The following is a 58386-nucleotide window of genomic DNA, read 5'->3' on the forward strand; positions in this document are numbered from 1 at the left end:
AAGGTGAAAAACCTTCCCCCCCCCCGCCCCACATGCCATTCACGATCCTAAGTTGGGCTCTGTATTTTCAATTTTACCAAAAACAAACAAACACTATCATCGTCACAGGTTGCCTCAACTTTTCATCCTTTTTGCTCCGTGAAGACTTGACTGTATGCAAACAGATCTGCCTTCCCCTTGTGAAAACCAGAGTCCTCGGCTCACAAAACCATGTTCAAATATATAAAAGGATGTCACATAGAGGAGGGAGAAAGGTTGTTTTCTGCTGCTCCAGAGAAGCGGACACGGAGCAATGGATCCAAACTACAAGAAAGAAGATTCCACCTAAACATTAGGAAGAACTTCCTGACAGTAAGAGCTGTTTGACAGTGGAATTTGCTGCCAAGGAGTGTGGTGGAGTCTCCTACTTTGGAGGTCTTTAAGCAGAGGCTTGACAACCGTATGTCAGGAGTGCTCTGATGGTGTTTCCTGCTTGGCAGGGGGTTGGACTCGATGGCCCTTGTGGTCTCTTCCAACTCTAGGATTCTATGAAAACGTCCAGGCTTTTTATCTTATTTGGCAGCGGTTTTTCTCGAAGCTTCTTGCGTCCCCTCCTTGACTCCAACCGCTTCCATTTCCCTGCGAGATATCTGCTGGGGGGGAAAGAAAGAGTTGGTGAAGCAACCTTTGTTTTTAGCAAATGATGCCATTTGGTTAAAAACAACACACACACACACACACACACGAAACGAGGGGGGGAAACCAACGCGTCCTCCTTCCTCCAGGCTTTTCCTGGACCGGATGCTGAGTATCTCTCTAATTAAAACGGATGGGGCCGAACACCTCCTCCCCACCCACGTATCTCGTTGCTCCCCCATCCCCGGCGGCGCACAAAAGCAAAGCAATTAAAGCCGGCTTTCAGTGGGTTTAAGCTTGCTGCAGATCGCCACCGGGGCGCGGCGTTGGAAATTGAAGCGCAAAATACCTTGGAGAGCGACGCCGCGCGGAAGCGAAGTCATCGCGCGCGGCTAGTTGGGGGCGCATAGCCAGAGACGTCGATTTATCCGGGGAGAGGGAGGGTGGCGGGGATGGGGGGAGAGAAGGCTGATGAAGGCCGGGTTGGATTCCTCGGGTACCGCAGATGCAACCAGCTCGTCCTCCGAAGCGCTGCTTCTCGGAGCTAAGGCGTTTGGCACCCGAAAGAGAGGCTTTGTGCGTAAAGCGAGGATGCGCCGCTGGGATTTGGAGAGAACGTTTTGAGCGTCAAAGGCAGTAAGTAGAGAAATTTGCTTCTCTGGGAATAACGGCATGGCGGTGGCTGTGCAAATGCCCCCCCCCCTTTTACCCAGCACAATGATGATGGCAGGGAAGCTGTGAGATGATTTTGTGGGGTACGGGGAGCTCTGCGGCTTTACAGCCGAGCATCTTCGTGGAACTGTCAGAACGGAGACCCTGGGAGGGAGGAAAAGGATTGGCGGTAGATGCCTTCTAAGAGCTAACATGGCACTTGCTTTTAAGGCGTTAAGGGAGCTCTCCGCTCCGGGAAAGGATAGTTATAAATCAGCTCGGCTTTCTGTCCAGGGAGACAGACAGCCCGGAAGAAAAGGGAACGATGGAGGAATCAAGGCCGTATTACGCGACGCGCAGCGCAGCCACGCTGAGCATTTAAGAGGGCCCATTTTGGTGCGTTTGAGTACAGCCTTGTTGCTTCAGTCTCTGCAATCTCTAAGTAATGCCAGTGATCTGCTGCCCAAGCACAGCAGCTTTCTCTAGGGGCAGAGCCCTTCCAGGCCGGTGTGGTCTGCAACATGTCTTTGGCAGGAGAATCATAACGTATTAGCGGCGGGCTCGTTCTGTTCTGGGATGCTTCCCCAAAGCTACCCAAAACCACTGTTTTCTGGAGGGGCTGTAGCGCACCCAAGGGGCCCAGAAATAAACCCAAGCATATGTGCTGTGAAAAAGGTGTGCGGTATTCAGCAGAAAGTTGCAGGGCAGGAAACAAAGGCGTGTGGCTGCCCCAAAACCTTTGCAAGAGCAAACGGTATTGAAAATGGAATTAGGCACAGATGCCCCAATAGCTTCAGGAGTGCTAATCATCACCAGTGCGCAAAATAATGTCTGGAGGACCCCCAAAGATTCTAGTCCTCATCATCTTTAACAAAGACCCTTTGTTAAATAGGAACGCAGGAAGCTGCCAGACCATCTAGCTAAGCATTGCTACACTTAAAAAAAGGTAAAGGTAAAGGACCCCTGGATAGTTCAGTCCAGTCAAAGGTGACTATGGGGTTGCAGCGCTCATCCTGCTTTTGGGCCGAGGGAGCCGGCATTTGTCCACAGACAGCTTTCTGGGTCATGTGGCCACATGACGAAACTGCTTCTGGCACAACGGGACACCGTGACGGAAGCCAGAGTGCATGGAAATGCCGTTTACCTTCCTGCCACAGCGGTACCTATTTATCTACTTGTGCTGGTGTGCTTCTGAACTGCTAGGTTGGCAGGAACTGGGACAGAGCAACAGGAGCTCACCCCGTCGCGGGGATTCGAACCGCCAACCTTCCGATTAGCAAACCCAAGAGGCTAAGGGGTTTAGACCACAGCACGACCTGTGTCTACACTAGCTGGTAGCAAACAGATGAGTCTTTCCCAGCTGTGAACAGTGGTTCGTGCAACATTGCTTTCAATTCCCAACAAAGCCCAACAATGTAACTGCATTGCTCACATTCAGGTCATGTTCATCTTGCCTTTTTCACTCCTTCCAGCCCTTCTCCAAATCAGTTTTATGTTGTAAGCTCCTTGGGGACAGGGAACTGCCCTGAACTACATTGGTAAAGGAACTCCTGACCATTAGGTCCAGTCATGGCTGACTCTGGGGTTGCGACGCTCATCTCGCTTTACTGGCCGAGGGAGCCGGCGTACTGCTTCTGGGTCATGTGGCCAGCAGGACCAAGCCGCTTCTGGCGAAGCAGAGCAGCGCACAGAAATGCTGTTTACCTTCCCTCCAGAGTGGTACCTATTTATCTACTTGCACTTTGAGGTGCTTTCGAACTGCTAGGTTGGCAGGAGCAGGGACTGAGCAATGGGAGCTCACCCCGTCGCGAGGATTTGAACCACCGACCTCTGATCAGCAAGTCCTAGGCTCTGTGGTTTACCCACAGTGCCACCCACATCCCTCGAGCTACTTTGGTACATCGTTGCTAACTGCTTGCAGTGGTTCTCAGCCTTGGGTCCCCAGATGTTTTGGGACTACAACTCCCATCACCCCTAGCTAACAGGACCAGTGGTCAGGGATGATGGGAATTGTAGGCCAAAACATCTGGGGACCCAAGGCTGAGAAAGGCTAGCTTAGAGGGTTTCCTTACAATCAAATGGTATGTAATTTCTGTGAAATAAACTGAACCTAAGAAAAGCCTGGTGGATCAGACCAATGGATTGTCTAGTCCAGCACCATGTTATCACAGCGGCCAGGGGAACACGGGTGGCACTGTGGTCTAAACCAAGCCTCTTGGGCTTGCCGATCGGAAGGTTGGCGGTTCGAATCCCTGTGACGGGGTGAGATCCCGTTGCTCTGTCCCAGTTCCAAAGGTATGGTGGGCTTTATTGATGTTCAATTATCTCAAGTGGGTCCCAGGGTAAAAAACAGCAACAACTCTGCCCTAAAGGTTGTGGGACCAGCACAGGAGGTCGGCAAAATGTGGAATGAAAACTGTAGCTGATTCGACATCAAACAAAAATATGTATTGACTTGCATTCTTTATTGTGTGTCGCTTTGTGCATATATGAAAGGGAAAGCGGTATACAAATCTAATAAATAATAAACTTATTACTGTATTCCAAACGTTGCCTGTGAATGATTTACTTTACCCCAGGGTAAAGTAAATGGTTCCCCTCTCTATTATTCCTCCCCCCCCCAAAAAAATTTGCATCTTCTTTTGCAGACTGAGCTCAACAGCAGGTTAACTTTGCTGTGCTGCCGAATCCTTTATCCGAAGCAACATGGGGACTACCGAGGCCACTTTGCGTATGGAAAACGTGGATGTGAAAGAGGAATGGCAGGATGAAGACTTCCCCAGGTTGGCTCCTGCAGCTGTTTGTTACAGTGGTGCCTCGCAAGATGAAAAGAATCCGTTCTGTGATTCTCTTCGTCTAGCGGTTTTTTCGTCTTGCGAAGCAAGCCCATTGACGGATTAGCGGATTAGCGCTATTAGCGGCTTTTAGCATCTTATCTGCTGATCGGATCAGCTGATAAGCGGCTTAGCAGCTTAGAAAAAGGGGGGGAAGGAAAAAAAACCAGCAGGAACTCGCAAGACATTGTCGTCTTGCGAAGCAAGCCCATAGGAGATTCGTTTTGTGAAGCACCTCCAAAACGGAAAACTCTTTCGTCTAGCGAGTTTTCCGTCTTGCGAGGCATTCGTCTTGCGGGGCACCACTGTATTTTTAATTTATTTAAGATGCTTTAAGCAGCTCAAGCCCTCCCCATGCAAAAAATATGCAAGCAGCCGTTGCTATACTCAAAATTTGGGGTTGGCTTTTGCAGCCCAAGGGACGGGGGTGGCGCTGTGGGTTAAACCACAGAGCCTAGGTCGGCGTTTCAAATCCCCACAATGGGGTGAGCTTAGCCTGATCTTTTATTCCCCTTCCTCCCCCCTCCCCTTTTTATGAAGATTACCCGCTCTGGGATCCCACAGCTAATTCTCCCCTGATCTCCTCGCTGGCCCAAATAGGACTAACTTAGCCAGCTAGCCCTGGGGATCATCAAATGTTTATTGGGTGGATTTCCCCCCTAAATTGATTTTCGAATTCTGAATTTATTGTTATTCACATTTTATGCTGTATTTTATGCTGTTTTTTTTTGTTTTTTTTTTAATAATTTTTATTAAGTACAAATTAGAAAACATACATATTTACAACAAAAGAAAATACAAAGGAAAAAGAAAATACATATAACCAAGGAAAAAAATTAGAGAATACTTTGCCTCTTTTCATATTTACAGTTATTTATACCTCTATAAAATGCTATTCACAATAAAGGAGTGAAATGAAAGATAAGATATCAGAAAAAAGAAAAAAAGAACAAAGAAAAAATAAAGAAGTAAAAGAAAAGGATCATAGGTGAAAAATTTTAAAAGTAGATAAGTATTCACTATTCATAGCCATTTAATAATAATAATAATAATAATAATAATAATAATAATAATAATAATAATAATAAATTATGCTGTTTTTTGTTGCATCAATTAAGTGTTTTAAATTTGTTGTTAGCCGCCCTGAGCCCGGTTTTCTGAACCAGGAAGGGCAGGGTATAAATAATAATAATAATAATAATAATAATAATAATAATAATAATAATAATAATAATAATAATAATGAAATGGGTTCGATGAGGATGCATGGGCATCGACAGCTGTAATCTAACATGGCCCAGGGGGGTAAAGACATCACTTATGCATGGAGCACGCTTCTCACTGAGATCCTATTGATGGCCACAGTGATTCTGTCTTCCTAAGACAGTAGTCTCCCTGTTTAGTGCCAGCTGCCAAGGCAAAATTCGCTGGAGCAGATGGAACCAACAAGTCATGCCATCTCCTGTCTTCCTTTCCACTACATCATTAGCTGAGTGCTCTGTCTATGAAAGGCACAGCTGCAGAAGGAACTAAGAAATGCCTTTTCTAGTCACTGGTAAGGCAGGGAAGTGAGAGCTGGACCATAAAGAAGGCTGGTCGCCGAAGAATGGATGCTTTTGAATTCTGGTGCTGGAGGAGACTCTTGAGAGTCCCATGGACTGCAAGAAGATCAGACCTCTCCATTCTGAAGGAAATAAGCCCTGGGTGCTCACTGGAAGGACAGATCCTGAAGCTGAGGCTCCAAGACTTTGGCCACCTCATGAGAAGAGAAGACTCCCTGGAAAAGACCCTGATGCTGGGAAAGATGGAGGGCACAAGGAGAAGGGGACGACAGAGGACGAGATGGTTGGACAGTGTTCTCGAAGCGAGCAGCATGAGTTTGACCAAACTGCGGGAGGCAGTGGAAGACAGGAGGGCCTGGCGTGCTCTGGTCCAGGGGGTCACGAAGAGTCGGACATGACTAAGCGACTAAACAACAACTACAAGGCATGGAAGGGCCTATTATTCAGTGGGAAGGCACGGGCTTTGCAATGCAGAATATTTTGTGTTCAATCCTGGGCACTTCCAGCTATTTATTAATTCATATTCTGCCTTTCTTCCCCTTAGGGCAAAACATGCCCATGATTGAGCACAGGTTTTGTTTTGTTTTTTTAAAGGTAAAGGACCCTTGGACAGTTAAATCCAGTCAAAGGCAACTATGGGGTTGCAGCGCTCATCTCGCTTTCAGGCCGAGGGAGCCGGCCTTTGTCCAGGTCACGTGGCCCGTGCTTTTTTTCTGGGGGTACGCAGGGGTACCCCTGCCCCTAAGTATTTTGTGAATCTAAGTTTGGCCTCATTGAGGGGCTGTATTTCAATGTGAGTAGGAAAATGAAACTACAGTGGTACCTCGGGTTACAGACGCTTCAGGTTACAGGCTCCGCTAACCCAGAAATAGTACCTCGGGTTAAGAACTTCGCTTCAGGATGAGAACAGAAATTGTGCTCCGGCGGTGCGGCGGCAGCGGGAGGCCCCATTAGCTAAAGTGGTGCTTCAGGTTAAGAACAGTTTCACGTTAACAAGGGAAAGAATTAAGTTCTTAACCGGAGGTACCACTGTAATGATATTAAAAATAATAATATATAATAATTTAATATTTAATATTTATTATATATTATATATATTATATACAGTCATACCTCGTTTTACGTTTGCTTCATGATACATTTTTTCAGGTTGCGTCCCGCGGCGACCTGGAACTACTGGAAAGGGTTACTTCCGGGTTTCGCCACTCGCGCATGCGCACAAGTGCTAAATTGCGCTGCGCACCTGTGCAGATATGGCACTTCAGGTTGCGGGCTTTTCATGTTGCGAACAGTGGTACCTCGGGTTACATACGCTTTAGGTTACAGACGCTTTGGGTTACAGACTCCACTAACCCAGAAATAGTACCTCGGTTTAAGAACTTTGCTTCAGGATGAGCACAGAAATCGTGCTCTGGTGGTGCAGCAGCAGGAGGCCCCATTAGCTAAAGTGGTGCTTCAGGTTAAGAACAGTTTCAGACCTCCGGGATGAATTAAGTACTTAACCTGAGGTACCACTGTGTGTATATATATATATATATATATATATATATATATATATATATAAAATAATTTATAAGCCATGTGGTCAGATATTTTTAACGGCCGGATCAGCAGGAAGCCTTTGAGATGGGGGAAACAATGCCTGGGAAAGGGAGGCTTTCCCTTTCTGAAAACCAAAATAAAGCAAATGAGCTTGTGTAATTACGTCAGCACCTCCCGAACGTATGCACTCATGCGCTTAGCAGATATTAATCCATCTGGCCGCGCAGGTCCCGAGTGGCCAGTACGGCGAGAGGGAATCCGGGCGAGGCAAACCGAGCCGTTTGCCAAAAGCAGGGCTGAATGAATACGTCTTCTAACAAATGGGGTAGGTTGGGGGAGAGGACGTTTCCGGCCCCCGGCCCCCACCAGATGCAATGGAGATGTGCAGAATGACATGTTCCGGGGAGGCATACAGATGTGGAAAGATCCCACCCCAAAAGGGGGTTTTAAGTGTCTGTCTTGGCTGCCTGAGAAATGCCGGTCCTATTACCAAGCCCGAGTGATGCTCACGGATCCTGGGATGCAGGGAGCATGCTCAGTAGGCCGCTGTGCCGGCAAGATTAGAGGAGGCAGGCACCATAACAGCAGCCGAGAGGGAAGCATCATATGATCAGCGCAGCCCGAAACGGTGACACATGATCAGCTGGGTCGATTCAAGAAAGTCCAGAGAAGAAGAGAGGGGCGGAGAGGGGGAACTGGCAGAAGCGCAGGCCGAGAGAAGCTTTTGAGCCTGGAAACTGGGAGTTATCGCACTTAAGGTAAAGGAAAGAAGCCTTTCTTTCCATCCTCTGCATCCATTTATAGCCTTAATCTCCCCCTTCCCTATACTGTGCAGAGCCAAGACAGATGCGTCTATTGACTCGGCTGCTGCTTGGAGGCTAAAAGCGTAGAGGTCACATTTGCCCCTCTAAATAACCTGCTGGCGTGCTTCCGATTTCTCATCTTGTGCTTCCCCTTCTATGTTACTGCAGAGATCGGGGTAAAAGGGAAATTGCTGTTTTGTTTTAAAATGAGTGTACCTTTGAAACAAGCATATTTCGTAACACACAACCACTGGTTTAGGAAGGGGAGGGTGGGATTATGCAGTAATCCACATAATTGCATCAGTTATTTTGCTTCTGCCAGCCTTATGCTGAGGCCTGGGGAGAGAAGGGGGGCCCTTTGTGGCTTTGACTCTATCAGGGCTGGGGGGGGTGATTTCTCCACCCTCCTGACCGGTAGAGATTTGGAATCGTTTGGGCGTCATCTTTTAAATATCTCCAGTGCTCAGAACTAGTTTGGTTAACAAAGTTCGCTGAATTAGTTTTCCCCCCAGAATTGCCCAAAAATGTAAATTAAGTTTGCTTTGGGCATAAAACCTTGAACAATTTCAAGTTTGTGTTCATTTTCTTCCATGTCTGTATATGGATTTTTTTTTAACCCTTTAGGCTCCAAATGTTGCTGAATTCTCAACTCTCATCAGCCCCTGAAGCCAGCATGACCAATGGTTAGGAATGATAGGAGCTCATCAGTTTTGTGTTTACTGTATCTGTAAGATACGTCTGGGATTTCCGATACATAGCCAGCATTCTGCCCTTGTTGTAAACGGCGTCTGAGCGAAAATCGCTGAAATGTCCGGGAAAATCTGGACGTAGGGCAGCCCATGTCAGAAGTGTCAGTTTTGGCAAAATTCATTAAAAATAGCTCACAAACTTCTTCCTCTTTTTTAAGATTTTGCAAAAAAACAATTCAACAACTTTGTGTCCAGATTTTTACTTTTTGAAATATGGCTGTAAATTGCACCGATGATGGGGGGGAGGGTTGTTACTATTAATAATTATATACTGTTTATTGTCTTTGACTCTCTCCACCCCCCTTCTTTTTCTTTGTAAAATTTGCAGATAAAAATAATAATTTCAGAAAAGGGCGTTGGACACCACCTGAAAGGAAATATCTGTGTGTTATCTGGTGTTCACAACCAATTGTTAATTGAAAAAAAAAAGAAAGCATAAGACTGACCTGGAAATACTTTTTAAACGTCTCTCTCTCTCTCTCTCTCTCTCTCTCTCTCTCTCTCTCTCTCTCTCTCTCTCTCTCTCTTCTTCCCCCATCATCCAACCTATAGACCTCTCCCAGAAGAGGCAGGAATGGAGTCACTGGGAAGCCCAGCTGAAGATGCCCTCTGTAAGTTTGGGTTCAGGTGGGGCCCAACTGCTCTCTCTCCCACCACAACACATTGGAACAAATGAGATATACCACATTTTTTGCTCTATAAGACCACAAGACCACCCTAAAATACTGATGAATATAAGACCACAGGACCACCCACTCTATAAGACCACAAGACCACCCTAAAATACTGATGAATTTTCAGGAGAATTCATTTTTTAAACACACATACACACAAAGTAATGTGGAAATGAAGTGAAATGAACTTTAGATTGGAAACATGAAAAACGGAGAGAAACCAAAATTGATAGATTCACCCACTGTATTTTTCGCTCTATAAGATTCACCAGACCATAAGACGCACCTAGTTTTTGGAGGAGGAAAACAAGAAAAAAAAATTTCTGAATTTCAGAAGCCAGAACAGCAAGAGGGATCGCTGCGCAGTGAAAGCAGCAATCCCTCTTGCTGTTCTGGCTTCTGGGATAGCTGCGCAGCCTGCATTCGCTCCATAAGACGCGCACACATTTCCCCTTGCTTTTTAGGAGGGAAAAAGTGAGTCTTATAGAGCAAAAAATACAGTAGATGATAAAATGGACGGAAACTTAAATGGGGGTGGCAGAGAACTGCAGAGTTGAAGGGATCTTAAGGGTCATCCAGGCCAACTCTGTGCAGTGCTGGAATTTTGAGCACAAGAGCACAGGATATTGATTCAGAGGCTGAAGGAGCACAAGTCAACACACAAACACCAAAGGCGCTTGGGGAGACAGATGGTGTGCTAGACTGTGTCTGGAGGTGGTTGGAGGATGGATGGTGGCTAACAGATTGAGGTTGAATCCTGACAAGTACTGTTTTGGGGGACAGGAGGCAAGCAGGTGTGGGGGACGCCCTGGTCCTGAACGGGGCAACTGTGTCCCTGAAGGACCAGGTGCGCAGCCTGGGAGTCATTTTGGACTCACAACTGTCCATGGTGGCGCAGGTCAATTCTGTGTCCAGGGCAGCTGTCTACCAGCTCCATCTGGTACGTAGGCTGAGACCCTATCTGCCCACAGACTGTCTCGCTAGAGTGGTGCATGCTCTGGTGATCTATTGCTTGGACTACTGCCATGCGCTCTACGTGGGGCTACCTTGGAAGGTGTCTCAGAAACTGCAACTAATCCAGAATGTGGCAGCTAGACTGGTGATTGGGAGCAGCCACCAAGACCACATAACACCGGTCTTGAAAGACCTGCATTGGCTCCCAGGATGTTTCCAAACACAATTCAAAGTGTTGGTGCTGACCTTTAAAGCCCTAAATGTCCTCAGTCCAGTAGACCTGAAGGAGCGTCTCCACCCCCATTGTTCTGCCTGGACACTGAGGTCCAGCTCCGAGGGCTTTCTGGCGGTTCCCTCCCTATGTGAAGTGAGGTTACAGGGAACAAGGCAGAGGGCCTTCTCGGTAGTGGCGCCCGCCCTGCCATCCAGATGTCAAGGGAATAAACAACTAAATGACTTTTAGAAGACATCTGAAGGCAGCCCTGTTTAGGGAAGTTTTTAATGTTTAGTGCTGTATTATGTTTTTAATATTCCGTTGGGAACTGCCCAGAGTGTCTGGGGAAACCCAGCCAGGTGGGCGGGGTATAAATAATAAATTATTATTATTATTATTACAGTGGTACCTCTGGTTACGAACTTAATTCTTAACCTGAATTCGTTCTTAACCTGAGGTACCACTTTAGCTAATGGGGCCTCCCATGAACTGACGCATGTTGGGGAAAGAAATATGAATTTCTTTTCTTTCTTTCTTGTTATTTATACTTATACATCATGCAAAGAAGCACTGAATAAAATGAACAAATAATACAAAATCAGAAGAAAATACAAAAGCAAAATTACAAGGATATAAACATAATAACCTATCTGAAGAAGTGTGTATCTGAAGAAGTGTGCATGCACACGAAAGCTCATACCAAGAACTAACTTAGTTGGTCTTTAAGGTGCTACTGGAAGGAATTTTTTTATTTTGACTATGGCAGACCAACACGGCTACCTATCTGTAACTACATAATAACCTAGTTAGTTAGAAGTCACTTTATTCCTTTTTCTTCTTTTTTGGTATTACTTTTCCTTCTTCTTTTTCCTTTTTTAAGGAGAGTATAATGTTTTATATTTTTGATTGTAGTTTAGGGGCAAGAAATATGAATTTCATGCTCACGGGGTCTGAATTGGCGGTGGTGGACCAAGAACGAGACGTTGGGGTTGTAATGGATAGCTCAGTTAAGACGTTAATTCGTTGTACAAGTCACTTCTGAACTGGCTCTTTCCCCCCCTTTCCAAATGTAAATCCGCAGCTCCTCCGAACACGTTAAATTTTAGTAACGGGGCACATCACAAGCGGAAGACGCTCGTCGCCCCAGAAATCAACATTTCCTTGGACCAGAGCGAAGGCTCTCTCCTGTCAGACGATTTCCTGGACACCCCGGACGACCTGGACATCAATGTCGATGACATCGAGACCCCTGACGAGACCGATTCTCTTGAGTTTCTTGGGAACGGGAACGAACTGGAATGGGAGGGTAAGTAAAGGGGAATTTTTAAAAAACCCTCCACAATATTTTATGCATTTTCATACGGCTTCGAGATGATAGCTGAGGGCAAGAAGGAGCTGAAAAAGTTGGGGGGGCCCATGCAAATAGGTGGAATATCTCCTACAGACACCCTCACCTATTAGTACCCCCTATAGTCCTAAATACCTGTAGTGATGGGGAAGAAATTTGGTTATTTCTGTTTGATGTTTTATTGTGTTTTTAATATTCTGTTGGGAGCCGCCCAGAGTGCATAGCTGTCAAGCGTCCCTTATTTGGCGGGACAGTCCCTTATCCCAGCGCCGTGTCCCACTGCTGTCCCTTATTGATGATGTCCCTTAAATTTCCCAGGTTTCAAAGAAAGCAGCTCCTCTCCCTCCCTCCCTGCCGGCCAGGGAGGAGGGAGGCTTCAACTGTGTTGCTTGGCTGCGTTGCTCACCCAATAAGGAGTCTAAGAATAACTGGGGGGTGGAGCTTGCATGCCTTGTGCCAATCAAATTGGCCGCCTTGCCTGGGGACTCGCCTTTGCTCAGCGCTTCCCAGCGGAGAGGTGACAGTGGTTTTCCTTGCTGCATCCCCTTTGCCGGGTTGCTGCGCTGTGGGAACCACCGCTTGAGGCTTCGTTTGGCTGTTGGTTGACTAAAATCCCTTATTTTGGCTGCTGATCCCTTATTTTCGAGGCTGCTGGTCCCTTATTTTCAAATCTGTAAGTGGTACCTCGGGTTAAGTACTTAATTCGTTCCGGAGGTCCGTTCTTAACCTGAAACTGTTCTTAACCTGAAGCACCACTTTAGCTAATGGGGGCCTCCTGCTGCTGCTGCGCTGCTGTCACCCAATTTCTGTTCTTATCCTGAAGCAAACTTCTTAACCTGAGGTAATATTTCTGGGTTAGCGAAGTCTGCAACCTGAAGCGTATGTAACCTGAACATATGTAACCTGAAGCATATGTAACCCGAGGTACCACTGTGCCACTTTAGCTAATGGGGCCTCCTGCTGCCGCTGCACGATTTCTGTTCTCGTCCTGAAGCAAAGTTCTTAACCCGAGGTACTATTTCTGGGTTAGCAGAGTCTGTAACCTGAAGCGTCTGTAACCTGAAGCGTCTCTAACCCGAGGTACCACTGTATATATTTCTGCTCACACCAAGAACAAACTTAGTTGGTCTCTAAGCTGCTACTGGACAATTTATTTACCGTCATACCTCGGGTTACAGATGCTTCAGGTTGCGTTTTTTTCCGGGTTATGGACCGCCAAAACCTGGAAGTACCAGAACGGGTTACTTCCGGGTTTCGGTGGTCGCGCATGCGCAGAAGCGCTGAATAGCAACCTGCGCATGCGCAGACGCACAGCTGCGGGTTGCGAACGCTGTGGGTTGCGAACGTGCATCCCGCACGAATCACATTCGCAACCAGAGCGTCCACTGTATTTTTTTTTAATAAGGTAAAGGTAAAGGGACCCCTGACCATTAGGTCCAGTCGTGATCGACTCTGGGGTTGCGGCGCTCATCTCGCTTTACTGGCCGGGTACAGCTTCCGGGTCATGTGGCCAGCATGACTTAGCCGCTTCTGGCGAACCAGAGCAGCACACTGAAACGGCGTTTACCTTCCCGCCAGAGCGGTACCTATTTATCTACTTGCACTTTGACGTGCTTTCGAACTGCTAGATTGGCAGGAGCAGGGACTGAGAAATGGGAGCTCACCCCGTCATTGCGGGGATTCAAACTGCCAACCTTCTGATTGGCAAGTCCTAGGCTCAGTGGTTTAACCCACAGCGCCACCCGCGTCCCTTCATTTTTATTATATATATATATATATATATATATATGCTTTCGTAGATTTTCACGGGTACAGGAATGCAGGTTTTGGTGTCTTCGGGTGTCTTCCCGTGTAAGAGTTGGGGTGTCTAGGCGATGTTTCGACGAGGTCTCACTCGTCATCTTCAGGCTGGTGCTTTCGGCTTCTTGTTACTGGAACAGAGCAGGATCTCAGTGTTTTAGTTCCTATAAATACTGTTGAGGGGGTGTGGTGTATAGCCTCCAACGTTCTGGGCAGAGAGGGAGTTTCCAGGTTAGTGTGCCTTTTCTTCTTTTGTTCATTAATTACTTACCCTCACAACATGAACAAGCGTGACGACACGTCCCGCCTGCCAGACATCTGGAAATTAGCCCTCCCCACAAAAACCGACACCAGAACCAGAGGCACACAGAACGCCATCTCCAATCAACCACACCAGACCCAAACCCAGACCCTCTCCACAGATAAATTACAGACACCATCCAGTAGCCAAACCATAGTGGCACCTCCGGATGCTGCACCCCCCTGCAATCCCTACACAGATCTGGCTGGCACAGGGCACAAAACCACAGCTCGCCCCTATACACGAAGCCAAGCCAGAGCACAACTAAGTGCAGTACAGCCATCTTCTCAGAAAAAACTCTTCACAAGCTCAAGAGGTCAAGACACGAAAGCTTTAGCAACTAATCCACACCTAACGACCCTCCTAAGTGGTACTCAGAATATCACTCAAGAAATCACTCAAGATATCCCTCAAGTAATTAATGAACAAAAGAAGAAAAGGCACACTAACCTGGAAACTCCCTCTCTGCCCAGAACGTTGGAGGCTATACACCACACCCCCTCAACAGTATTTATAGGAACTAAAACACTGAGATCCTGCTCTGTTCCAGTAACAAGAAGCCGAAAGCACCAGCCTGAAGATGACGAGTGAGACCTCGTCGAAACGTCGCCTAGACACCCCAACTCTTACACGGGAAGACACCCGAAGACACCAAAACCTGCATATATATATATATATATATATATATATATATATATATATATACACACACACACACCATACATATACCGTATTTTTTGCTCTATAACACGCACCCGACTATAACACGCACATAGTTTTTAGAGGAGGGAAATCCGTAGGCATGCCACCCATAGGCATTCCCTCCATAACACGCACAGACATTTCCCCTTACTTTTTAGGAGGAAAAAAGTGAGTGTTATGGTGCAAAAAATACGGTATATATAATATGTCCCTTAATACTCATCTCCCAAACTCCTTCTGTACAATCGAGCCTTGCTAGGGATGGTCTTTGTGAATTCCCCCCTCAGACGACACTCCTGTGGCCACAGCCAAAAACATGCCGGGAGACAGCGCGGACTTATTTGGAGATGGCGCCGTGGAAGGGGGCAGCGCCACAAACGGCCGCCTGTGGAGAACGGTCATCATTGGAGAGCAGGAACACCGAATTGACCTGCAGATGATCAAGCCATACATGAAAGTGGTGACGCACGGAGGTGAGGAGCCTAAGGGGGGCTTGCATCATCATCATCATCATCATTGTTGTTATTATTGTTGTTGTTGTTGTTGTTGTTGTTGTTGTTGTTGTTGTTGTTGTTGCATTCGGGGCGGGAGGATTTGTGTCGCTGGGTGTGCAGATGGTTCAGTTAAGATGTGCATTAGGCAATGCAGTGGTACCTCGGGTTAAGTACTTAATCCATTCCGGAGGTCCGTTCTTAACCTGAAACTGTTCTTAACCTGAAGCACCACTTTAGCTAGTGGGGCCTCCCGCTGTCGCCGCTGGAGCACAATTTCTGTTCTCATCCTGAAGCAAAGTTCTCAACCCAAGGTAATATTTCTGGGTTAGCGGAGTCTGTAACCTGAAGCGGATGTAACCTGAAGCGTGTGTAACCCGAGGTACCACTGTATCCAAGCAAGCAGAATCAGCAGCCAACTCTGCCCAGATATTGATTTGATGGATGGATGGCAGTTAACAGATTGAGGTTGAACCCTGAGAAGACAGAAGTACAGTGGTACCTCAGGTTAAGAACTTAATTCGTTCCGGAGGCCTGTTCTTAACCCGAAACTGTTCTAACCTGAGGTACCACTTTAGCTAATGGGGCCTCCCGCTGCCGGAGCACGATTTCTGCTCTCATCCTGAAGCAAAGTTCTTAACCTGAGGTACTATTTCTGGGTTAGCGGAGTCTGTAACCTGAAGCGTCTGTAACCTGAAGCGTCTGTAACCCAAAGTACCACTGTACTGTTTTCGGAGAACAAGGGGTGAGCAGGTGTGGGGGACTCCCTGGTCCTGAATGGGGCAACTGTGCCCCTGAAGGACCAGGTGCGCAGCCTGGGGGTCATTTTGGACTCACAACTGTCCATGGAGGCGCAGGTCCTTTCTGTGTTGAGGGCAGCTGTCTACCAGCTCCATCTGGTACGCAGGATGAGACCCTCCCTGCCTGCAGACTGTTACCGTGTTTTGTAAACTGCTTTGGGAAGTTTCATACCCCCCCCAAAAAAGCGGGATATAAATGCTCAGGACAAACAAAAACAAAACAAACTACTTTTACCAGCCCATTCCATGTCCAGCTCAGCTCCCCCAACCAACTTTAATTAATTGACGTCTGTTTTTATGCTTTTTGTGTTGTATTTATGATGTTAGCTGCTCTGAGCCCAGCCTTGGCCGGGGAGGGCGGGATAGAAATAAATTATTATTATTATTATTATTATTATTATTATTATTATTATTATTATTATTATTATTATTATTACTACTACTACTACTACTACTACTACTACTACTACAGTGGTAACTCAGGTTACATACGCTTCAGGTTACATTTGCTTCAGGTTACAAACTCCACTAACCGAGAAATCGTGCTCCATCGGCACGGTGGCAGCAGGAGGCCCCATTAGCTAAAGTGGTGCTTCAGGTTAAGAACAGTTTCAGGTTAAGAACGGACCTCCAGAATGAATTAAGTACTCAACCTGAGGTACCACTGTATTAGGGGACGCGGGTGGCGCTTTGGGTTAGACCACCCCGCGATGGGGTGAGCTCCCGTTGCTCGGTCCCTGCTCCTGCCAACCTAGCAGTTCGAAAGCACGTCAAAGTGCAAGTAGATAAATAGGTACCGCTCCGGCGGGAAGGTAAAAGGCGTTTCCGTGCACTGCTCTGGTTCACCAGTCATGCTCCCCACATGACCCGGAAGCTGTACGCTGGCTCCTTCGGCCAATAAAGCGAGATGAGCGCCGCAACCCCAGAGTCGGCCACGACTGGACCTAATGGTCAGGGGTCCCTTTACGCATATTGTGTTGTTTTTATGATGTTAGCCGCTCTGAGCCTGGCCTTGGCCGGGGAGAGCGGGATAGAAATAATTCATTATTATTATTATTATTATTATTATTATTATTATTATTATTATTATTCATTTCCTGTCTGTTTCTCTCCCAGGTTATTACGGGGAAGGACTGAATGCCATCATCGTCTTTGCTGCCTGCTACCTGCCGGACAGCAGCCTGCCAGATTATCATTACATCATGGAGAACCTTTTCCTGTGAGTGACCTTTTTCTTGCCTTCTGCTTGGAACGGAGGAGGGGAAACTCACTTTTAAGCTCCATTTGGATTAATTTCCCTCGCACCTCCTTTGCTTGGCCATGTCAGAGTGATGATGGATTTGTTAAAATCGGGAAGGGTGGCAGTGCTGGGGGGGCATTTTGGAAATTGCCCTCATAGAATCATAGAATCCTAGAGTTGGAAGAGACCACAAGGGCCATCGAGTCCAACCCCCTGCCAAGCAGGAAACACCATCAGAGCACTCCTGACATATGGTTGTCAAGCCTCTGCTTAAAGACCTCCAAAGTAGGAGACTCCACCACACTCCTTGGCAGCAAATTCCACTGTCGAACAGCTCTTACTGTCAGGAAGTTCTTCCTAATGTTTAGGTGGAATCTTCTTTCTTGTAGTTTGGATCCATTGCTCCGTGTCCGCTTCTCTGGAGCAGCAGAAAACAACCTTTCTCCCTCCTCTATGTGACATCCTTTTATATATTTGAACATGGCTATCATATCACCCCTTAACCTCCTCTTCTCCAGGCTAAACATGCCCAGCTCCCTTAGCCGTTCCTCATAAGGCATCGTTTCCAGGCCTTTGACCATTTTGGTTGCCCTCCTCTGGACACGTTCCAGTTTGTCAGTGTCCTTCTTGAACTGTGGTGCCCAGAACTGGACACAGTACTCCAGGTGAGGTCTGACCAGAGCAGAATACAGTGGCACTATTACTTCCCTTGATCTATGACTGGGTTGCCCCCAGCCACTCAGAGAGAAACAGCAAGTCGCAGCGGTTCTCAACCAGTGGGTCCCCAGATGTTGTTGGACTACAACTCCCATCATCCCTGAGCTCTGGCCTTGGTAGCTAGGGGTGATGGGAGTTGTAGTTCAACAACATCTGGGGACCCACAGGTTGAGAAAGGCTGATTTAGAGCAACTGTTTTTTCATTTTTTTCTGCTGAGCATTGTGGTCCATAGATCAGCCTATGTACCCTTTACCAAATGCATTATCTGTGTCTTCGTGTATGTACACACAGAAATGGATGACGCCCTGGTCCTGAATGGGGTAACTGTGCCCCTGAAGGACCAGGTGCGCAGCCTGGGGGTCATTTTGGACTCACAGCTGTCCATGGAGGCGCAGGTCAATTTTGTGTCCAGGCCAGCTGTCTGCCAGCTCCATCTGGTACGCAGGATGAGACCCTCCCTGCCCGCGGACAGTCTCGCCAGAGTGGTGCATTCTCTGGTTATCTCCCGCTTGGACTACAGCAATGCGCTCTACGTGGGGCTACCTTTGAAGGTGACCCAGAAATGACAACTAATCCAGAATGTGGCAGCTAGTCTATGGACTGGGAGTGGCCGCTGAGACCATATAACACCGGTCCTGAAAGACCCACATTGGCTCCCAGGACGTTTCCGAGCACAATTCAAAGTGTTGCTGTTGACCTTGAAAGCCCTAAATTGCCCAGTACAGTGGTACCTCAGGTTACATATGCTTCAGGTGGTGCTTCAGGTTAAGAGCAGTTTCAGGTTAAGTACGGACCTCCAGAACAAATTAAGTACTTAACCTGAGGTACCACTGTATACCTGAAGGAGTGTCTCCACCCCCATCGTTCTGCCCGGACACTGAGGTCCAGCTCTGAGGGCCTTCTGGCGGTTCCCTCCCTGCGAGAAGCGAAGTTACAGGGAACCAGGCAGAGGGCCTTCTCGGTAGTGGCGCCCACCCTGTGGAACGCCCTCCCACCAGATGTCAAAGAAATAAATAACTATCTGACTTTTAGAAGACAGCTGAAGGCAGCCCTGTTTAGGGAAGCTTTTAATATTTGATGAATCATTGTATTTTAATATTTTGCTGGAAGCTGCCCAGAGTGGCTGGGGAAGCCCAGCCAGATGGGCAGGGTATAAATTCTTCTTATTATTATTATTAATTATCTGTCTCTGGTTTTCTAACAGGTATGTGATAAGCAGCTTGGAGTTGCTAGTGGCAGAGGATTATATGATTGTGTACATGAACGGTGCCACGCCACGCCGGAGAATGCCAGGGATCGGCTGGTTGAAAAAATGCTACCAAATGATAGACAGAAGGTGAGGTTTGTGGATTGAGTCCATGCCAATGGGCCACATTTTACAGAGGATGAGGATGACTGTTTACATACGTGTGTTTGTGTGTGCATCAATTTATTTATTTCATAAATTTTATACACCACTAGTCTGTAAAAAAACACACCAAACAAACCTTCAAAGCGGTTTACAAAAAAACACATATATTGTAAGAACTGAAGTCTAATAATATTTGGAGATTCAGGATTCCCAACCCCTTATGCAGCTGTAAACTCTTTACCAGAGTCTTCCACTGTCCTGAGTGGAAACCCAGCCAGATGGGTGGGGTATAAATAAATACAGTGGTACCTCAGGTTACATACACTTCAGGTTACACACGCTTCAGGTTACACACGTGGCAGGTCTGGGCCACGCCATGGGCATCGTGACGGGCACGTCACGGGGTACCTCGGGTTACATATGCTTCAGGTCACAGACTCCGCTAACCCAGAAATAGCACCTTGGGTTAAGAACTTTGCTTCAGGATGAGAACAGAAATTGTGCGGCAGCAGCGGGAGGCCCCATTAGCTAAAGTGGTGCTTCAGGTTAAGAACAGTTTCAGGTTAAGTAAGGACCTCCAGAACAAATTAAGTACTTAACCTGAGGTACCACTGTATTATTATTATTATTATTATTATTATTATTATTATTATTATTATTAGTGACCTAGTTTTACTTCTTGCCTTAGAAATTTGTAACCATTCCTACTGAAGACAGTAGGATTTCTTGCATGTAATCATTTATGCACTTTGATTTAAACAAACTGTCGCTCCAACTTTTGCTCTGTCAGCTGATTTATGTTTTGGCTTAAGTTTCATTAATATTGGTTTATTTTTATTTTTATTTTATCTTCAAGTTTTTTATGTGTTTTTCCTAGGTTTTGCAATGTATGGCCTCCTTGCTGAAGTCTAATAAATAAGTCTGAGGGTTAAAAAAAAAACCAGTAAAATTGAGGGGAGGGAAAATCACAACTATTCTTTAAAAAAGGTTTTCCAAACTTAGGTTTCCTGCTGTTTTGGGACTACATTATCTCTAGCTAGCTGGACTAGTAGTCAGGGGTGATGGCAGTAGAGATGATCAGAACCCTCCGAACTTGAAGCATAGAAAGTCCTATTAAAAATATATAATTTGGCAGAATATTTGGATTATTTGATATGCTTATGTCTAATTTGGAATATTTAATGTGATTTGATTGGCTTGTTAAAGTGGAAAATTTAATAAAAATGGTTTTTTTAAAAAAAAAAGTAGTCAGGGGTGATGGGATTTGTAGCCCAAAAACAGCTGGAGACCAAGTTTGGGAAACCCTGATTTAAAACTTATTGAAAGGGTTCAAATATTACTTGCAAAGATATACAAGAGAAATTGTGTGTGTGTGTGTGTGTGTGTGTGTGTGTGTGTGTGTGACGCAGGTGGCACTGTGGGTTAAACCACAGAGCCTAGGACTTGCCGATCAGAAGGTTGGCGGTTCGAATTCCCACAACGGGGTGAGCTCCCATTGCTCGGTCCCTGCTCCTGCCAACCTAGCATTTCGAAAGCACATCAAAGTGCAAGTAGATAAGTAGATAAGTAGGTACCGCTCCGGCGAGAAGGTAAATGACGTTTCCGTCTGCTGCTCTGGTTTGCCAGAAGCGGTTTAGTCATGATGGCCACAGGACCCGTAAGCTGTACGCCGGCTCCCTCAGCCAATAAAGTGAGATGAGCGCTGCAACCCCAGAGTCGGCCACGACTGGACCTAATGGTCAGGGGTCCCTTTACCTATATATATAGACATATAGGTATGGCAAGGGTCACCAATGTTGTTGGACTCCAAGTCCCATCATTCCTGACCATTGATCATACTGGCAGGGGCTGATGAGAGATGGAATCCAACCACATCTGGCATACAGATTCACTAGCTTTTTTTAAAAAAAAAAAAAACCCTCTTGTTTTTACACAGTAAAATAGAAAGCTTCCAGAATCTGAGGGAGAGGAGATGAGAAATTAAATTGCTATTGTGTTTATGTCTAAAGGTTTGTATCTGGCGCAGAACTAATGCACGACCAAAGGCAACTGCTCATATCTGTTCTTACACCTCCCTGCCTTCTGATTTTTAACACAGGTTGCGGAAAAACCTGAAAGCGCTGATAATCGTTCACCCGTCGTGGTTCATTCGAACGGTCCTGGCTATATCGAGGCCATTCATCAGGTATGAGCAGCCGAGAGGATAGCTGCCTTGAAGCTGGTAAAACATGTCTGACGCCTCTCTGGGTGGTTTAGACTACAACTCCCATCAAGCTCCAGCCAGCATGATGGGAGTTGTAGTCCAAAAACATCTTTCTCTAAATTTAGCCCACCCCTCATGCTCCAAAGACTGCTAAGAGAAGTCCCAGCATGATGGACGTAGGTCCTGCTATCCAAACATAAGGCAAATGGTTCGTCAGGCGAGTGTTCACATAACAAGTCAATGATTTCCATTGATTCTTATTGGGAAATTTCTAATGCGTTCCCGACCGTGGAATTTCGACCCCAAAATGATGGGAAACATGGGGAACCCTCCGGAACCTTGTAAGGGGCAAATAAGGAAGGGAGAAATGCTCTCTTATTCTCCCGCTCTCTCCCTGCTCCTCCCAGGAGTTTCTGGCAAAACGGTTTCAGCAGACCAGCAAAACACAAAAGACTTGTTTTAAGTCTGCTTATTTATTTACAGCATCACATGCAGGTCTGGCCGTTTGGATATCTGAATCTATGGCGTGTATAGGGAGGTTTGGGTACTAATTCCTCATGTTTGGATAAGTGAATTATTGTACAATGACCTCTTTCGCAGAATTGCAGAGTAGGAAGGTGTAGCCTTTTTGGAGTTCACTGATTGGGTCTGCGTTGCTCCGGGACAGGAGGAAGGAAGTCAAAATGACACCGAGTTGGTTCAAAGAAAGAGTTTATTCTGCTCTCCGGATAGCAGAAGGCACTTGCGTGGTCAGTCCACAGCAAGTCAAAAGAAATGACAAGTTTCATGCAGTATTTATATCCTCCAGGCACCCTCTCCCTCCTTCCAACCACGTCAGCCTATGTATGCAGGTTGACATCACATATGTTCCTGCTCTGGTACTCTCAACCATAAAAGGGATTTCCTTCCTGCACTCCTGACCATAAAAGGATATTCCTGTTCCTACTCCTATCTTGGAGCAAAAGGTCACTACTTCCGAGAACATGCTCTGGCGTTAGTCCCAGACTTGGGTCTCCCCGTCATTTGTGGTCAGAACATAAGATATGTCTGTATCTGTTCTACTGGTAAAGTCAAGGCCAGTCTTGCCGTCAAACTGATAAGGGAGAGAGCTGTGTTCTTGTTTTGCATTTGCTCAACGGCTAAAGTTTATGCATTTTAGCTAAGGAGAAATGGGGATTTGGGTGCAGTTTAAAAATGCCTGCACAGTCAGTTTTGGATTTGGGGAACCCATTCCTTCATAGCGACTACAAGGGTAATCTAGTCCAATGCAGGAATCTTTTGCCCAACATGGGGCTCAAACCCACGACCCACATGTACAACCTTTCAAACCAAGGTAGCATGGTAGCTTAGTGAATCAGAAGCGGACCCGGACAACCCGAGGCTCAAACTCTGTGTTGTCACAATTTCTCAGACTAACCTGTTTTGTGAAGATAAATGGGGGAAGCCATCAGGATAGAATACTAAGAGGAATAACATAATAATGGGTTGCAGTCAACTATTTTTACTCAAGAGTAGACCCCTTGAAATTAATGGACCATAGCTGGCCATGTCCATCAATGGCTCTACTCTGAGTAGGATTAACATTGGATTCAGCCCAATGATCATAATAATAGGTTGGATTCAATGTTAGCCCTAGTATGAGACCCCGAAAATTGATGGACAAGACGTTAATTTCAGTGGGTCTACTCTGAGTAGGGCTTCGTTGGCAACAACCAGGTGGGGATGGTTCCGTATCATTGGATGCTAAATATAACATTTGTATTCCAGAAATTCTAGAACACGGGTTACCAGGCCTTTTTCTTCTCCCTGCAAATGACCCCCGTTTTGAACTTCACTCTCTATATGAAAGCAGTTTCACGCCACCACCCCAAGTGGTTGACTTTCAAGGGGGTCCAGGGTTAATTGCAACACCCTGCAAAGGCCACACTGTGGCCCCCATGGCAGTAAACAAAAGATCAAATGAAAAGAACGTCTTACCAGTTAGAATCTTTAATAATCACAGTGCAAGAACAAAGAACACATCTCCTAGAAATGGCGGTGCTCCCAGTTAAGGATTCCACCCCTTGCCATCCCTATTAATCTATGTCACTCCTACGTCTTGTAATCTGAGTTTGTACCTGCTGCTCTTTCTGTTCTAACACTTTCTGAACTCTCCGTTTCTTTGGAAAAGGAGGGTGGATGCTGTCCAGACAGAGACTGTGAATCTGTTAACTCTCTTCTAGTGTTTCTTCTGCTAGCCGTTCCCCATCCTGTATTCCCCAGCTTCTGCCTTCTGAACTGTGCCCCTCTGCAAACCACTGTTCCAGATCTATATTGTCCTCCTACTCCTGGAAAGATTCAGGATCAGGGGGAGAGGGTGGCTCCCACCGTTCCTCCTCAGTGCAGCTCTCCTCAACACAATCCCTGACACACACTAAGCTAGATTTTAGAAAAAGAAAATTGTGTGGCTGTGGGAGAAGCTGTGCCTAACATGTGGAAATACTCTTTCCTAGTGTGAAATTTATCAATAAAATCCAGTACGTTCACACCTTGGAGGAACTATCGCAGAGCATCCCCATGGAACATGTCCAGATTCCAGACTGTATCCTACAGTAAGTATTGGGTGATACCTTGAAACAGCGTTGTCTTCCTGCACTGCCTTTCCTTTTATTCTGTGATTCATATACTTCTCCTTTGGCGATCACTCGTAGCCGAGTAAGATCATCTTCCATAATATTGGTTCCTGGGCAGGAGTTCGGGATCACGGTGTGGATTTGCCAAGCGTGCCTTCCTCTTAGCACGTTTCTCTCTTGCGTTCTGAGTACGAAAAGCATGCCCTGTCGCTCAACATCCAAAAAAAAACACAAAGTGCTGCACGAACAAGTACAAAACAACCCCTCTGCAGCGCCACAAATCCAACTCAATGGTGTAATGTTGGAAAATGTCAATCACTTCTCCTACCTGGGCAGTTATCTTTCCACGAGGGCTGACATTGATGCCGAAATCCAGCATCGCCTGAGCTCTGCGACTGTGGCTTTCTCCCAATTGAAGTACAGTGTTCAAGGACCAGGACATTTGCAGGGAAACCAAAATACTTGTTTGCAAACCCAACCTTACTGTATGCTTGTGAAACATGGACCACTTATAAACACCATCTCCAACTTCTCGAAAGATTCCATCAACGGTGTCTCCGAAAAATCTTACAGATCACTTGGGGAGACAGGCGAACTAATATCTGTGATTCATATACAATGAAGGGTGGGTGGGGGGCCAAGAGGGGCCTGGACATGTATGTGACATGTATGTGACATGTATGTCACATGTAATTCTACTCTTATGTGACATGTAATTCTACTCTTATTGACCCAAAGCAGAACTCCAACGTAGAGTTAGCAGAGTAAAAACTTAAACACATTGCAGGATTCACAAAAAAATAGACCAGAGGCAATTGTATTTCATCCAGTGTGCAAGGTCAGAGAATTCCAACAAAAAATATAAAAGGTAGCAGAAGCAGTTCCCATGCTCATCCGTGGTTAGGAACAGAAACCAGTCAACGCATCTTGTTTCGTCCTTTGCTTTACATTGGAATGAATTTAAGTTACGTAAGTAAGCGGGTGGCGCTGTGGGTTAAACCACAGAGCCTAGAGCTTGCCGATCAGAAGGTTGGCGGTTCAAATCCCTGTGATGAGGTGAGCTCCTGTTGCTCGGTCCCTGCTCCTGCCAAGCTAGCAGTTTGAAAGCACGTCAAAGTGCAAGTAGATAAATAGGTACCGCTCTGGCAGGAAGGTAAACGGCGTTTCCGTGCGCTGCTCTGGTTCGCCAGAAGCGGCTTAGTCCTGCTGGTCACATGACCCGGAAGCTGTACGCTGGCTCCCTCGGCCAGTAAAGCGAGATGAGCGCTGCAACCCCAGAGTCAGCCACGACTGACGGTCAGGGGTCAGCGACTAGCGATCAGGGGTCCCTTTACCTTTAAGTCACATTAAACAGTGGACAGCGAGACAGTTAACGTAGTACTTCACACAAACCGAAATGCAGAAGAACAGGAAAAGCTTCGACAAACTCAGATCGCAGGCTTCTTACGTCCCCAAGAGGTTTCTTTCGTTGGCAATATGTTCATTTGCAAATTGTCGCTTATTGGGAATTTGTTGGTTTTAAGCCAGTTGTGAACCATGTTTTTTTCACAGTTCTAAACACTTTGTTTCAGGTTTGAAGAAGAGCGGAACAGAGCGAGAAAAGAAAGGTAGGTTTTTCCCTTTTTGTGTATGCTAGGAAAGAGGCCATTATCGCACAGTTGCCCAGGGTATATTGTCATTTTACATTGCTCCTTCAGGCATAACTGGCTATTTCAAAATACAATTTCTCCCTAACAGGGCAGAAGAGAAACAGGACACAACTGTGAGAGAGAGGTAAGTCTCTTTCCATGTTATTGCGGATGCATTATATCAGGGGAAAATGGTTTGCAAAACTCTGTATATTAGGCAAAATTGCATACAGACATGTCTATTAGGATTCCCACCCCCTAAAATACTGATGAATTTTCAGGAGAATTCATTTTTTAAACACACATACACGCAAAGTAATGTGGAAATGAAGTGAAATGAACTTTAGATTGGAAACATGAAAAATGGAGAGAAACCAAAATTGATAGATTCACCCACCGTATTTTTCGCTCTATAAGACGCACCAGACCACAAGACGCACCTAGTTTTTGGAGGAGGAAAACAAGAAAAAAATATTCTGAATCTCAGAAGACAGAACAGCAAGAGGGATCGCTGTGCAGTGAAAGCAGCAATCCCTCTTGCTGTTCTGGCTTCTGGGATAGCTGCGCAGCCTGCATTCGCTCCATAAGACGCACACACATTTCCCCTTACTTTTTAGGAGGGGAAAAGTGAGTCTTATAGAGCAAAAAATATGGTAACTTTAAATTGAATGCTTACATTGTTTTGTGTACTGACTTCCCTGCACAGTGTTCAAACCCTTTCCAGCCACATAGTATATCAGACTCTTATCTATGACAGAAATCTGTCTAATGCAATTACAGTGGTGCCTCGCAAGACGAAAAGAATCCGTTCTGTGATTCTCTTCGTCTAGCGGTTTTTTCGTCTTGCAAAGCAAGCCCATTGGCGGATTAGCGGATTAGTGCTATTAGCGGCTTATCTGCTGATCGGATCAGCTGATAAGCAGCTTAGCGGCTTAGAAAAAGGGGGGAGGGAAAAAAACAGCAGGAACTCGCAAGACATTGTCGTCTTGCGAAACAAGCCCATAGGAAATTTGTTTTGCGAAGCACCTCCAAAACGGAAAACTCTTTCGTCTAGCGAGTTTTCCGTCTTGCGAGGCATTCGTCTTGCGGGGCACCACTGTACTTTATCGTTTTTCTTCTGCTGTTTCTATCTTGAATCCAGCCCACGACTGACTGTACTTTTTCTTCAAAGAGTCTTAAGGGGAAATTTCTAATGCATTCCTGACCACAGAGTTTTACCCCCCAATTTTACCCTCCAAGTGACGGGGGGAAATGGGGGGAAACCCAGAAAGACACTCTGAAACCTTGCAAAAGGCAAACAAGGAAGGGGAAAAAATGCTCTCTTATTTCTCCGATCCCCCCACTCCATGATTTCTGGCGAAATGGCTGCCACAGACTAGCAAAACACAAAAATATTAAGACTTGTTTAAGGCTGCTTATTTGTTTGCAGTGCTATCTGCAGATCTTATTTGGAAATCTGGATATCTGAAACTGTGGTGTGTATAGCTAGGTTTGGTTACCAATTTTCTGATGTTTGGATAAGTGAATTTTCATATACTGAGTGTTCGGATAGCAGTACCTTTATATATCTACTTGAAGAAGCCACGGTCCGATCTGAAAAATACAAATATTTCGGTTACAAAACTATAAAAATTAAGAAAAATTAAGTTTGCAAAACATGTGGTTAGGGTAGATCAACTTGTCAGTGTCTACTTATCTCCAGAGTAAATATAACATATCGGCAAAAGTCGGAAATTGAAAAGATTAACTATAGCATATACACGAAAATCGATTTCAGATTTGAAATCGGCATTGAAAGAACATATAAGAACAGTTGAAAAATCTCATTCAACAGAAAATGAAAAAAAAAAATTGTTCCCCAGTAAATGCAGCTGCTGTTCACTATAATGGGTGTTCTCAGTTGTCTTTTATGGCAGCAAACTTTCCTAAAATCATTTTTTTTCACGGGATCTCAGAATACGGCTTTCTGGGGGGGACAAACCACTCCTCCCCAAAAGAATTCCACCCCACCCCGGAATATCGCCAAAACAAAATTTCCAAGTGAATGAAATGGCTGAGATATGGCCTTTGCCAATTTGGTTCAGCTCTAGGGATCTTCAAAGATTTCCACTTGGGGAATGTGGGACTGCCAGGAGGGATGTTGGGAAAATTCTGATGGAAACAGAAACAGGAGGAAATGGCTTAAGTCTGCTTATATGTCTGATTTCCGGAACAGAACTCAATACAGCAGATATGATCGTTGTTCATTGTTGCAGTTTTCAGTCTGCAAACTGTACATTGCATAATTGCATTGCATAATTTGCATGGCATTTCCTTTGTGTTGAAATGAAAGGTGTGGAATAATGTACTGATTACATAAGTAATTATGTAAAATTCAGCCAGAGCAGACAGCATGACAACAATTAATAGAGGGCATAATCTAACTAAATTCTACTTAGAGCAGACCGGGACCGGATTTAGGTTTGATGCGGCCCTAAGCTACTGAAGGTAATGGGGCCCTTTATATGTCCAGCTGTCAACAACAAATTGCCGCTTTTTTGTGTGTTGAATGTCAGGGAACTGACATCGGAGCTAGAGGCGGAGGGAAGGCTCTCAAATGATGCTGGAGAAGGGCCCAGCAGGGAGAAAGGCAGCTCCGCAGATGGGGAAGCAAATCAGCGCAACACCAGGGATAAAGGGGGGCAGATGGGGGAATCGGCGAGAGGGCTCCAGGACTCTTCACCGGACACCAGCGGGGAGAGCACGGGTCCTCCGCTACCCACGCCCTCCCTGCGCAGAAGACTTCCGCGCAGAGAGAGTAGGAGGAGACTGGGTGTCAAACAACTTTTATGTTGGAAAAGATTTAAGAAACGCCCACTGACGGATTCTGCTAGCGACTGAGGCAGCCACGAAGTGAAGGGCTGCCCAGACAGAAAGGTTTAACAAGGCAACATAGCCAGGAGAGGCGGCAACTTACGCATGAGCAACCCATACTCATTACATTGAATATATGCTAGGTGGTCATTTATGGACCTAATAGGTATCTAAAGCCATTTGCCCATGTTGTCATGCAACCAGTCCATGCAGAATGTAGGCACCCTATATATAGAAATGAGCAAACCAGTGACATTTTAGGGAGCAGGCTAGCAGGCGGGGCCCATGACTTACATCATAGGAGCCGACACAACACAAAACACTGTTGCTGTATGTAGGTTTTATTTTATTTGTTTTTTATCTTATATTTTGGAAGTGTACATCCAGGTTTACTAATCCGCTTGTAATATTCTGCCTCTTCAGATGCAGAACTACGAGGTTTAACAAGCATACACAATTTTCTAAATTTATTTACTATTTTGTCTGTCTTCCCAAACAGGCCGACATTGCCAGCAGAGGATCAGGAAACAAGGTGTGGGTTTCTTTTATTTATTTATTTTTAATCACATTCAGAATTTACTTACCTACCGTTTACCTAAACCGCTAAGCCTCTTGGGCTTGCCAATCATAAGGTCGGCAGTTCGAATCCCCGTGACGGAGTGAGCTCCCGTCGCTCTGTCCCAGCTCCTGCCAACCTAGCAGTTCGAAAGCACGCCAGCGCAAGTAGATAAATAGGTACCCCTGTGACGGGAAGGTAAACAGCGTTTCCGTGCGCTCTGGTTTCCGTCACGGTGTCCCGTTGCGCCAGAAGCGGTTTAGTCATGCTAGCCACATGACCCGGAAAGCTGTCTGCGGACAAACGCCGGCTCCCTCGGCCTGAAAGCGAGATGAGCGCCGCAACCCCACAGTTGCCTTTAACTGGACTTAACTGTCCAGGGGTCCTTTACGTTTTACCTATAGGTAAAGGTAAAGGGACCCCTGACAATTAGGTCCAGTTGTGACAGACTCTGGGGTTGTGGCGTTCATCTCGCTTTATTGGCCGAGGGAGCCGGCGTACAGCTTCCAGGTCATGTGGCCAGCAGGACGAAGCCGCTTCTGGCAAAGCAGAGCAGCGCATGGAAGTGCCGTTTATCTTCCCGCCAGAGCGGTACCTATTTATCTACTTGCACTTTGATGTGCTTTCGAACTGCTAGGTTGGCAGGAGCAGGGACCGAGCAACGGGAGCTCACCCCGTCACGGGGATTCGAACTACCGACCTTCTGATCGGCAAGTCCTAGGCTCTGTGGTTTAACCCACAGCGCCACCCGTGTCCCCCTTTTACCTATACACCCACAATAAAACACCAATGTGGAGGGGCCCTTGATAATTGACAATCAGCAGTCTCTTATGTATTCACCGGGCCTGTTTTTTTCTCTCTCCTTCCTCCCTCCTCGCACCATTTAGCATGTCCTGAATCATAGACCTAAAGAACGACCCAGAACGATGCATCACCCATTGTAAAATGACCTTCCTGGTGTTAAGACCACACGACCACCCTCAGTTCCATCCAACCAAGGAATCAGCCTTTCTGTCTCTGCCTAAGAGGTATTCCATTGCACACAAGAACGAACTTTCCAGCAAAGGCTCTGAGTGGCAAACCCCTTGCTGAGAGATGCAAGCACCTTCCATCTTTAAAAAGCAACAACGTCGGGATGTTACAAAATCCAGCCTAAAATGGAGAACTCTGGTTTATACATCAAAAGCCTCCTCCGTTGGGTTGCTGCAGGTCAGCATAGCGACATCGGGATGGAAAAGCACACATCCATTCTTAATTCCTTGCTGGACGCATCTGAAAGGAAACTGTTGCTTTGTGCATTCATTGGGTCAGGAAGAACTGCGGTAGCAATCTTTTGTCCCCTTCTGAATGAAGTTTGTGCATGCCTGTTCCAGTATAGATACAGAGCACCTATCTTGGTTTTTTTTTTTTGCCTCATCCGTTTCCCAAATGCAACCCTGGCGCTATTTTTTTTTACCACTTGAGCTCATGGTGAAGTCTCACGCGGGAAATGATGTACAGATCATTTTTATTTGTCGCAGCCACTCTCCTGAATGGGTCTGTCTCTGAATCTTGGGTACCAGATATCGCAAGTGTTGTAACAATGCCCATTCATACACTAGTCAGTGTAAAGATGCAAATATACTCACAGGGTGGTGGGATTTGCACAGTTTTAGTCAGTTTCAGAACACTGGACAATTGCCCCCCCCCCCCCGAATTCTGCCTCCAAACATCTGAGGCAAGATGCACGCACATGAAAACACAGTCCACATCTCCCCAAGCAAGGAGAAGGGAGTCAGATGGTCAGATTAGAAAGTGCACACATTTAGAACAGGAAAATGAGTACGCGACATGACTTAAAAACACTTTTTCTAAAGCCACATATGTATATCCATCTTCCGCCCTAATGAACATGGGAGTGGCTCCCATTTTATCCCAGAAAAACAACAACAAAACCCTGCAAGACGTTTAGGTTAGGTTGAAAGATCACAACTGAGTAGAAACTTGAACCCAGGTCTCTGTGCTTAGAATCACACGATCCTGACGTTGCAGGACAAGAAGGCATTTCACTCACACAAAATCCTGGGATCAGGACAAAAGGTAGCGCATGCGCACCCATGCGCACACTTAGATTTAATCTATGCACTTAAATGTGACCCAGTCGTTTCGATCCAAGAACAGAAAACCCTGAAGTCCACATTCAGATAGTTGCTGTTTTGGTTGTCCATACAGTTCCACACCAGAGGGCAGCAGTGGCAAAATTACATGTGCAAACTTGATTTTCCGGGGAGTCTTCCAAATGCCAGCGTAACAGAAGGCTTCCTTTGCTTTCGTGTGTCTGCAGAGGAGCGTGGGACAGTTGGCTTGCCCGTTTTTCTTCTCATTTGATACGTAACACCTAACCCTGAACAAGTAGGCAGGAGAGCTTGCGACATAATGGGGGTCAATCTTCAACAATGGCTTTAAAGGACGGGTCTGTTTCGTTTGCAAAAGAAAGGAATCTAGCCCTATCTGCGGAAGCTTTGGGAATGTCTTCTTTGCATAGCAGAATGCGTGACTTCCTGAACACTTCAATCATACCTCTCTACGGACAATGGAAGTAGAACCCTTACCCCATAGAGCCCTATGGGGTCACCGTACGAGCAGATGTGTTCACAACTGCAAATGATCAAACATCTGGGAAATGTATGGTTCGCAATCATTTCTAAAAACTTCTCTCTCTCTTTCGTGGACGGAACATTGATAAAAGCAAATAGAGCTGCAAAGACATCTATCAGTTTGGATATGAAATAGTCTCAACTGGATTTTTTGAAAGTGCATTTTAAGCTGGGAGGGAGGGGTAGAAAACATGACAGCTGACACGTGTATATCAGGATACGCTGGGAACTGCATTGAGGAGTGTTTACATGCTCTTCCACCATTCTACAAAGAGAAACGTGGGACGTATTGGCAGTCTCCAAAGAGACTCATTCAGGACCACAGATTTGCACGTTCTTCTCTGGAAACAAATGGGGTGACAGTTCTTTGCGATATCTTTGCCGGTTTCTCTATGCTTGCTTTTAAAAGGATATGTTTGCCTTGTAATTGTCGGCACCAGAGGGAAGAATATGGGCTGCTTGGTTTTAAAGCAGGGATAAGTAATCTGTGGCACTGCAGATGTTGGGACTACATACCCCATTTTCCTTGACCATTGCCCAAGTTGGCTAAAGCTGTTGGGACTTGCAGTCTGACATCATCTGGAGGGCCAACCCCTATCCCTGGGTTACTGCTAAAGAAGAGGAAATGTGTCCTCACCCACAAAGTGAAATGAGCGTGGTTTGGGGAAATGGCCTTAATCACATCTACTATCATAGTCTGTAATGGCTAAACTTACTGAACCAAACCTATATCTGAAATCTCTAAGGATGATCTATCAGTGGCTTTTACAGGTTTTATTTCTCCATCGGCTTTACTATGGCTTACCGTGAATGAACAAGCTTGCTTTTGCCCAAAGAGAAAATTGTGCTTGCTTCGCTCCTCCTGCAACCAACTGTTGATGTTCCGTGGTTTCTCTCGCTCCCCAAAAAGACCTAAGTTCTAACCCAAGTTCGGTCTTGGTTTAGCACTCATGATTTATTTGGGGGACTCAGATTTAACACGGCATCAGGACTTGGGGAGGAGCACAGCAGGCGTGATTTTGTCTGGGCACCAGGGCCAAAGTATGGCTTGCTGTTGTGTGTGAAACAGGCCACAGGCCGCATTTGCACATGACTAAAGCCATGCTAAACCATGGTTTGGCCAACTAAACCATGGTTTCGTCCACAAACGACAAGCCGTCTCACAGGGAAGCAGAGAAACATGGCTTGTTTCTCCAAAGCTGCTCCTGGTCTTGGGTCTCTGCAAATAGGGTGTCCATACAAAGCATGGTTAAACAAGGTTGTTGGGTTTCTACGTAATGCCAACCTCTAGTTTAAAACACGCCGTGGTTCATAAGCCGACAGCAAAACGGCTTCACATCGTGGTTTATTAACAGAACGCAAAACAAGGTTAGTCTGCTGGGCTGGGTTCATATGCTTAAAGCATGACCCAGTGTTATGTGCGAACTGAGGCGATATTGGCTGAATGCTGCAAAGCAGAATATCAGGTCTTTTGGTCAACACTTGGGAGGGTGAGTTTTTAAAAAACAAAAAGGCACTACAGAATGAACACAGGGGACAACCCACTAAACGTCCAAGGCAAGCCACACCAAAATTCAGAAACTGAATTCAACGTGGCTTCTACAGAAAATTTCCCCAGGTGCTGTACTTACCTGAAGTCTATGTACCGTATTTTTTGCTCTATAAGACTCGCTTTTTCCCTCCTAAAAAGTAAGGGGAAAGGTGTGTGCGTCTTATGGAGCGAATGCAGGCTGCGCAGCTATCCCAGAAGCCAGAATAGCAGGAGGGATCGCTGCTTTCACTGCGCAGCGATCCCTCTTGCTGTTCTGGCTTCTGAGATTCAGAATATTTTTTTCCCTTGTTTTGTATCAATCAAACTGGAATGGCGATACTGTAAGATATTTTATTTAAGCACTTAACAATCTGAGCAACGTTTTGCCATTTGTTTAAGGAACAGGAAACAGTTGTTTCATGCTTTCTGTTCCTCCGTATTGACCTAATATCAGAAACATATCTGTTTGCGATGGAGAGATAAAATCTTCTTTTTTTTAGCAATACCACGATGCTGATAAATTAAGGTGGTTATAAAACGGGTGGCTTTTGAACCACAAGATGTGTTGCTGTGTCACACAGTGGTGAGATGGCGACAGGGTTAACCAATTTGCAAAGGTCGAAATCCAAAACTGATAATATAAACGCTAGGATTTCATAATGTTGTTTGATGCCCCCCTCCCTGGCAGAAAGCTGTGCAATCTATTTCTTTCCATTCATCCCTTACATTTGCAAACCACCTTTCTTCCAAAGGGCAAAAATCAGCATGTGTAGCTCCCCTCTTCTTCTCTCACTTTCTTCACAACAACAACCCTGAGAGGTAGGTTTCTGCTGCTGTACCATAAAATGGAAAATGGTGTACTATTTTAGAGCATACCTCAGTACAATTCCTAACCTCTCATTCCTTCCTCTTGCCTCAAAGACTTTTGCTTACAGGTGTGATGTATCTGTCAGAGGAGAGAAAAAAAATCAATGTTCGACATTTACAAATGTAAATACATGTGGGGTTTTTTCCTTTTTTGTATATTCCTTGTAATAGAGCATGCCATTATCAAAGTGAAGTTTCCCGTCATCAAGACCGGGCACAAAACAGCACACACCTACAATTCCCCTGTGTTTAAAAGTGGAGCTCCGCCGTCCGAAAACATTCTTGTAAAACTGCGAGGACGAATTAAGTCCTCCACCCCTGTCCTAATGTGTTTCGTATTTAGGTGATTTAACTCTAGGAAATACAGTTTGCTGTTAACGGCGTGTGGCGACGGTCATTTTTCTTGCTTTGAAGCCAAGAAAACCTGTGGATATTTCATTAAAAACGCCGAGTCTTCAACAAGAAATATGTCTGTTGTATTTAAAGTCATAAAAATTGTTGTTGTTGTTTTAAAAAAAGATCTGCCGTACTTCCTGAGGTAGCAGGAGTTTTCGGAACAGCCTTTACCAAAACCAGGCAGGCAAGATGCGATGAAAAATAGCAACTGGGAGCAGGAGGCACGCAAACCATTTGTCCATTTTTCTCAGGCTGGCAGCAGACGGGAGAGTCTTGCTCACCTCTAACTAGCGATGTCAGAGAAGGAACATGTGCTCTCCTCGTCATCTGAGACAGGTGTCTTTCCCAGACCCACCCAGAGATGATGGAGGCTTTTTACAACACCTTGTTGTTGTTTTTTAAAAAAGTCATTTGAAGTGTTTTAGCTGACCTCCTATGACATTTAGTTTCTGCCCTAGATGGTGAGCCCAGAAATGTGGGTGAGCACTAGCAGGAGGGAACGTCATTTGTTCTTGGCAGTGGCTTCCTCACTCATACGAACCGCCTGACTCCGAGGAACGTGACGGGCGAGTGTGCCGGATAAACTTTGCCGCATACCACTGTAACTAAACTATGACTTATAAGTGTACGGTGCGCAACTGAAAGAGGATTAGCGGCTGCTTTTATGAGAAATGCCAAATGTGCAGGTGGAAAGAGACAAGACGTCCTTGGTGAGGTGCAGCAGGCTCCGGGCGCCCATTGCTGTGTTTTCCACAAACACGGATTAAAAATGGGCCAGTATTTCTTTCCAAGCTGGGGTGGGAAGAAGAAGAGTCGTGGCCACTCCATACAGCTGTTTTATCGTAGCTGGCTGCTGCAATATATTCTTGACACCGTAATAGCGCAGGGTGGCTCAGTTGGTTAGAGCATGGTGCTGATGATGCCAAAGTTGCGGGTTCAAACCCCATAATATACAGTGGTACCTTGGTTCTCAAACGCCTTGGTTCTCAAACAACTTGGAACCTAAACACTGCAAACCCGGAAGCGTTCCGGTTTGCAAACTTCTTTTGGAAGCCGAACATGCTCCGTTTTGAGTGCCACACTTCCGTTTTGAGTGTTACGCTGTTTTTGCTATTTAGTTTGCATTTTTGTGACTCTCTTGTTTTTGTGACTTTGTGGAACCCAGTTCAGCTACTGTTTGACCGCAGTACAGTGGACCCTCGGGTAATATAACTTTTGGGTTGCGAATGGGGCAAACCCGGAAGTGTATTCTTCTGGGTTTCGCTGTGCGCGCATGTGCAGAAGCGCGCTGCGCATGTAGAAGCAGCGCCTCTGCTTACGAAATTCCCAGGGTGCGCACGGACCCCCGGAATGAATTAAATTCGTATCCAGAGGAGGGTCCACTGTACATTGTTTATTGCTTTCATTTTATGGATCAATGGTCTCGTTAGAGAGTAAAATTCATGTTAAATTGCTGTTTTAGGGGTGTGTTTTTTTAAAAAAAAAGTCTGGAACGGATTAATCCATTTTGTATTACTTTCTATGGCAAAGCACACCTTGTCTTTGGAACACTTTGGTTTTGGAATGGACCTCTGGGGTGGATTAAGTTTGAGAACCAAGGTACCACTGTACTTTGTATATACACTTTTGACCCCAGCCCCCAAGGCCTTCCCCAGTTATAAACTCATGGTGGTATGGATCACATGGAGTCAGGGCCAAGGCACCATCTAACTCAGAAAAGGGGTTCACTGGAGTCTGAAGAATAGCCAAATGCCTTGCTATTTAAAAGTGACATTAACAACCACAGTGACAACAAAAACAACAACATGAACAGGTGAGATTCGCACCAGCCATACTGGCTCTCTAGTGTAGAGCTGGAGAACATGCATGGAGCTCTCTAACTCTTCTTAAGACTACAAAACCCATCATTCCTGATCATTGGCCATGCTGGCTGAGGCTAATGGAAGCTGGGAGTCCAATATCACCCGGTGCCCCATCACTATCATGTAACTTCCTAAATTATAATCTGTTACTGGAACCTGGGATAGCTCTGTAGGTAGAGCATGAGACTTCATTTCAGGGTTGTGGGTTTGAGCCCCACACGGGGCAAAAGATTACTGCATTCCAAAGGGTTGGACTAGATTACTCATGGAGTCCCTTTCCAATTCTACAATTCTTTTATTCTAGTAAAAATGATGTGGCCTTTACACACTGTGAGGAATAAAGAGAGAGGCAACTTGATTGAAGTATGCTAGGGGCTGTGCGATGGATCTTGGAACGTATCTGTTTAAACAGAAATAATTTTATGGCAATTATTTAGGCAATTACAGAGCAATCCAAACCCCTGATCTGTGCTGCTGGAGAATGTTTGGCTCTGGCAGAGGTCTTCTTCCGCTGTGCGCTGCCATACCTCACAAGGAGCTCTGCTTTCCTGCTAAACCTGCCAGAAGCAGAGCAAATACCTGTTGTTCAGTCATTTAGTCGTATCTAACTCTTCGTGACCCCCTGGACCAGAGCACGCCAGGCACTCCTGTCTTCCACTGCCTCCCGCAGTTTGGTCGAACTCATAGCTTTGAGAATACTGTCCCACCATCTCGTCCTCTGTCATCCCCTTCTCTTTGCACCCTCCATCTTTCCCAACATCAGGGTCTTTTCCAGGGAGTCTTCTCTTCTCCTGAGGTGGCCAAAGTCTTGGAGCCTCAGCTTCAGGATCTGTCCTTCCAGTGAGCACTCAGGGCTGATTTCCTTCCGAATGGAGAGGTTTGATCTTCTTGTAGTTCATGGGACTCTGAAGAGTCTCCTCCAGCACCAGAATTCAAAAGCAAGAGCAAATACTACCAAGCATTAGTGCCAAATGCATTCACAAGGTTTCAGAACAGGCCGTCATGGAGGCAGAATGGGAAAAGGTGATAAATCGGCTTCATCCAAAGCCACCTGTTTCCTCATGGGGGGCATGAACCGGGTTTCCTCTGCTGTACCGAGGGCCAGATTTAGGTTTGATGAAGCCCTAAGCTCCTGAAGGGGCCCTTTCTATGTCCAGCTGTCCTTTGTCAACAACAAATTGTCGCAGTTTTGTTGTGTTGAATATACGATATATGGTCATTTATGGACCTCATAGGTATCTAAAGCCATTTGCACATAACAAAATAAGTTTTTTATCAAAGGAATTGTTGAACTGAAATACAATTAAGGAGCAGTATATTAATAGTGAAACAAATTATTAAGCTCTTAATAATAAACTTAATAATGCAAACACATTGGCATTTGGCAATAACAAAAGTTCCATTAGAAACACAATTTACAAACACTAATAACCTAGTCTCTAGAAACTTACAATCACATGAAATAATAATAGGTCTCAATATATGATGCAAACTACTAATAATTATAAATAGCAGGATGTAGGCACCCTATATATAGAAATGAGCAAACCAGTGATATTTTAGGGAGCAGGCTAGCAGGCGGGGCCCATGACTTACATCATAGGAGCCTACACAACACAAAACACTGTTGCTGTATGTAGGCTTTATTTTATTCGTTTTTTATCTTATATTTTGGAAATGTACATCCAGGTGTTCTTTTCCTTTAATTTTTTTGGGGGGTCCCCAAGAGAGCGGGGCCCTAAGCTACCTGCACCAGTTTGTCGCTTCTACGGCCGGGAATTGGCGGTTTTCTGCTTCCGCCCCAAGTGGCACCAGCTAGCAGGGTTGTGGGTACAGCGTTGAATCTGCCGCGTTGCACCACCCACGTCTCAGCTTGGTTTCCTTTGCACTGGGCCAGTAAATTGCTTAGCAGCCTCGCACACAGACCTTCAGAGAAAATGTGCAAATACTGTAGATGTTTGAGCCTTCAGCTGTTTCAGATTCTCATTTGTGGAACGCCCTCCCCTGTGAGATGCATCTGGCTCCTTCATTACTGGCTCCCATGAGAAATTTAAAAACATTCCTTTTTTTACCCAGGCATTTGATAGCTGTTCCTGACACACTCGGGGCAACTATTTTAAGAATGTACATATCTGTTTTGAGAATATATATATATATATAATTATTGATGTTTGCTGCTCCAGGAGGAAAGGCAGGATATAGATTGAAGATACAGTGGTACCTTGGTTTAAGAACAGCTTAGTTTATGAACAACTTGGATTAAGAATGCTGCAAATCCGGAAGTAGGTGTTTTGGTTTGTGAACTTTGCCTTGGAAGCAGAACATGTTCCACTTCCTGTTGAGTGTAAATTGAGTCCCCCGCCGCTATGGGAAAGCACGCCTTGGTTTAAGAACGCTTTGGTTTAAGAACGGACTTCCGGAACAGATTAAGTTCGTAAACCGAGGTACCGCTGTATAAATAAACCAAGTTAAGGGACTATGCTGAAATGGCGAAATTAACTGGAAAGCTTAGAAATCAAGATGACAAGAAATTTTAAAAAGAATGGGAAATCTTGATTATGTATTTGCAAAAGTATTGTAAACAGGTTAATACACTGGCAGGATTTAAAAAATCACTTGCAATTTTAGAAATACTGTAGTAAAGGAAATCTGAGGCAAAAAATAATAATTTGGAGCAGAAATGATATGCAGTTAAAAAGAAAATTTAAGGAACCAGGGGTGGGGTGAGGAGGGAAGTCACGGGGTTCAGAGAACCCCATTCTATGGATTTGACATTGATTTTGTGTACAAGTTTCTTTGTTTGTGGTTGGTACGGTATTTGTTGTTAAGTGTTTTTTGTTGTTGAAAACCTAATAAAAATATTATTAAAAAGAAGATTTAAATAAATAAGCCCTATGATTAAAGGCCTACATGGATCAGATAATTAATTAATAAGCAAGCCTGTTCCAAGTATTTAGGAGGAGTAATAATAATAATAATTTTTAATTTATATCCTGCCCATCTGGCTGGGTTTTCCTAGCCACTCTGGGTGGCTTACAACATATAAAATGCAACAAATCATCAAACATTAAAGAAACAAGATATCCTACACAAGCAACATATAAATCAATAAATCAGTGAAAAGCAGTAACAACAGCAACAATAAACAGTTTGTAGTTATACCCGAATCAAAGTAACCACTAACCCCAAATGAACATTTAACCGAGAAAAATGAAACAAGAGGAACCAAAATTAGGGAGGGAAAACACTGCTGTACTTCTAGGAAACGCAAGGGGGGAATTTTGCCATAGAGCCCTGAAAGGATAAAATAAAAGCGGGGAAGTATAGGTGACATTTCTCTGTTCCCGTTACTAATTTTAGGCAAAGGAAATGCAGCCACCAGCAGCTATTTATAACAAAGCAACAGGGGCAAGTGAGAAGTGAGCGAGGAGATGTGAAAAGTGCCTAACAGGTGCAAGGCGAGTGCGCATGACTTCTGCGCATTGGCTGAACTGTGCGCCCCTTGTGCTCTGGAGAGATATTTGTGCTTTTCCACCAGCCACATGGGCTGGGGAGGGGAAGGGGGGGAGGAAAGGGGGAGAGGCCATTGCTGCAGTGCTGTATAAATTACAGGCACACACGCCTTTTTTTCCTGAATGAAATAGCTGAGCAGAGCAGAGCACAGGATTTAAGGCAGGAGGCCTCCAGTGCTTTTCCTCCGTTCGTTTTCTACATTCCCGCCTCAAGAAAAAGGGGAAAAAAAGGAAGAATATGAAGTACATCATAGGAATTGGAGGGTAGGTTGTTGCTGCATCCCTCGTTGCGTTTTGTACTTTTGCATGCTCCGGGATTCGAAATGCGCCAATGTGCTTTACGCCTTGGACAAAAGCCAAGTTTGTAAAGTTAGGCTCAAAAAGCCCATGAAAACCTCCAGGCTCTGTAATAATAATAATAATAATTTTTAAAAATGTAGTTTGGACAGATGTAGTGATGTTTTCAAAAGTATTACCCGCTCTTTCTCAGCGTTTATGTATGAAATAATGAGATGAGGAGTCAACTAACCATGGCCTAAAAATGGGATTTGGAAGCCTAAAAGAGGGAATCTTGAATAGCCAATTAAAAGGCATCCCTTTAACTTTTATTCTACTATTTCATAAAACCCCAAAGCATCGCTTTTAATAATGGGAGATGTAATAATGTAATAGAGGGAGAGGGAGAGAGAAGGCACCTGGTGTAACCTGCAGGAAAAGGAAGAAAACTATGGAAAGAATTCCTGTTGCAATGCGCGGAATGAAATTGCGGGGAGACATCTGTCCATGTCCTTCCCTAAATCTGCTTTCGCGTGAGTATTTTGGATAGATCTGCAGCCTGGCCGAGACACTGAGATATTAATTCCCACCACCACCACCTCCATTAATAGGCAGTGCCTGCAACCCTAATACTTTCGTTAACAGCATTTAGAAAACCTTGCAGAGCAAGAATAGTAATGATATATGGCTGCCCTATTTTGTATGCCAATAACCTTATTACGGCGCATGATTGAGAAGTACCGCTTGGTATTAATTGGGGTGCTTTCGGCCAACACAAGCTTTGAGGTACCGTATTTTTTGCACCATAACACTCACTTTTTTCCTCCTAGAAAGTAAGGGGAAATGTCTGTGCGTGTTATGGAGGGTAGCTAAAGCCTATGGGATGTAGGATGACCCGCTTTCAAATCCCCTCCACTCTGGCAAACCTTAAGAATCCCAGAATTGCAGATTTGGAAGGGACCCTGAGGGTCATCCAGTCTGACCCGCTACAATGCCATAGCTGCCAACGTTTCCCCCTTTTTTAAGGGCAATTCCCTTATTCCGAATAGGATTCCTCGCAAGAAAAGGCAAAAGTTGACAGCTACGGACAATGCAGGAATCGCAACCCACAGGCCTGGCAGGGCAGCTGCAAGGATAAAAACAGTGGGGTGGGAGACGAGATATAAAATATGATTATTATTATTATCTTAATGGATTTACACAGGGCTTAAAGGTGCTTCCAGGAAGGTTTTTCATCTGGAGGTGTGTTGCGACAGGTGCTTGCTTTCCTAATTTACCAGATTCCTCCCAGAAAGGATCAAATTGGGACTGAATTAGGGATGCAGCCGGGCATTTTGAGATACTAATGATAGTCATGGGGAGGGGGAGGATGAACTTGCAGGCAGGAAGGTGCAGCAGTTCCCACATTAAATGTCAAAATGTGGATTATTGCGGGGTGTGTGTGCTTTTTTTTAAAAAAATACACAGCCATTTCCTTCTGTTTCAAAGCCAAGCCAAGCCAAAAATGCTCAACCATAGGTTGAGCTTTCTTAAACCCATTATTACTGTGCAATGCCTATTAGATAATAATGATGATGATGATGATAATAATAATAATAATAATAATAATAATAATAATAATAATAATAATAATAATATACCGCCCTATACCCGGCGGTCTCAGGGCAGTTCACGGAAAAGATCAACATAAAAACCACAATATATAATAATAATAATAATAATGATAATAATAATAATAATATACCGCCCTATACCCGGCGGTCTCAGGGCAGTTCACGGAAAAGATCAACATAAAAACCACAATATATAATAATAATAATAATAATAATAATAATAATAATAATAATAATAATAATATACCGCCCTATACCCGGCGGTCTCAGGGCAGTTCACGGAAAAGATCAACATAAAAGCCACAATATATAATAATAATAATAATAATAATAATAATAATAATAATAATAATAATAATAATAATAAATATACCGCCCTATAACCCGAGGTCTCAGGGTGATTCACAGGTAAGATCAACATAAAAACTACAATATATATAATCAAAATAAAAACAACCACCCAATAACATGCTAGATATTTTATAGCATGGTATTACTTCAATTTGAGTTCACCGGGAGCTTCCTTTTAATTCACAGCATTAATTTTAGGAGGGCGGGTGGGCAAAAAATAAAATAAAGAGCAGCCATGAGTCGCTTGCCTCCAGGATCTTACAAAAGGGTTGTTGTTTTTTAGGGAGGGTAGCAAACCCACCGCCAGATCTGAAGTTATTCTAATTTATTATAATAATAAATTATTATTATTATTATGGGAGCTGGCTAGGATGGGAACCGTCTTGAGGGGAGCGGAGCCAAAAAAAAGCAGAATATCTGGTCACTAGCGGCTTACTCTGGAGTAAATGGATAGGGAGCTGTAGCCTCTTGCAGTTGTAAAGGCAAAAAGCAGAGAGGTCTCTGCCCCAAGCAGCTTACAGTCAGGAATACTGAGAGTTCAAAACGCCAGGAAAAATGGGCACAAAAATTGCTTTTCCCCCCTCCAGCCCTGTAGAATATTTCCTTTCTAATCTCTCACATTAGGTTTCTCATTAAGTTTCCTCATTAGGTTGTTTGTTTGAAAAAAAATCCAATTTCAATTAGATTTTTATCATAACCATGGGTGCATTTTAAACACGAATACACCGTTTTAATTCTATCAGTGCATAGTGTTAATTTTTATGACTGGCTTTCCCCCATGTTTTTAGACACTTTTTGCTTTTAAAAAATAATAAATCTGTAAGCCGCCTTGAGCCCCATGAGGGAAAAGGCAAGATAGAAATAACATTATTAGTATGTGCCATAAATGTCCAGTGGACATCTTTGATGGGAGAAAAATCTTTTTCTACATCATTTTTTTTTTAAATGTAATTTTCTCCCACTAAGTAGACCCACTAAGCCTGTTTATATCATTTAATTTCCTTTAATTTCACTGGGTATAAGAGAATATACAGAGGCATAGCTGTCAATTTTTCCCTTTTCTTGAGAGGAATCCTATTCGGAATAAGGGAATTTCCCTTAAAAAGGGGGGAAACGTTGACAGCTATGTACTGAGGTAGCTGACAGGTGGTTATTTTTTTAAATAAAAATATACATATTTATTTTCTTCTGTTTTATTTACTAATCCGTATTAATCTATACAGTGTTTAGTAAACAATGGAAAAGGAAATAAATGAGGGGGGGAGCTAGAAATCATCCCGCTCTCTTTGAAGCAGCTATATACAGGGACGCGGACTTAGAAAAAATATTGGGGGGGCCCGGGAAAGCTCATGAATAATAAATAAGCTCATGAATATGCAAATAAAGTGGCTCCGGCCCTAAATAGGGCAAGCCACGCCCCCCCAGCCAGCCGATTGGCTGGCTGGGAGGTGTGGCCAGTCGGGATTCCCCTGTTCTCGCGGGATTTCCGGCAGTGCCTCCGATTAGGGTGCGCGGCTGGCTGGCTGGCGAAGGAGCAGGTGAGGAGGAGGCGGGGGACGGCGGCGGCGCTCTGCTGGAAGGGCGCCCACCTGAGATTATTGGGGGGGCTGAGCCCCCCCAAAAATTTTTTTGAGGGGGCTCGAGCCCCCTCAAGCCCCATGGAGTCGGCGCCTATGGCTATATAGACATCTCTGCTCCTTCCCGCCTTCTCCCGCCCAGCCACCCGCCATATTAATTAACCGACGAGGCGGGGAAGCTTTTATAACCTCCGCCCCGCGCGCGCGCGCGCGCCCTGAACCGACGTCCGTTAATACTGGCGGGAGCCGCGCCAGCCAATAGGGGGACGAGTTTCGAACACGCCATTTCTTGAGGCTCCGCCCCTCTTTTACCATGTTTGGAAAAGACTGCAAGAAAGAGGCGGGAAAAATAAAAATAATAATACTGTATTGTTTTACATGGGAGTAAACCCCGCTCAGGGCAGTGGGGCTTACTCCTGAGTAAATGCCTTTAAAAAAATAAAATAAAGAATTTCCTCTGTTCCTTTTTTGTACATTTTTTTTGCACTTAATTTATTTATTATTAATGTTGCAATACATATATGAAATCTTTACATATTGATTCATATATTTGTAAATTCACATATTCACATTTCATTATGTGCCAACATTTATCCATTTCTTATTTCTAGCCCTCCACCAGTGCATGACTTCCTTGTTATTACTTTGTAACTTTATGATTGAGATTGTAATTTTGTATCTTAATAATTAAACATCTTATATATCTGCTTAGCTCAGCTTAATTTTGTGAAATCAGTCTATACATATCAATAAATTCTTGTTGGAGCATCTTTTGGTCATGTATGCTTCTAGACATTTCCATTCCTGTTTGAGATTTTGATTAGATTGCATTCTTTTTTTTAAAAAAAAATATATTTATTAACTTTTCCAAATTTAGACAAAAAAGACAAAAAACAAAAATAAAAATGCAAAAATTAAAAACATATAGATTGCATTCTAATTGTTGCCGTCATTTTTGCTAATTCAATCATTTAATATATATATATATATATATATATATATATATATATATTGCCAATCTTTCAATGTTGGTACTTCTTCTGTATGTATTGTTTTACATGGGAGTAAACCCTGCTCAGTGCAGTGGGGCTTACTCCTGAGTAAATGTTTATATATATATATATATATATATATATATATATATATATATATATATATATGAATTTCTATGTTCCATTGAGAGGTTAATTTGTGTAAAAAAATAGTTTTTTTAAAAAAAAACACAAATTAATTACAAAGTAAATACATCAATACCAAACCATACATAAAGAATAATATAAGGGGGGGGGGGGAATAAAGAAGAAAAAGAAGGAAAATTGCAAAGAAAAGTAGGCAGTAAAAGAATAAAGAAAAGTATAATATTTCAACACAATAAACACTATTTTACAAAATAATAGCAATATTAGACTTCCATCCCTCTCACAACACTCCCTTTCACATTTCACATTTTATCTGTATTTCAGTATTATTTTCATCTTAATACATAGATATGAATATATGTATGTTTCCCCTTCTCCATTCACGGGGTCATTCTAGACGCAGCCAAATTTTTACATTAGAACCTTGTCTTTTTAAATGGAATGGAAGTGCTTAGGTTTAATGTTGTTGTTTTCAAACAAACAAACACATATTTGATGTGATTTAATGCATAGTGCAACAACTAAAACCGGTAAGCATTGCTCTGTCGGAACCGTGCAATTAATTATTTCTTAATTTTGGGCTCAAAAAATAGGGGTCGTCTTATGCATGGGGGCACGGAAAAATACGATATATGCACATGTTTCAATATTTTAATTTTGTTTTTAAGTTGTTTTCATTCAACTTGTTTTTATTATTGCTTGTTATCTGCCCTGAGCCCGGCCTTGGCTGGGGAGGACGGGGTATAAATAAAAATTATTATTATTATTATTATTATTATTATTATTATTATTATTATTATTATCCACGCCATGCATTTAAAGTGCATGACTCCCCCACAAAGAAAACTGGGAACTATGCTCAAAGGCTTCCTATGCTCATTGAATTTGCATCCTTGCTGCGTTAACCATTCTCACATTATCCCCACCCCAATTCTGCTTCATGTTTTCTTAATCTAGGGTGACCAATGGTGGCAAAACCACTTTGACCAAACGACTTACCCAAGCGCTCCCAAACTGTTGCGTTGTCCATCAAGATGACTTCTTCAAGGTAGGCATCACACCCCCCTTTGGTTTAATGTTGATTTTTTCAAACAAACAAAGACATATTTGATGTGATTTAATGCATAGTGCAACAACTAAAACTGGTAAGCATTGCTCTGTTGTTACAAAAAAAAACACAAATTTGTCCGGGGAGGGCATTAAAACCTTAAAAGCATTATTTTTGGTCCGGGCCACAATTTTAGGGCTCGTATATACTGTATTTTCCCGTGTATTATTTCCCGCCAAAGTTTAAACTTGGGGGTCGTCTTATACACGGAATGTTGCAATTAATTATTTCTTAATGCTGGGCTCAAAAAATACACACGGGAAAATACGATATATGCACACCCACACCATGCATTTAAAGCGCATAGCTCCCCATAAAGAAAACTGGGAACTAGCTTGTGACAGGCAAGGATAACTGGGAGACGGAAACTACAGTTCCCACGATTCCTTGCAAGGGAACCGTCCCCTTAACTGCATGGTATGTAGGTGACTGCATGCAGCGCAGTTCGTAACTGGGTCTACTCAGAAGCAAGTGCTTCTGAATCCAAGGGGGCTTCTTCCTCAAATAGGTTAGGATCATAGCCATTTATACTGTGTTTACTCCAGGTTAGATAACCTGGGATAGCGACCGCACCCTTGTCTTTGGGATAACCGCTGACGCAGGTAAAAATCCCCCACTTCTCCCATACCCATTGAAACTACAGTCGCACCTAGGAAGTTGAGCAGAATCCGTTCCGGAAGTCCGTTCGACTTCCGAAATATTCGGAAACCGAACCGCGGCTTCCGATTGGCTGCAGGAAGCTCCTGCAGCCAATCGGAAGCCCCGTCGGTTCGGGTTCCGAAAGAACGTTCGCAAACTGGGACAATCACTTCCGGGTTTGCGGCGTTTGGGAACCAAAACGTCTGAGTCCCAGGGCGTTCGGGATCCAACGACTGTATTCCATTCGTTTTAATCTTTCTATTGTGAATATATTGTAGTGGTTCAAATGCGTTACCTGGCGATGGGCTGGTCCGTGGGATATGCCACCAACAGTGGGTTTTCCATTTTTTAAAACTGTCTAGGACGGTTGCCATACATTGAAAGTACATAAGGTGTGTCCCCCACCCCAAATAATCCTAGTCACTGAAGATTGTTGAGAGTGCTGGAACCTGAAGGGTAGAAATGTAGATCTGCAAGGAGTAAACTGCAATTCCCGCGATTCTTGTATAGCGTGAAGTTGTCTTTCTAGAAACTCCTCGTGTTGCAAAGTTGTGTTCTTGGGGGCATGGATTCGCACTCGGGTCACGTGGGGCCGAACGGGCAGATTGGGCCTCCCTGCCACCCTGTGTGAATTGGGGTGGGGTGTGAACTGTAGAATGCACCCAGATATGCCATATGATTGATAGCGATGAGCCAGGGATGGGTAGGGATGGGTTCAGGGAAAATACCAGCCACAGAATCGCAGAATTTTAGGGTCACCTACAAGGGTCACCATCTTGTCCAATTATATATATATATAATTTTCAATGCAAAATTATAACAAAAATTACAAACATTGAATCCAAAATAATACTATACAAACAAGAAAGAAAAACAGAACACAAAAAAGAAAAAGCACACATTACAAATAAAACCATATCTTCAGTCTAATCTAGTCATTCCATACCATATTTTTTGCTCTATTAGACTCACTTTTTCCCTCCTAAAAAGTAAGGGGAAATGTGTGTGCGTCTTATGGAGCGAATGCAGGCCGCGCAGCTATCCCAGAAGCCAGAACAGCAAGAGGGATTGCTGCTTTCACTGCGCCGCGATCCCTCTTGCTGTTCTGGCTTCTGAGATTCAGAATTTTTTTTTTTCTTGTTTTCCTCTTCCAAAAACTAGGTGCGTCTTGTGCTCTCGTGCGTCTTATAGGGCGAAAAATACGGTACATATATTACATACATATTGACTTCCTTTGTTCTAAGACCTCAAAATTTTTACTCTTACTAAATTGTTGTGTCTAATGTAGATTACGTCTATCTTTATACTTTTTTACACCATTTTTCTTTTTCTTTAACCATGCAAAGCATGGTTCATTACATACCGATATGCTTACTCCAGAACAGTGTTTCTTCATATACTCTTTAGCACATCCACATTCTTTTAATAATTTGTGGTCCGATTGTCCCCTTATGAATGCTGTGATTCTTGCCAGATTTATATATTCACAAAATTTAATTTGCCATTCTTTCATTGGTGGAATTTTTCTCCGTTTCCAATTTTTTGCTATAAGCATCCTGGCAGCTGCCATTGCATAAAGGAATACTTTCCTCTGATTGTCAGGAATATCGTTTGTGATTATACCTAAAAGGACTGCCTCCGGTTTTTTACCTGCCAGCTATATAAACCGAGTACCCTCCGGGTATCTACACATGTATACGGACAAACAGGCATATGCTTTGATTTAAAAAACAGCAGAACTGATTTTCTGTTGCAGCTGTTCTCTTGTATATTGTGCAAGATTTCATCTTGCGTCACAAAATATTTGATTCTGAAGAGCAGGCCCGCATTGGAACTTTAAGTGACCCCAGAGGACAGTTCTCCCCTCTGCAGAAAATTAGTTTAACACCCCTCCCCAAATTAGCCACTGTAGCTAATTAAAAGAAATATACTTCCACCACCAGAGAAATGCACTTAATGCCCTCTGTAGCCTTATTTTTTTCCCTTTTGGGAAAGCCATAACTCATTGGTACAGCAAAAGGTCCCATATTTGATTTGTGGCATATCCCTGCCTGAAATCCTAGAGACTGCACTGAGCTAGGAACACGGATATATGTTCTTGTATGTACTCTAAGCAAGTTACATTAAGCCCAAATCATTTGTGTTGTTATGTTGTGGGTGAACATATCAGACGACACAGCGATTCTTCAAACAGCTCTTGTTTATTCAGAGGCCAGAACAGAACTGAACTGAAGGGTTCAGCCAGCCTGCTTATATAGAGCTCCAGTACAACGTAACTGTAACAACTTTCTGTAACTATCCAATCACTGAACATCACTTTCGATCCCTTATTTGCATAACTATCTACAGTATCCCCCTGCTGGCCCAGGGTGAGAACTTCAGTACATAATATTTGTTGTCATTTCCTTTAACCAAAATTATTACTGCTCCTTAGAAATGCCCTTCCAGCATTCCTTTAATTTTGTAGAACTTGAATTGCAGTTACACACACACACACACACACACACACACACACACACTACTCAGCTGTTAAAAAATACAATTTTCACCTGTATACTTCTTCGGGGGTATTGTTTTATTTCAAAAATGTAGCTTAACCTGGCAAAATTAATTTGCTACAGAGTTTAGAAAGTCTCCCCCCATCTTTCCCGCTCCATTTCCTCTCTACACCGCATGCACCACGTGATTATTTATTCCCAAGTTTCCCCCCAGAATCCCAGTTCAGATATGCGAGAACAAGCAGTTTCATATCTGTGCCGGGTCTGGAGATCACATGTGTGTACCTTACCTGGTGCATATAGGACACGGAAACATGCTTGTGTGCACAAGTCACTGCACATGTCTGTGTGGCCGATGCAATACGGCAGGAGTGGGGAACATTTGACCTCCTTAGATGTTCTTAAGCAGGCATCCCCAATCTGCGACCCTCCAGATTTTTTGGCCTACAACTCGCATGATCCCTAGCTAACAGGACCAGTGGTCAGGGATGATGGGAATTGTAGTCCCAAACATCTGGAGGGCCGAAGGTTTGGGGTGCCTGTTCTTAGGCTACAACCCCCACCAGCCTTGACTCTTGGCCATGCTGTCTGTGGTTGTTTGAGGATGCTAAACATCTGGAGGGTCCAAGGTTCTCCACCCCTGAATCAGGGCAAATGGGGCACTGCCCCTCCAACCATAATCAGCCCTTATCTATCGGCTTTCTTACTTACCTGCTATTCAGCGGGTGACCCCAGGTGTCCTCATGTAGGCGAGGCAAATGGAGAAAAAAATAGCAAAAAATGGAGAGCAGTTAGCTTAGGACTAGGGTGGATCGGCGGGGCTGGGGGTTGTGTTGGTACTGTCGTTTGTTCTGCAGCACAGCTGTTTTTGCTAAGTCAGCCCTTTGCCTCCGTTGTGTGTGTATGTGTGTATTTTGCAGTAGTGTCCAGGTTGTGATCGGATCGTAGATAAAACTGATCACCCTGCTTTTGCAGCAATGTTTTATTGGTCACTATATTTCAGCCACAAGATCAAATACAAGTCGGGGAAGACGGATTTAAACAATGGGATGGTAAGAGCGGTGTTCGCTATAGGATGCAGTAATGTATATTTTCCTAAGTATATATATTTTATTTTTATCACTATAATATTATTAAATAAAGACTTAACAGTAAAATCTGCACCATTCTATAAATACACCTTTAATTTATACACTTTCACACTCTTGAGTTTTTCGTCTTTATTTCCTTACTGACTTTTCTGCGTGTCTGTGTGCATATATATATATTTCCCACCTAGTTTTGGCTTCCTTGGATATGGATGCGATGGTGAGCACTGTTCAGGCATGGATTGAGAATCCCGTGAAGTTTGCGCGATCCCATGGAGTGAGTGTTTCCTGTGAATCAAAGCAGCCCAGTTCTGATGATACCCATATACTGATTGTTGAAGGTTTCCTCCTTTACAACTACAGGTAATAATAATAATAATAATAATAATAATAATAATAATAATAATAATAATAATAATAATAATAATAATAATAATTCATTTATACCCCGCCCATCTGGCTGAGTCTCCCCAGCCACTCTGGGCGGCTCCCAATCAAATGTTAAAAACAGTACAGCATTAAATACTAAAAACTTCCCTAAACAGGGCTACCTTCAAATGTCTTTTAAAGATAGGATAACTGCTTATTTCCTTCACATCTGAAGGGAGGGTGTTCCACAGGGCGGGCGCCACCACCAAGAAGGCCCTCTGTCTGGTTCCCTGTAACCTCACTTCTCGCAATGAGGGAACCGCCAGAAGGCCCTTGGCGCTGGATCTCAGTCTCCGGGCTGAACAATGGAGGTGGAGACGCTCCTTCAGGTATACAGGACCGAGGCCGTTTAGGGCTTTAAAGGTCAGCACCAACACTTTGAATCGTGCTCGGAAACGTACTGGGAGCCAATGCAGATCTCTCAGGACCGGTGTTATGTGGTCCTGGCGGCTGCTCCCAGTCACCAGTCTAGCTGCCGCATTCTCGATTAATTGCAGTTTCCAGGTTACCTTCAAAGGTAGCCCCACCTTTGCTTTTTTTTCTTTTTTTGTAGTAAAAAAAAGGTAAAGGTAAAGGACCCCTGACAGTTAAGTCCAGTCGCAGACGACTCTGAGGTTGCGGCGCTCATCTTGCTTTACAGGCCAAGGGAGCCAGCTTTTGTCCTCAGACAGTTTTTCTGGGTCATGTGGCCAGCATGACTAAGCTGCTTCTGGCGAAACCAAAGCAGCGCACGGAAATGCCGTTTACCTTCCTGCTGGAATAGTACCTGTTTATCTACTTGCACTGGCGTGCTTTTGAACTGCTAGGTTGGCAGGAGCTGGGACTGAGCAACGGGAGCTCACCCCGTTACGGGGATTCGAACCACCAACCTTCTGATCAGCAAACCCTAGACTCTGTGGTTTAACCCACAGCGCCACCCGCGTCCACTTTAAAGTATGCATTTTGTTGCGCCTGTCCTATTGACCCCTGGTGCTGGGCTTTGAATAAGAGCTTCACCTGCAAACATATCACCTGCTCTCTGTATAACACTTGATTGTCTATGCCAGTCAATAATAATAATAATAATAATAATAATAATAATAATAATAATAATAATAATTTATTTATACCCTGCCCATCTGGCTGGGTTTTCCCAGCCACTCTGGGTCCCTGTTGCGAGAGACCCTAGAAATCGTTGGTGGTGATTATAATGATTTTATTATTTATTAAATTTCAACACCACCATCCGAAGATCGCAGGGTGGTTTACAATATGAAAACGCAAAAATACTCAACATAATAACAAACGAAAACAACAACCCCCGCCCTACCCACAGTATTATTATTCATCACAAACAACAGTATGACTTTGTGCAACCATGTGGTTTAGGAAAGATCATTTCTCAAGTAATTTCGAACCTTAATTTTTCTCACCTGCAGGCCACTGATTGACTTGTTCGACAAACGCTATTATCTAGCAGTCCCATACAGTGAATGCAAGTGGAGGAGGAGGTAAGAACGGCTCTTCGACTTTAATATTGTGATGCTGAAATTTCATGTGGTATTCACCTCATTCCTATGACATAATTGAAAGTTGCAGGATTGGAAAACTTCTGAGGTCCATGTCAGGCTAAAAGATTCCTGCATTGCAGAGGATTGGACGAGATAACCCTCTCATGGTCCTTTCCATCTCTGATTCTATGATTCAGTCACACTTCTCTGAATTTTGCAGTTCAGTTCTCCAGATTTTTGTACTGTATAAAAAATACATGTGCTAGGGCAAATAATACACACAAAAAACCCACATTACATTAATGGAAATCATCTTGCAAAATTGTATAGGTTAGACGTAAAGGTAAAGGGACCCCTGACTGTTAGATCCAGTCGTGGCCGACTCTGGGGTTGCGGCGCTCATCTCGCTTTATTGGCTGAGGGAGCCGGTGTACAGCTTCTGGGTCATGTGGCCAGCATGACGAAGCCACTTCTGGCGAACCAGAGCAGCGCACGGAAACGCCATTTACCTTCCCGCCAGAGTGGTACCTATTTATCTACTTGCACTTGTGCTTTCGAACTGCTAAGTTGGCAGAAGCTGGGACTGAGTAACGGGAGCTCACCCCGTCATTGCGGGGATTCGAACCGCCAACCTTCTGATCGGCAAGCCCTAGGCTCTGTGGTTTAACCCACAGCACCACCCGCATCCCTCAGGTTAGACATAACTGCATACAAAAATACGTAGATTAGAAGAAATCAACACTAAAATGCTGGTGAATTTTCACGAGGGCTTAAAAAATAATAATCCAAATTCTTGTGATAAGGAGAACTGAAGACTGGGGGGGGGGGGAATGAGAAATTGAGAGAAGCCATCTAACCCTAGTAGTTGCTGATGGCACAGAAGTGCTTACCGACACTGCTGTACAAACCCGATGTGGGAATTCAGTTGTTGTTTAGTCCATTAGTCGTGTCTGACTCTTCAAGGCTCCATCTGTGAGCCGGTCCATCGTCCCTCGGACCATGTGGGGGGCTGGACTATATTTGGGGGGGGGGATGAACGAATTTCTATGCCCCACAAATAACCCAGAGATGCATTTTAAATAAAAGGACATATTCTACTCATGTAAAAACACACTGATTCCCAGACCGTTTGTGGGCCGGATTGAGAAGGCGATTGGGCCGGATCTGGCCCACGGGCCTTAGGTTGCCTACCCCTGGTATAGATTAACAAATTCCTTTTCTGTTTGCAGTACACGTAAATACACGGTACCAGACCCCCCTGGTCTCTTCGATGGCCACGTATGGCCCATGTATCTTAAGCACAGGAAGGAAATGGAGGCGAACGAAGTGGATGTTGGTAAGAGACAACTTGGAGTGTTGTGCAAGTGTTCGCGTGTGATAATTTTTTTAAAAAATGTGATGTGCTTAGAGCAGGGCTTTCCAATCCTCTCACATTGGTGGCACCATTTTTAAGACATGCATTGTTTCACGACAAAGTACCGTATTTTTGCTCTGTAATACTCACTTTTTCCCTCCTAAAAAGTAAGGGGAAATGTGTGTGTGCGTCTTATGGAGCGAATGCAGGCTGCGCAGCTATCCCAAAAGCCAGAACAGCAAGAGGGATCGCTGCTTTCGCTGCACAGCGATCCCTCTTGCTGTTCTGGCTTCTGAGATTCAGAATATTTTTCCCCTTGTTTTCCTCCTCCAAAAACTAGGTGCGTCTTGTGGTCTGGTGCGTCTTATAGAGCGGAAAACACGGTGATTCAGTTTTACTAGCAAACCAGAGGTCAAACTAACCCCTTTCCAGCCCTGGGAGGAGCACAGGGGACGTTCGTGCGACATACCTACACGCTGCGGCCGATGCACTAAATATGCTGCAGTTTGGAAGGCCCTGGGTGGGGAATGTTTGGGCCTCCCATTGTTCCTAAACATCCCACCAACCCCAGAAATAGCCAACGGTCAAGTCTTAATGGGAGTTGTAGTCCAACATGGGGCTTATCCACACCTCCACTTTCCCCTGGGAAAAGCCATGCTTTAGTGCTGAATCGGAACAAAAGGCAGCCGGTTTTCCCATGGATTGCTTTTTGTTCCGATTTAGCACGGAAGAGAGTGCTTTCTGGGGGGGGGGAGTGGCTGGGCCAAAGCAAAACCGCTTGGATCCATGCCTAGAAAATGCAGGGTAGGTGAAGAACTGCCCGGAGCCATGTTTTCTAGGCAGAAGTGTGTACAGCCCATCCGGAGGGCTAGAGGTTTCCCACTCCTGAGCTAGGTAATGAAATTGTTTCTTTTAGTTTTCTCAATCGTCTCTTCAGTTTATATCCCACCCTTCTTCCCAAAAGCATTTTGAACGCACCAGTAATATTGTTAAAAATAGTTAAACAATCAAATTCTCTCAGCCAGTAATTTCAGGGTTGCTTATTTTGTATGCTTGCTAATATCTCTTAATTCTTTTATTTTTTAAATTTGATTATAGATTTAAAAAATCACCTCTGTCTCCTTTGTCACCTTGTGAGGGTGTTAGCCCTAAGAACCAACCAGATAGTACTTTGAATACGTAAATATCATTTCCAACAATACTGCACCATTGAGCTGCCCTTATTTATTTATTTATTTATTTATTATTATTATTATTATTATTATTATTTATTAAATTTTATTTAACATAATCATTACAAAATACAAGCAAAATACATACAAATACATACATACATATATTTTTCAGATAAGCACACATATATAGAAAAGAACAAAAAAGGAAGAAAAGAAAAAAGAAAAAGAAAAAAAATCAGAAGAAAAATTGGAAGAATTTCTTCCAAATTTATTCTACAAATATCTCAATAATAAAATTTCGTTGATTGACTTCCATCGCTTACACTGCACTTCTTATATACATTTTAAGCAAATGTATGAGCCGCCCTTTTATAAGCACTTGTGCCAGTTCCAGATCTGCGGGGATCCTTCTCCCTCATTGAGTCTACCTCCTCACTCAAATTACCGCCTGCTTGCTGCCAAAAATCCACTGAGCCACCAGGGCAGTGCTGTGTTCAGCTCCTCTTTATTTTGGCCAGAGCAAGAGTCTGGTGAATAAGCAAGTAAGCCTCACTGGATTCAATCGATCATACCCGCTTGCTTGGCAAGATTGCAGCATTACACATTTTGTGAGCCTGACTCTAGCGGGTTAGATCTCTTAAGGTAAAGGTAAAGGGACCCCTGACCATTAGGTCTAGTCGTGGCCGACTCTGGGGTTGCGGCGTTCATCTTGCTTTGTTGGCCGAGGGAGCCGGCATACAGCTTCTGGGTCATGTGGCCAGCAGGACTAAGCCGCTTCTGGCGAACCAGAGCAGCGCACGGAAACACCGTTTACCTTCCCGCCAGAGCGGTACCTATTTATCTACTTGCACTTTGACGTGCTTTCGAACTGCTAGGTTGGCAGGAGCAGGGACTGAGCAACGGGAGCTCACCCCGTCACGGGGATTCGAACCGCCAACCTTCTGATTGGCAAGTCCTCGGCTCTGTGGTTTTACCCACAGCGCCACCCGCGTCGATGCAAAACTGTCGTGTTGATTTATTTACTGGCATCCCCGCATGTGAAATTCACAACTGCCTGTTCTTCTTTTCAGTTTATCTGGATGGGCTGAAGTCCAGAGACGATCTTTACATGGAAGTCTTTAAAGAAATACAGAACAAGCTTTTGAATCACTCATAGGTGAATATGCTCCTGGATGAAAGGGGAGGAGGTTATTTTCTACCTTGCCCTTTGTATCTTCCTCATAATACTTTGGGTATTAATTGCCTTATGTTTGCTTTTCAGGATCTGTGGGAAGTTGAAAGATCTATGTACAAATCTGATGTAAATACTATTTTGGATATTTACTGAAACATGTTAAGTGAACATGCCTTCCTTGGCACTGCCTTTGGAAAATAACTTTATGTATATAATTGAAAAAATAAGGTAGTTCATTTACAACTCAACCACGGGCAGTTGTTTTTTTTTATTTACTTATTATTTTATATTCCATTGGCTTAAACGTGTATGTTTTAAAAACACATTTTTATAATGGAAGTCTGTAAAATACCACTGGTTTTACGTCTGTAGCTTTGTGTCAGTAATAAGCTTCTGTTTAACTGCTTGTGCAAGAACACACGGCATCCTCAATAAAGAAACATTTGAACGTTTGGTCTCTCGTTTTGCTTTACTGAACGTCATCAGGGCAGGACAAAAATTCACAGAAGGCTAGCAGATTCAACCTTCGTCATCTCTAGAAGGACTAGGGACAACAATTGCCTAAAATCTTAGAGAGCAGCAGTATAGACAAACCTGAGCAAAGCAACCCACCTTTGTTCCTTTTTTTGAAAAATAATTTTTATTTGGCTTTACAAATAATATATAGAATTTTGTTGTTTAGTTGTTTAGTCGTGTCCGAATCTTCGTGACCCCCTGGACCAGAGCATGCCAGGCACTCCTGTCTTCCACTGCCTCCCGCAGTTTGGTCAAACTCATGTTCGTAGCTTCGAGAACACTGTCCAGCCATCTCATCCTCTGCCGTCCCCTTCTCCTTGTGCCCTCCATCTTTCCCAACATCAGGGTCTTTTCCAGGGAGTCTTCTCTTCTCATGAGATGGCCAAAGTATTGGAGCCTCAGCTTCAGGATCTGTCCTTCCAGTGAGCACTCAGGGCTGATTTCTTTCAGAATGGAGAGGTTTGATCTTCTTGCAGTCCATGGGACTCTCAAGAGTCTCCTCCAGCACCAGAATTCAAAAGCATCCATTCTTCGGCGATCAGCCTTCTTTATGGTCCCGCTCTCACTTCCATACATATAGAATTATAACAATACAATACAAAATACATATCCATATTTAGAGATTTCCCCAAATCTCTGGACTTCTCACCTTCCCTTCCATGTGTTCTATTGCCATCCTTTTCAACTGCATATTATTTCATAATCCATGTTTTATATCTCTCCATTTTGTCCATAATATTTGCTACATTACAAGTGTTATTATGATCCTGCTGGTGTTTTCATCTACTTACAGTGGTTGCAGCCCCCCCGTGAGATGTGTTTAAATTGCCTTCCCATTTTCTGTGCCTCCACGCACACCTCTTGTGTTCCCTTCCGGACCTTCCGAGTGTCCCTATTTTCCAGGGACAGCCCTGGATTTACAGAAGCCGTCCCAGTTTCTAATTTGATCCCACTTTCCCTTGGGACGTCTCTATTGTCATCGGAGAAACATTGAAGGGTATGGTAGGATGTCCCTGTTTTCGTTAGAGAAGCGTTGGGGGGTATGACGTTCATGCAACCTCCCCGAGCCAAGGAGATAAGTAACTATGCAACCTTTAGAAGAGATGTGAAGGCAGCTTTGTATAGTTTTATTATATTTTTATATATATTGGAAGCCGCCTGGAGTGGCTGGGGCAATCCAATCAGATGGGGAGGGTATAAATAATAAAAAATATTATTATAGAGTAAGTAAAGGGACCCCCAACCATTAGGTCCAGTCATGGCCGACTCTGGGGTTGCGGCGCTCATCTCGCTTTATTGGCCGAGGGAGCCGGCATACAGCTTCCGGGTATGTGGCCAGCAGGACTAAGCCACTTCTGGCGAACCAGAGCAGCGCATGGAAATGCCGTTTACCTTCCTGCCGGAGTGGTACCTATTTATCTACTTGCACTGGTGTGCTTTCGAACTGCTAGGTTGGCAGGAGCAGGGACCGAGCAATGGGAGCTCACCCCATCGTGGGGATTCGAACCGCTGACCTTCTGATCGGCAAGTCCTAGGCTCTGTGGTTTAACCCACAGCGACACCCGTATCCCTTAGATGTAGGATGTCCCTATTTTCAGAAATATTGGAGTGTTTGCTCTCCTGATTGATGGTACACACTGGTGCTGGGGGTTTCCCCCCTTGGTGGAATGAGTAGCAAATAGCAAGACAATCGCGTGTTCTTAAGGCGGTAGCACGGGGGGCTGAGTCACGGCACTCAGCAGGGAATGAGCGCCAGGGAATCTGATACACCTCCCCCCCCCCGTGGTACTGACTGACCTTTTATATGCTCACACATTTGGAAGGGGGCTTGGAAATGTCGCTGAAAATCTCAGCCATGTGCTAAAGGGAAGTTGTCAGCTGCCAGGGGGTGGTCAGAAGAACTTGAGAGCAGATGTCCAGAGGGGGGGGGGACTCAGCAGGATGAGCCAGTGAG

At 44.4% G+C, this 58386-nt stretch overlaps 2 protein-coding genes and 1 long non-coding RNA gene across 3 annotated transcripts; 2 read left to right on the forward strand and 1 right to left on the reverse strand.

The window, feature by feature from the left end:
- The first annotated feature begins 756 nt into the window (after nt 1-756).
- On the forward strand, nt 757-34701 carry ATCAY (ATCAY kinesin light chain interacting caytaxin). Its single transcript, XM_081177965.1, has 13 exons — nt 757-1251; nt 3915-4049; nt 9309-9367; nt 11680-11904; nt 15037-15222; nt 17157-17259; nt 19203-19334; nt 21448-21534; nt 24045-24143; nt 25736-25771; nt 25902-25937; nt 29145-29177; nt 30089-34701. The coding sequence occupies exons 2-13, from the start codon at nt 3973-3975 to the stop codon at nt 30096-30098; spliced, it is 1083 nt and encodes a 360-aa protein (XP_081034091.1). The 5' UTR covers nt 757-1251; nt 3915-3972; the 3' UTR covers nt 30099-34701.
- Nucleotides 34477-43240, reverse strand: LOC308577783. Its single transcript, XR_014003683.1, has 3 exons — nt 42392-43240; nt 36823-36893; nt 34477-35544 (listed from the first exon to the last, which is right to left on the reverse strand). It is a non-coding gene; the product is annotated as an uncharacterized lncRNA (long non-coding RNA).
- On the forward strand, nt 40083-56369 carry LOC308577695 (nicotinamide riboside kinase 2-like). The gene is made up of 8 exons (XM_081178110.1): nt 40083-40269; nt 45919-46009; nt 50210-50258; nt 50486-50657; nt 52142-52213; nt 53443-53549; nt 55813-55898; nt 56004-56369. Exons 1-7 carry the CDS (start codon nt 40244-40246, stop codon nt 55896-55898), a joined length of 603 nt encoding a protein of 200 aa, XP_081034236.1. The 5' UTR covers nt 40083-40243; the 3' UTR covers nt 56004-56369.
- The last annotated feature ends 2017 nt before the right edge of the window (nt 56370-58386 follow it).

This window comes from Podarcis bocagei (genome assembly GCF_964188305.1).
Source record: "Podarcis bocagei genome assembly, chromosome: 18".
Taxonomy (NCBI): Eukaryota; Metazoa; Chordata; class Lepidosauria; order Squamata; family Lacertidae; genus Podarcis; species Podarcis bocagei.

Coding starts and splice junctions, on each gene's coding strand:
- ATCAY (XM_081177965.1), top strand. CDS start 3,973: ATGGGGACTACCGAGGCCACTTTGCGTATGGAAAACGTGGATGTGAAA. Junction 17,260..19,202: donor ATCATGGAGAACCTTTTCCT/GTGAGTGACCTT, acceptor GTTTTCTAACAG/GTATGTGATAAGCAGCTTGG. Junction 24,144..25,735: donor ATTCCAGACTGTATCCTACA/GTAAGTATTGGG, acceptor ACTTTGTTTCAG/GTTTGAAGAAGAGCGGAACA.
- LOC308577695 (XM_081178110.1), top strand. CDS start 40,244: ATGAAGTACATCATAGGAATTGGAGG. Junction 46,010..50,209: donor ATCAAGATGACTTCTTCAAG/GTAGGCATCACA, acceptor ACTATATTTCAG/CCACAAGATCAAATACAAGT. Junction 52,214..53,442: donor GAATGCAAGTGGAGGAGGAG/GTAAGAACGGCT, acceptor TTCTGTTTGCAG/TACACGTAAATACACGGTAC.